A 72,089-nucleotide genomic window follows, 5' to 3' on the forward strand; every position below is an offset into this window, starting at 1 on the left:
TTTAAAGTCTCAATTTCACTGATTTCTGCTCTGCTCTTTATTTCTTTTTTCTCCTAATTGTAAGTTTGTTTTGTTTTTGCTCTTTTAGTTCCTTGAGGCACATCACTAGCTTGTTTATGTGAAGTCTTTCTAGTTTTTTGATGTAGGCATTGATTACTATAAACTTTCCTCTTATATGCTTTTGTTCTATTCCATAGGTTTTGGTACATTGTGTTTCCATTTTTGTTTGTCTCAGGAGGTTTTCAATTTCATTATTAATTTCTTCATTAAGCCATTTGTTGTTCAGGAGTATGTTTAATTTACATGAATATGTATAATTTCCAACTGTTATTGATTTCCTATATAATTTCCTTTTGTTATTGATTTTTAGCTTCATTCCATTCTGGTTAGAAAAAACACTTGACATGATGTTGATTTTGTAAAATTTGTTAAGACTTGTTTTGTGATACATGTTCTATCCTGGAAAACGTTTTATGTGCTGTTGAGAAAAATGTGTATTCTGCAGCTGTTGGATGGAAGGTTCTGTAAATGTTTGTTAGGTGCATTTCATCTAGAGCAGGGGTCCCCAACTCCAGTACTGGTTTGTGGCCTGTTAGGAACCAGGATGCACAGCAGGAGGCAAGCAGCAGGCAAGCAAGTGAAGCCTTGTCTGTCTTTACAGCCTCTCCCATTGTTTGCATTACAGCCTGAACTTCACCTTCTGTCAGATAAGCAGCAGCATTAGATTCTCACAGGAGTGCCAGCCCTATCTTGAACTGGGCATGTGAGGGATCTAGGTTGTGTGCTCCATATGAGAATCTAATGCCTGATGATCTGAGGTAGAGCTGAGGTGGTGATGCTAGCTCTAGGGAGCAGCTCCCAATACAGATTAACATTAGCAGAGAGGTTCGACTGCACAGAGACCATAATAAATAAATTACTTGCAGACTCATATCAAAACCCTATAAGTGAGTAGCAAGTGACAATTAAGTTGCACCCGGTCTCAGCCTTTATAGTGGCAAGTGAGTTGTAAAAAAGTGCACAATAAATGTAATGCACTTGAATCATCCTGAAATCACCCTCCCCAACCTCAGTCCGTGGAAAAGTTGTCTTTCATGAGACTGGTTTCTGGTGACAAAAAGATTGGAAACTGCTGGTCTAGAGTGTAGTTTCTAGATTGCTGAAAGTGGAGAGTTGAAATCCCCTACTATTATTGTATTGCAGTTAACTCTACCTTTAGGTCTTTTAATGTTTGTTTTATTTATTTGGGTGCCCCAGTGTTCAACACACATATATTTACAATTGCTATATCCTCTTGCCATATAGACTGCTTTTACATTATTTAATGATCTTTGTCTTTTTAAAACCATTCTTGTCTTAAAAGTGTATTCTATTTAAGTGTAGCTACTCCTGATATTTTTGGTTTCGATTTATATAAAATATCTTCTTTTAATTCCTTCATTTTCAGTTGGTGTATGTCTTTATAGGTGAAGTGAGTTTCTTGTACACAGTGTATAGTTGGGTCTTGTTTGTCAATCAGTTCAGCCACTCTATGTCTTTCATTAGTGAATTAATCCATTTACATTCATAGTTATTATTGATAGCATTTATTACTGATTTTTCTGGTTACTTATTTTCTTTTGGGATTCTCTCTTTCCTTTTTCCTGTCTTACTGTCTTCCTTTGTGGGTAATTATTTTCTCTAGTAGTATGTTTTGATTCTATGCAATTGCTATTATAGGTTTTTGCTTTCTGGTTACCATGAGGCTTAAAAAATTATCTCATAGTTATGACAGGTTATTTTATATTGATAAGGACTTTGATCACAAAAAGTATCAAAAACAAACTCTACACTTGAATATCATCCCTCTACATTTTGACTTTTTGATGTTTCGACTAACATCCTCTTTAAGTCTTTTATTTTCTTTTATTTTTTGAGTCAGGGACTCACTGTGTCATCTAGGCTGGAGTACAGTGGTGTGATCATGGCTCACTGCAGCCTCAAACTCCTGGGTTCAAGCAACCCTCCCACCTCATCTTCCCAAGTAGCTGGGACTACAGGCACAAGCTACCATGCCCAGTTAATTATTTTTATCTTTTATTGAGATAGCATTTTGCTATATTCCCAAGGCTTGTCTTGAACTAATTGCCTCAAATGATCTTCCTGCCTTGGCCTCCCAAAATGTGGGGATTGCAGGCATGCACCAGCGTGCTCACCTTAAATTTAGATTTTTTATATTGCCTGTCTCCTATCTAACTGTTGAAGATTTTTTTTTTAGTAGTTTGTCTTTTAGTTTTCATACTTGAGATTTAAGTGGTTTACAGAGACCGAATAGCCAAAGCAATCCTAAGCGAAAAGAACAAAGCTGGAGGCATCATGCTACCAGACTTCAAACTGTGCTATAGGGCTATAGTAATCAAAACAGCATGGTTTTTGTACAAAAACAGACACACACACCAATAGAACACAACAGAGAACAGAGAAATAGGGCAGCGCACCTACAATTATCTGATCTTCAACAAACGTGACAAAAACAAGCAATGGGGAAAGTATTCTCTTTTTAATAAACGGTGCTGGGATAACAGGCTAGCCATATGCAGAAGATTGAAACTGGACCTCTTCCTTACACCATATACAAATTTTAACTCAAGATAGATTAAAAACTTAAATGTAAAATCCAAAACTAAAAACCCTGGAAGACAACCTAAGCAATACCATTCTGGATATAGAAACAGACTAAACAGTGTAAGAGTTCATGACAAAGAGGTCAAAGGCAATTGCAACAAGAGTAAAAAAAAATGACAAGTGGGATCTAATTAAACTGAGGAGCTTCTGCACAGAAATAGAAACTATCAGCAGAGTAAACAGACAAACTACAGAACAGGAGAAAGTATTCACAAACTATGTGTCCAACAAAAATCTAATATCAAGCATCCATAAGGAAGTTAAATAAATTTACAAGAAAAAAAATAACCCCATTAAAAAGTGAGCAAAGGACACGAATAAGCACTTTTCAGAAGAAGACACACATGTGAGCAACAGTCATATGAAAAAAGCTCAACATCACTGATCATTAGATAAATGCAAGTCATACTACAATGAGATACCATCTCACACCAGTCACAATGCCTGTTATTAAAAAGTCAAAAGATAACAGATGCTGGTGAGGTTATGGAGAAAAAGGAACGTGTATACACCGTTAGTGAAAGTGTAAATTAGTTCAACCATTGTGGAAGACAGCATGGTGACTCCTGAAAGACCCGAAGATGGAAATACCATTTGACCCAGCAATCCTGTTACTGGGTATATACCCTAAGGAATATAAAACATTCTATCATAAGGACATATGCATGCATATATTCATCACAGCACTAGTCACGATAGCAAATCTAAATGCCTATCAATGGTAGGTTGGATAAAGAAAATGTGGTATATATACACCATGGAATACTATGCAGCCATAAAAAAGAATGAGATTATGTTCTTTGCAGGAATTCAGATGGAGCTGGAAGCCATTATCCTTAGAAAACTAATGCAGGAACAGAAATCAAATACCACATATTCTTAGTTATAAGTGGGAGCTAAATGATGAACACATACAGAAGAAAAACACACATGGGTCTATTGGAGACAGGAAGGTGGGAGGAGGGAGAGTATCAGGAAAAATACCTAATGGGTACTAGGTTTAATGCCTGTGTGATGAAATAATCTGTACAGCAAACCCCCAGGACACAAATTTACTTATGTAACAAACCTGCACATGTACCCTTGAACTAAAAAGTTAAAGTAAAAAAGTAGAAATCTTAGAAATAAAGAATACAATAGTAAATGAAAAACTTGATGAAACAAAGAAAAGAATTAGTGACCTTCAAGGCAGAACATATAAAATTAGCCAATCAGCAGATCAGAAAGAAAAAAAGAATTTTAAAAAGTGAAGGAGGTCTACAAGAATTGTGGGATACCACCAAGTGAACAAACCTCTGTGTAACTGAAATTCCCAAAGAAAATGAGAGAGAAAAAGATCTTGAAAGCATATTTAATAAAATTATGGTTGAAAACTTCCCAAATCTAGAGAAAGACAACAGCATCCAGTAAAAAGAAGCTCAGAAGTCAGCAATCAAATTCTACCCAAAGAGTAATTATCTAAGTGAAAATTAATGACAAAGATAATACTCAAAGCAGGAAGAAAAAAGAAACAATCAGCACAATTAACAGAGCCTCAATAAGACTTTTAGCAGATTTTTCAGCAGAAATCCTGCAAGCCAGGAGAGATTAGGGTGCTATATTCAAATTGCTGAAGAAAAAAAAAAAAAAACTACCAACCAAGAATATTGGACCCAGAATAGCTATCCTTCAAACATGAAGGAAAGATAGAGTGTCCAAGACAAAAAAATGAAAATAAATAAAAAAGCTGAGGGAATTTATGAATACCAGACATGTCTTATAAGAAATACTAAAAAGAATTCTTCAGTCTGAAAGAAATGGTTGCTAACATGTACAAGTAAATGTCTGAAGTTATAAAACTCATGGGTAAAAGAAAATGGACAAATTCAGGATACTCTAATACTGTAATTTTGGTAAGCAAACCACTTTTTAAAATCTATTTTTCTTTTAAGTTCAGGGGTACATGCATGTGCAGGTTTTTACATAGGTAAACTTGTGTCATGGGGGTTTGTTGTACAGATGATTTTATTACCCAAGTATTAAGCCTAGTACCCATTAGTTATTTTTCCTGATCCTCTCCCTCCTTTCATCTTTCACTCTCCCAAATTCCCCAGTGTGTGTTGTTCTTCTCTGTGTGTCCATGTGTTCTCATTATTAGCTTCCATTTGTAAGTGAGAACATGTGGTATTTGGTTTTCTGGTTCCTGTGTTAGTTGGCCAAGAATAATGGCCTCCAGCTCCATCCAGGTTCCTGCAAAGAACACGATCTCATTGTTTTGTATGGCTGCATAGTATTCCATCATGTATATGTACCATATTTTCTCTATACAGTCTATAATTGATAGGCATTTAGGTTGATTCAATGTCTTTGCTATTGTGAATAGTGCTGTGATGAACATATGCATGCATATATCCTTATGATAGAATGTTTTATGTTCCTTTGGGTATATACCCAGTAACAGGACTGCTTGATCAAAAAATATTTCCGTCTTTGGGTCTTTCAGGAATCACCACGCTGTCTTCCATAATGAAACTAACTTACACTTTCACTAACAGTGTATACACGTTCCTTTTTCTCCATAACCTCACCAGCATCTGTTATCTTTTGACTTTTTAATAACAGGCATTGTGACTGGTGTGAGATGGTATCTCATTGTAGTTTGACTTGCATTTGTCTAATGATCAGCGGTGGTGACCTTTTCTTCATATGATTGTTGCTCACATCTGTGTCTTTTGAAAAGTGCTTGCCCGTGTCCTTTGCTCACTTTTTAATGGTTTTTTTCTTGTAAATTTATTTAACTTCCTTATGGATGCTTGATATTAGATTTTTGTTGGACACATAGTTTGTGAATACTTTCTCCTGTTCTGTAGTTTGTCTGTTTACTCTGCTGATAGTTTCTATTTCTGTGCAGAAGCTCTTCAGTTTAATTAGATCCCACTTGTCATTTTTTTTTTTTTACTTTTGTTGCAATTGCTTTTGACCTCTTTGTCATGAACTCTTACACTGTTTAGTCTGTTTCTATATCCAGAATGGTATTGCTTAGGTCATCTTCCAGGGTTTTTATAGTTTGGGTTTTACATTTAACTCATTAATACATCTTGAGTTAAAATTTTATATGGTGTAAAGAAGAGGTCCAGTTTCAATCTTCTGCATATGGCTAGCCTGTTATCCCAGCGCCATTTATTAAAAAGGAAATACTTCCCCAATGCTTGTTTTTGCCAGGTTTGTCAAAGATCAGATAGTTGTAGGTGCGCAGCCCTATTTCTGTGTTCTCTATTGTGTTCCATTGGTGTATGTGTCTGTTTTTGTATGAGTACCATACAAAAGTACCATACTAGTTAAGTGCACAAGTAGCCTATATTTAGATGTGTTTTGCTTTTCTCTAAATCTCTTGATAAATCTCTAGCTTCATTCAGCAGAATTAGTAATGACAAGTTCGAAATGCATAATCAAGCATGTTCCACAGTAATTGCAAAGACAAATTGTTTCAAGCTCAGTAGCATGAAGCCTGCTGTGGTCAGTGATTCTAAGGCAGTGGTAATAGCTAATAACATTGCTGATTTTTTGAATAATTAATCTATATGAGGCCCTTTCAATCATTTTAAATATATTACAAACCATGGCACCAAACAAGGTTATTTTAAGATGTCAGTAAAGACAGAAAAAAGAAAAGGATCAAGGACTGAGCCCTGGTGCATATCAACATTTGGGTGTCAGAACAATAATGAGAGTCTAGCCAAGAATATTGAGAGGATAAAAATGAAGAGAGGGAATTTAAAATGCCATAAATATGCTAATGATTTCTAAATTTGTTGGTAGTTATAACCTTTCTTCTGAACTCTTGAGCTAAATATTTAAAAGATATTTCAAATGCAACATACCCAAAACATAATTCTTAAATTTCTCCACTACATTTGATTTTCTCACATGATTCTTCATTTTAGTAAGTGACATCTCATTCTACTTTCTTAGATCAAAAAAAGTTTTAGAGTTACACTTGACTCTTCTGTTTTACTCATGCCCCATATCTAGTCTGTATAAAATTGTACTCAATTTACCTTCAAAATATATCCAGAATATAATTACAGTCATCTCTCAGTGTCCCTGGGGGATTAGTTCCATTAAACACCAAAGGTATCAACATCTGTTGATGCTCAAGTGTCTTATATAAAATGGTGTGGTATTAGCATATGTTTTCCAAAATTACTTTTTGTGGGTACATGGTAGGTGTACATATCTGTGGGGTATTGAGATTTTGCAACAGGCATGCAATGTGAAATAAGCCCACCATGGAGAATGGGGTATCCATCTCCTCAAGCATTCATCCTTTGAGTTTTAAATAATCAAATCACACTTTATAAGTTATTCAAAATGTACAATGAGGTTATTATTGATTATGGACACCCTGTTGTACTATCAAATAGTAGGTCTTATTCATTATTTCTAACTTTTTTTTTGTACCCCTTAATGATCTCCACCTCCCCACCTCAACCCCCCACTATACTTACCAGCCTCTGGTAACCATCCTTCTCCTCTCTAAGTCTGTGAGATCAATCGTTTTGTTTCTAGATCCAGCAAATAAGTGAGAACATGCAATGTTTGTATTCCTGTGCCTGACTTATTTCACTTAACATAATGATCTCCAGTTCTATACAGGTTGGAAATGACTGGATCTCATTCTTTTTTGTGGCTGAATAGTACCCCATTGTGTATATGTACCACATTTTCTTTTATCCATTAATCCATTTATGGGCACTTAGGTTGCATCCAAATCTTAGCTATTATAAACATTCCTGTAATAAACATGGGAGTGCAGATATCTCTTTGATATACTGATTTTCTTTCTTTTGGGTATATATCCAGCGGTGGGATTTCTGGACCATGTGGTAGCTCAATTTTTAGTTTTTGAGGAAACTCCAAACTGTTTTCCAAAGGTGGTTGTACTAATTTACTTTCCCATCAACAGTGTACTAGAGTTCCCTTTTCTCCACGTCCTCACCAGCATTTGTTACTGTCTTTTGGATATAAGTCATTTTAACTGGGGTGAGATGATGCCTCATTGTTGTTTTGATTTGCATTTTTCTGATGATGAATTATGTTGAACATCTTTTCATATGCATGTTTGCCATTTGTATGTCTCCTTTTGAGAAATGTCTATTCAAATCTTTTACCCATTTTTAAAATTGGATTATTAGATTTTTTTCCTACAGAGTTGTTTGAGCTCCTTATATATTCTGGTTATTAATCCATTGTCAGATGGGTAGTTTGCAAACATTTTCTTCCAGTCTATGGGTTGTCTCTTCACTTTGTTGATTGTATTCTTTGCCGTGCAGAAGCTTTTTAACTTGATGTGATCCCATTTATCCATTTTTGCTTTGGGTACCTTTGCTTGTGAGGTACTGCTTAAGAAATTTTTCCCAGACCAATGTCCTGAGGAATTTCCCCAATGTTTTCTTGCAGTAGTTTCATAGTATGAGGTCTTTAATCCATTTTGATTTGATTTTTGAATATGGTGAGAGTTAAGGGTTTCATTCTTCTGCATATGTCTATCTAGTTGTCCCAACACCATTTATTGAAGAGTCTGTCTTTTCCCCAATGTATATTCTTGGCACCTTTGTTGAAAATGAGTTCACTGCAGGTGTGTGGATTTGTTTCTGGGTTCTCTGTTTTGTTCCTTTGATCTCTGTGTCTGTTTTTATTGCCAGTACCATGCTGTTCTGGTTACTATAGCTCTGTAGTATAATTTGAATTCAGCTAATGTAATTACTCAAGTTTTGTTATTTTTGCTTAGAAAAGCTTTGGCTATTCTGGGTCTTTTGTGGTTCCATATAAATTTTAAAACAGTTTTTTTCTATTTCTGTGGGGAATGTTATTGGTATTTCATGGGGATTGCATTGAATCTGTAGACTGCATTAGGTAGTATGAACATTTTAACAATATTGATTCTTCCAATCCATGAACATGGAATATTTTTCCATTTTTTGTTGTCCTTGTCCATTTTTTTAATCAGTGTTTCATAGTTTTTATTATAGAAATCTTTCACTTCTTTCAATAACTTAATTCCTAGGTATTTAATGTTATTCATGGCTATTGTAAGTGGGATTACTTTTAAAATTTCTTTTTCAGATTGTTCACTGTTGACATATGGAAATGTTACTGATATTTATATGTTGATTCTATATCCTGAAACTTTAATGAATTTATTTATTGGTTCTAATGGTTTTCTTGTGGAGTTTTTAGGTTTTATCCAAACATAAAATTATGTCATCTGCAAACAAGGATAATTTGACTTCTTACATTCCAATTTGTATCCCTTTATATCATTCTCTTGTCTGATTACTCTAGCTAGGACTTCTAGTACTATGTTGAATAACAGTGGTGTAAGTGGGCATCCTCATTCTAGATCTTAGTGGGACAGCTTTGAGTTTTTTTCACTCAGTATGATACTATCTATAGGTCTGTCATATATGGTTGGTAATTTAGGTAATTCTCATCCTTTACTCCCTTCTCACCCTCCCACCTTTCTAAGTCTCCAATGTCTATTATTCCACTCTCTATATCCATATGTACACACTATTTAGCTTCTACTTACAAGTGAGAACATGCAGCATTTGACTTTTTATTTCTGAGTAATTTAAGATAATGGCCTCCAGTTCCATCCATGTTGGTGCAAAAGTCATGATTTTATTTTTTTTAATGGCTGAGTAGTGTTCCATGGCATACATATGCCATATTTTCTTTATCCAGTCATCCATGGATGGACACTTATACTGAGTCCCTGTCTTTGCTATTGTGAACACTGCTTCAATAGACATACAAATGCAAGTGTCTTTTTGATATAATGATTTCTTTTCCTTTGAATATATACATAGTAGTGGAATTGCTAATTCAAATGGTAGATCTATTTTTTGTTCTTTGAGAAATCTCCAAACTGCTTTTCATACAGGTTGAACTAATTTACATTCCCACTAACAGTGTATAAGTGTTCCCTCTTCTCTGCATCCTCACCAACATCTGTTATTTTTGACTTTTTAATAATAGCTATTCTGACTAATTGAAGATAGTATCTCATTGTGGTTTTAATTTGCATTTCTCTGATGATTAATCATGTTGAGCATTCTTTTCATATGCTTCTTGGCCATTTGTATGTCTTTTTTGAAAAATGTCTGTTTATGTCCTTTGCCCATGTTTTATGGTGTTGTTTTCTTGTTTAGTTGTTTCAGTTCCTTGTTGATTCTGGATATTAGTCTTTTATCAGATGCATAATTTGCAAATATTTCCCCCAATTCTGTAGGTTGTCTGTTAATCCCACTAATATCTATCTTTTAAGTGTAGCATTTAGGGCATTTACATTCAAGGTTCATATTAATATATTAGTTTTTTTCCTATCATAATGTTAATTGACACCTACCTGCTTTGCAGTCTCACTTGTACTGCTTTGCAGTTTCACTTTATATGACCCATGAATTTTATAGTTTAATGTGTTTTTATGGTGGCAAGCATCAATCTTTCATTCCCATGCTTAGAACTGCTTTGAGCATTTCTTGTAGGCCTGGGCTAGTGATGACAAATTCTCTTAGCATTTGCTTATCTTTGAAATACCTTAATTCTCCTTCATTTCTGAAGCTTATTCTACCAGGAAACAAAATTCACAGTTGACGGGGTTTTTATTTATTTTTTTTCATTAAGAAGTCTGAAAATGGGACTCCAATCTCTTCTGGCTTCTAAGGTTTCTACTGAGACGTCCGCTCTCGGTTTGATGGGATTTTCTTTATAGGTGACTAAATGCTTTTCTCTTGCTGATCTTAGGGTCTTTTCCTTCACTTTGACTTTAAATGGTCTGATGACTATGTATCTTGATGAAATCCTTCTTGCAATGTATTTGCTTGATGTTCTCTGATCCTCTTGTATTTGGATATCTAAATCTCTGTCAAGACTAGGCAAGTTTTCCTCAATTATCTCCTTAAATGGGTTTTTCAAATTTTTTACTTTTTCTTCTCTCTTATGAATACCTATGACTCATAGGTTTGAACATTTTATGTAATCTCATACTTCTTGAAGGCTTTGTTCATTTTCAAATTCCTTTTTCAATTTTTTTTCTCCAGCTGAGTTAGTTTGAAAGTCTTGTCTTCAAGCTCTGAGATTATTCATTCTGCTTGGTATAGTCAATTGTTAAAGCTTTTAAAGTATATTTTTTAATTCTTTCAACAATTTTTTCATTTCCAGAAGTTCTTTTTTTAAAACTATCTTTATGGTAAATTTTTCATGCACATCCTGAGTTGATTTTTTTATTTTTGTGTTGGTTTTATAACTTTCTTTTGAATTTCATTGCACTTCTTTAAAATAAATATGTTAAATTCTTCACCTGGTATTTCAAAGATTTCATTTTGGTTAGGATGAATTGCTAGAGAGTTAGTGTGATCCTTTGCGAGTGTAGTGACACCATGATTATTCATATTTCCAGAATCTTCTCATCTGGAAAAACTATCACTTCTTTCTTTCCTTATCACACCCCTGTCCTAGCTCTTGGGACACTCAGATTGGTCAGACAACTCTGTCTATCTCCAGTCTGCAGTGTAGGCAAAAGCCACAAAAGACTCCTGCCCCACAATTCACTGCTAAAATGTCTTCAGTGTGGAACCTCCTTTTTCAATCCAAAACACACAGCTTTATTGTTCTCCTACTCCATTCTGCAGAAACGCTGCCACTCTTGTCTAGAAAGGGGTAAGGGGTCCTGTATTTCATGCAAGCCCGAACCTGGGGGACACACTGCCACTGTGGATGCTGTTACCCCTAATAGCCTTAAAAAGGCTGTCTTCCAGCACCCCTGTGTCAATTTTCTGTGGAAGCAGCTTTGCCTGTGTCTGCAGCAGTGAGAGGGTGGGAAGGAGAAGGAGAAATCCCCCTCTTTACACCTGGACTGGAACATTGAGGCTGCTTGGCTGGGGAGATGGAACTACACTCTTCCTTTGCAGAGCTGAGCACAGTGCCCACATCTCTGCTGGAAGTGGTACAATCATTCACAGTCCAAAAGTAGTGAGCTCTCAGGCACAGAAAAGCATATATTCTGTTTCCTTTGTCCCAACAGGTGATATTTTGGTGCACTGCGCTCTCCCTTTCCTTAGGAGCAGCACTCCCCAAGAGCTAGACCACTGGGACTCCTACATCTCCCCCTGGGTCCAGCCAGCCCTGAGTGACTGCCACAGTTATAGTGCTTGGGAATGTCTGTGGAGGCTCCAGTTATGTGGAGACACAAGAGCTGAGGTTCTCTGAGCAGGACATAGTCTCTGGATGGCTGCACCCCCAGTATGGTGCCCCACCACTGCTGTTTGGGTATGAAGGCAGAGTGAGTGACCCTGTATGAGTTGATAGTCTGGTGTAATGCTTTCAGTAAGTTTCCAAATCACTGCCCATACCAGTATCTGTATTCAGGAGGGCAGAAGAGTTCTCTGATAGTTTAGATATTGATGGTCTGCTGCAGGGGAAAGGGGAGCCAAAACATTCCCAACTATCCTTTCAATGAAATACTAACTCTCTTGGTGTTCCTAGCTTATCTCTGCCAGCCTCTTGTTCCCATCTTTTTCTGTGCTCCGGCTTCTTCCCCTGAGCTCTCTGCTGGGCTCTGGCACTTTCCCTTTGATTTTTGATTTCAGTTCTGATGATTCAGTTGTAATTTTGGTCTTTTTTCTTACTAGGTATAAAGTTTGCAAGTATATTTTCTCATTCTGTATGTTATCTCTCTCTCTTTTTAAATTTCAATTTGTGGTTGGTTGGATCCACGATATGGAACCTGAGGAAATGTAAGACTGTCTATACTTGCCTAGATTGTTACAATAGATGCGTAAAAAGATTCTGATTCAATATTTCTCTAAAATAGTATATTTTCTACTTTGCAGGCGGGGTGATTCATTTAACATGTAAGTCTGATAGTGCTATTCCTCTGCTCAAATCCTTTCAGTGTCTTTGAATCTTACTTAGAGTAAAATCAAAGTCCTTACTTTGGCCTATAAATTCCTGTGATCTTGACTCTGTGTTATTTTTGACATCATCTCTGACCACACCACCTTCTGCTGCCCTACCTTTCACTTAGTGCCTCAAGCAACACAGCTTCCCTGCAGTTTTGTGAGGAGCAACAGAGCCTACTGATAATGATTAAGATGACACATTGTCTGGGTTTGATCCCTGGCTGGACCTCTTACTAGTTTTGTTACCATGGAAAATTGTTTAACTTCTCCGTGCATTAGTTTCCTTATCTATAAATTGGATATAATAATAATATCTCCCTCCTAATGTTTTGGTAAGGATAAAATGAGTCAAACCATGCAAGCTATTGGTACATGTTAGCTATCATCACCATTATTATTATCATTACCACCAATACCACTGCCATCATTATCCCCATCATCATCATATAAGCATCACCACCATCAACATTATTATCATTATCAGTTGCCATGACCATCATCACCACCACGAACACCATCATTATCATCAATCACCATCCTCATCACCATCATTATCATCAATCACCATCATCATCTGTCACTACATTACCATAAGGATTCTTCCCCTCCTCATTTTCTACAGTAGCAGCAGTATTGAGCATGTCAACACACTCTTACTTTAAAGAATCTGTATTTGCTCTTTGCTCTGCCTGAAATGGTTTTCTGACAGATGTTCATATGTCTTGTTTTTTGCACTTTCATCTCTCTGCTCAATGATTCAGAATTCCTTATATATTTTGGATTAACCCCTTATTCGACATATATTGCAAATATATTATCTCCTTCTGTAAACTTTCTCTCTCTTTCTGAAATATTTCCAATCCAAGGTTGGTTGAATATGCAATGTGGAACCTGTGGGAATGGATGGTCAACTATACTTGCCTAGATTGCTACAATAGATGTATATTGCCTCATCCAAGAAGGAATCCTATGTAACTCTTCATAAAAAAAATTTTGACTTTCTGTGCTCCTCTTATTTTTTCTTATTTTTCTTCACATCATATAAAGCGACCGACAGATTCTGTCATTAATTACCTATTTTATTTTCTGTACTTGGGACTTTGTTTTACCACTGAATTTACAGAGTCTAGAACAACGTTTTTCTTAAGAGGTACACGGCATTTACATTAAATATTTATTTAAATAATTTATGAATCCTCATTGTCTTTTATATGTTCTCATATTTTTAAAAAATTTATTTTGTTTTTATTTTAGTATTTCAATAGCTTTAGGGGTACAAGTGGTTTTTGATTACATGGATGAATTGTACAGTGGTAAAGTCTGAAATTTTAGTGCACCTGTCACCTGAGTGGTATACATTGTATCCAATATAGTTTTTCTCTTTCACCCCTCCCACCCTCTTCCCCTCTGAGTCTCCAATGCCTGTTATACCGTCCTGTATGCCTTTGTGTACCCACAGTTTAGCTCCCACTTATAAGTAAGATTACATGATATTTGGTTTTCCATTCCCGAGTTACTTCATTTAGAATAATGCCCTCCAGTTCCATCAAAGTTGCTGCATAAGACATTATTTTATTTTTCTTTTGTGGCTGAGTAGTATTCCACAGTGTGTACGTACTACATTTTCCTTATTCACTCCTTGGTTGATGGGCACTTAAGTTGACTCCCTATCTTTGGAATTGTGAATTGTGCTGCAATAAACATAGATGCGCAGGTGTCTTTTTGATATAATGACTTATTTTCCTTTGGGTATGTGCCCGGTAGTGAAATTGCTGGATAAAATGGTAGATATACTTTTAGATTTTTGAGAAATCTCCATACTGTTTCCCATAAAGGTTGTATTAACTTACATTCCCACCAGCAGTGTGTAAGCTTTCCCTTTTCACCACATCTACACAAACAACTATTGTTTTTTGACTTTTTACTAATGCTCATTCTGGCTGGGGTAAGGTGGTATCTCACTATGGTTTTAATTTGCATTTCCCTGATGATTAATGATGTTGAGTATTTTTATTCAGATGTTATTTAGCCATTTGTATATCTTCCTTTGAGAAATGTCTATTTATGTCATTTGCCTACCTTTTAATGGAATTATTTGTTAAACTCTCTATATTTCAATAGCCCTATGTGTCTGGCTGTATTCTGTGGGATTTCTCAATCTTGGTTTCAATTTGCTGATTTTCATTTCATGTAAGTTGTTTTGTCACATGTTTGTGCCACCTATTAAACTTTTTTTAAAGGCTATTTTTTATTTCTATTATTTCCTTTTGTTTCCATATTGGTCTATTTCTAACTCATAATTAATTTTTTTTCCATAGACTCCTGTTCTTGTTATACAGATGTTATTTGTTTCTTTATCTTGTTATAAATTTATTATATTTTCAATCCTTTTTGCTTGCTTAAACTTCATGTCACATTTTTCATTATTAACTTTTTTTGCTTTTGTTTGTTGTAAAATATTTACTTATTTATTCAAATTGACACAATTTATTCAAATTGTACATATTTGTGGGGTAGAGAGTAATATTTTAATACAGGTATACAATGTTTAATGATAAAATCAAGTTAATTAGTATATCCATTATATCAAACATTTATCATTTCTTTGTGTCGGAAACATTCAAAATTCTCTTTAGCCATTTAAAAATATGAAATAATTTTTTGTTAACTGTAGTCCCCTATAATGCTGTAGAACACTAGAACTTATTTCTCCAATCTAGCTGTACTTTTGTATTCATTAACTATCCTCCTTCTATCCTATCCTCCCTCTACCCTTACCAGGCTCTAATAACGACAATTCTACTCACTATTTAGATGAGGTAAAATTATTTATCTTCTACATATGAATAAGAACATGCAATATTTATCTTTCTGCGCCTAACATTTTACTTAACATAATGTTTTTCAAGCTCATCCACATTGCCACAAGTGAGAGGATTTTAATATTTTTATGACTGAATATTATCCCATTGTGTATTTTTACCTTGAACACTTAGGTTGATTCCATACCTTGGGTATTATGAATAGTGCTGAGGTGAATGTAGGGGTGCAGATGTTTCTTTGTTATACTGATTTACTTTCCTTTGGATAAATGTCAAATAGTGAGATTGTTGGATCACGTGATATTTCAATTTTTTGTTTTTTACCTTTATTTTTAGTTGACATGTAATAAGTGTACACAATTATGGAATACAGAGTGATATTTTAATACACATATACGATGTGTATTGATCAAAGCAGGGTAATTAGCATATCTGTCACCTTGAACATTTATTTTATTGTGTTGTAAACATTCAACATTCTCTCTTATAGCTTTTAAAATATATATGCTAAATTAATTTTAACCATATATACCCTATAGTGTTACAGAACACTAGAATTTATTCCACCCATCTAGCTGTAATTTTGTATTCATTCACAAATCTCTCCTATCTTCTGAACTTGTCTACCCTTCCCAACCTCAAATAACCATAGTTTTACTTCCTACTTCTATGAGCTCAATTTTGTTTCAGTTTCTACATATGAGTGAGAATATGCAGTATTTACTTTATTGTGTCTGACATTTCAATTAACATATTGTCCCCTGGGTTCATTCATGTTGCTGCAGATGACAGAATTTCATTATTTTTTACGGCTGAATACTATTCTATTGTTTATATATCCCACATTTTCATCATCCATTCATTTGTAGATGGATATTTCACTTCATTCCATACCTTCACTACTGTGAATAGATCTGCACTAAACATGGCACTGCAGGTATCTCTTTGATATTCTGATTTATCTTCCTTTGGAGAATGACCCAGTAGTGGCTTTCTGGATTATGTGGTAGTTCTACTTTTAGTTTTCACAGAAACTTCAATACTCTTTTTAATAATAGCTGTACTAATTTACACTTTTACCAATGGTGTATAAGAATTTTCTTTTTTCTGCATCATTGCTAGCAGTTTTTTTTTATTATTATACTTTAAGTTCTAGGGTTCATGTGCACAACGTGCAGGTTTGTTACATATGTATACACGTGCCATGTTGGTGTGCTGCGCCCAATAACTCGTCATTTACATTAGGTATATCTCCTAATGCTATCCCTCCCCCCTCCCCCTGCCCTACAACAGGCCCCAGGGTGTTATGTTCCCCACCCCGTGACCAAGTGTTCTCATTGTTCAATTCCCACCTATGAGTGAGAACGTGCAGTGTTTGGTTTTTTTGTCCTTGCGATAGTTTGCTGAGAGTGATTGTTTCCAGCTTCATCCATGTCCCTACAAAGGACATGAACTCATCGTTTTTTATGGCTGCATAGTATTCCATGGTGTATATGTGCCACATTTTCTTAATCCAGTCTATCATTGATGGACATTTGGGTTGGTTCCAAATGAGAATAATGCTGCAATAAACATACATGTGCATGTGTCTTTATAGTAGCATGATTTATAATCCTTTGGGTATATACTCGGTAATGGGATGGCTGGGTCAAATGGTATTTCTAGTTCTAGATCCCTGAGGAATCGCCACACTGTCTTCCACAATGGTTTAACTAGTTTACAGTCCCACCAACAGTGTAAAAGTGTTCCTATTTCTCCACATCCTCTCCAGCACCTGTTGTTTCCTGACTTTTTAATGATCGCCATTCTAACTGGTGTGAGATGGTATCTCATTGTGGTTTTGATTTGCATTTCTCTGATGGCCAGTGATGATGAGCATTTTTTCATGTGTCTTTTGGCTGCATAGATGTCTTCTTTTGAGAAGTGTCTGTTCATATGCTTCACCCACTTTTTGATGGGGTTTTTTTTCTTGTAAATTTGTTGGAGTTCATTGTAGATTCTGGATATTAGTCCTTTGCCAGATGAGTAGATTGCAAAAATTTTCTCCCATTCTGTAGGTTGTCTGTTCACTCTGATGGTAGTTTCCTTTGCTGTGCAGAAGTTCTTTAGTTTAATTAGATCCCATTTGTCAATTTTGGCTTTTGTTGCCATTGCTTTTGGTGTTTTAGACATGAAGTCCTTGCCCATGCCTATGTCCTGAATGGTATTGCCTAAGTTTTCTTCTAGTGTTTTTATGGTTTTAGGTCTAACATTTAAGTCTTTAATCCATCTTGAGTTAATTTTTGTAAAAGGTGTAAGGAAGGGATCCAGTTTCAGCTTTCTACATATGGCTAGCCAGTTTTCCCAGCACCATTTATTAAACAGGGGATCATTTCCCCATTTCTTGTTTTTCTCAGGTTTGTCAAAGATCAGATGGTTGTAGATGTGTGGTATTATTTCTGAGGTCTCTGTTCTGTTCCATTGGTCTATTTCTTATTTTATGTCTTTATAATAGCCGTTCTAACTGGGGTGAGATGGTATCTCCTTGTGGCTTTGATTTGCATTTACCTGATGAATAATAATGTTGAGCATTTTTTTCATATACCTGTTGGTCATTTTTATGTTTTCTTTTGAGAAATGTCTTTTCAGATGTTTTTGCCCATTTTAAAATTGGATTCTTTGTTTTGATTTTTCTTTCTGCTGTTCAGTTGTTTAAATTTTTTGTGTATTATGGATGTTAGTCCCTCTCTGGATGAATAGTTTGCAAATATATTTTCCCATTCTGCAGATTGTCTCTTCATTTTGTTGGTTGTTTTCTTTCCTGTCCAGAAGCTTTTTAGTTTGATATAGTCTAATTTGCCTATTCTTGTTTATATTGCCTATGCTTTTGAAGTCTTACACACAAAATCTTTGGCTAGACTAATGTCCTGAAGAGTTTCTCCTATGTTTTCTTATAGCTTTTTTAGTTTCATGTTTTAAATTTGCATCGTTAATCTGTTTTGAATTGACTTTTGCATATGGTTAAGAGATGAATCTAGTTTCATTTTTCTGCATATAGGTATCCAGTTTTCTCTGCATCATTTGTTAAAGAGACTGTCCTTTCCCCAGTATATGTTCTTGGCAACTGTATAAAATATTGGTTTGCTGAAAATACATGGATTAATTTCTGAGTTCTCTGTTCTGCTCCTTAATCTATATAGCTGCTTTTATGCTAGTATGAGTGTTTTTGTTACTATAGCTTTGTAGTATATCTTAAAGTTAGATAGTGTGATGCTAATATGATAGTGTTTTTGTTACTATAGCTTTGTAGTATATTTTAAAGTTAGGTAGTGTGATGCCTCCAGCTTTGTGATTTTTGCTCAGTATTTCTTTGGCTATTTAGACTTTTTGCGGTTACCCATGAATTTGATATTGTTTTCTCAATTTCTGTGAAGAATGCCATGGGTATTTGATAGAAACTGCACTGAATCTGTCGATTGTTTTAGGTAATATGGTCATTTTAACAATATTAATTTTCCAATCCATAAACTTGGGGTGTCTTTCCATTTTTTTGTGTCCTCTTCAATTTCTTTCATCATTGTTTTGTACTTTTTATTGTAGAGATCTTTTACTTCCTTTGTTAAGTATATTCTTAGGTATTTTTTAGGAGTAGTTATTATAAATGGGATTGCTTTTTTGCTTTTTTTCTAGCTAGTTTGTTATTAGTGTGTGGAAGTAAACACCAAGTGGTTTTTGTATGTGTATTTTGCACCCTGAGTCTTTACTGAAATTTGTTCATCAGTTCTAAGACGATTTTGATGAAGTCTTTAGGTTTTTTTAAAATATATAAGATTATGTTATTTGCAAAGATGGACAATTTGACTTCCCCCTTTTCAATCTGGATGCACTTTGTTTCTTTTTCTTGCCTTATTGCTCTGTCTAGGACTTCCAGTACTTTGTTAAATAAGAGTGGTAGAAGTGGGTATCCTTGTTCCAGTTCTTAGAGGAAGGCTTTCAACTTTTACCATTTGGTATGAGGTTAACCATGAGTTTTTAATATATAGCCTTATTGTATTGAGGAATGTTCCTTCTATACCTGATTTGTTTAGAGTTTTTATCCTGAAGGGATGTTGAATGTGGGAAAACAAACTGAGAAGACAAATGATTTCTCATCAGAAATAATGGGAACCAGAAGAAAATTAAATTACATCTTTAAAATTGTTAAAGAAAAAAGATAATTATAATATTCATAAACTTAAGGTTAAAATGTAAAATACTATTTTAAAATTTATTTGAAAATGATTAACTATTTAGAACAAAAATAACAATTTATGATGGAATTTATAAGTGAAATATCATATATTAAGAGCACAAATATGGGAGGGCAGTAAATGTAATTATACTTTAAAAAGTCTCATGCATATTTGCGGCGTGGTATCATAATAATTTGTGGTAGGCTGTGATAAGAATGCAGCCGCAAAATAAAATGAAAAAATATAGCTAAAAAGCCAACATAGCAGAAAAAAATTCTCTATAAATTCAAAAAGAGGTTGGAAAGGAGAAACCAAAGAACAAAGAAAAGAAAGAGTAAATAAAAAACATATGGGAAGATGGTATATACACACTCCAATAAGAGCGAGTTAAAAAGAAAAAGTATGAATTACATGCTATTTACAAGAGGCACACCTTACATATGAGAAAAAAGTTACAAATAAAAGGGAAGAGCAATAAGTATCATGCAAATATAAGTATAGACAAGACAATGCAGCTATTAAGACAAAGTAGAATTCTGGATCAGACAGATTATTAGCAATTAAAAAGAGCATTGCTTAATGATAAAAATGGTTCATTTATCAGCGAGATAGAACAAATCTTAATATATTTACATCTAATAATAGATTCAAAATATAGAAAATAAAAATTGTTAGAGCTAATGGGAGGGATGGACAAATCCATAATAACAGTTGTGGATTTAAGCCCACCTCCTTCAGTAATTGGTAAGACAAGTAGATAAAAATATGCATAGATATTGAAGATTAGAACCACACTATTCGCTAACCTAACTTAATGGATTTCACTCAACATCCACAGGACACACATTCTTATCAGAGGCACGTGGGATGTCAGAATGAAACATATGTTGTGCCATAAAACAAATCTTAAAGATAAAATTTATAATCCAGGCTCAAAATTGAGGATCTTGTACTTAGCATCAACTCCATATTTACATGAGAATAGACACCTCCATTCAAAAGGGTGAGAAACAGGAGGCACAATGCAGTCACTATTCCATAGCAATTTTGAATCCAATTTGGCACATTATTGGTATCCTCCACTCTGGCAGCAGAGAATCTTCCTTTATTACAGCTCAATTATGTTCCCTAGGACTGGTTTCCTGATCCATAGTTATGTACAGATACAATAGTCCCCCCTTACCTTGTCCAAGGGGGATACAGTCCACGACTCCTGCAGTAGATGCCTGAAGCTGTGGATAATTACTGAACTCTATACATAGTAACAGATGGGTAGTGTATTCAATGTGGATATGCTGAACAAAGGGAGGGACGATTCATTTCCCAGGTGGGATACAGCAGGATGGCTTGGGATTTCAACACTTTACTCCGGACAGGACACAATTTAAAACTTACAAATTGTTCATTTCTGGAATTTTCTATTTAATATTTTTATATTGCATTGACCGCGGGTAACTGCAACTGTGGAAAGTAAATCTGCAGGTAAGTGGAACCTACTGTATTGGTTTCACTGTCAGGGTCTGTTTTCTGAGAACTTTCCCATTTATATAAAAAACAGAGATAATAGTCTTAATGAGCTTTTTGAAGATTGATAGAATATGTATTTCTGGCACACAGGAAGCACTTAATGTTATCTATTACTAATAACTAGTATTTGAAAATATAAATTTGAGGCTGAATAATATCTTTTTACATAGTAATTGTTTAACCAATACTTTATTATAGGAGAAGTGGATTTCTTTCTTTTCTTTTCTTTTCTTTTCTTTTCTTTTTTTTTTTTTGAGACCGAGGGAGTCTCGCTCTGTCCCCTAGGCCGGAGTGCAATGACGCAATCTCAGCTCACGGCAACCTCCGCCTCCTGGATTCAAGCGGTTCTCCTGCCTCAGCCCCTCAAGTAGCTGGGATTACAGGCACACGCCACCATGCCAGGCTAATTTTTGTACTTTTAGTAGAGATGGGGTTTCACCATGTTGGCCAGGCTGGTCTCAAACTCTTAACTTCATGATCTGCCCACCTCAGCCTCCCAAAGTACTGGGATTATAGGCATGAGCCACCGCAACTGGCCTATTTTCATTTTTATGTATGATGCTATAATAAACAACAAATTTGTTCTGATTGTTCTCTGTTTGACCCTGGTTCTCAAGGTTTTTGTCTGCCTTTCCCTGTGCCCTAGGAGACTGACTTCTGTGGACTGATTCACCCAGTCTCCCCTCCCCTCTTGCTGCCAGTTGAGTTTGGTCCATGGAGACAGGGCAAGAAATGGAAGATTTTGAGCAAAGAGACGCTGGGGTATTTGCCTCCCTGTCTCTTCCTTGCATGGCCATAGTTCTGCCATAGTTTATTTTTATTTCTGATGCCACAGTTTCTACCAAGTGGTTTATCTCCTTAGATCTAGCTGTCACTGGACTCTGATAATGTTGCACCCTTCTTCTATGGCACACCTTTTAGGTCTAGGGCTGAGAAAGCTTCCTGCTATTGCTAGCGTGTTAGTGCTCTGCCACATTTTATTGGTTTCCTTACCTATAACCACTGCAGATAACCCTTTTTAAATATTTTTTTAGTTAAAATCTATTGAGTGAGCTATCTCTTCTCAGCTGGTAACTGGACAAAGTATTATACTTGCCACTTTATATCACTTTATGCTCATGTAGTTCTTTCCAAGAAGAGAAATTACAGAGTCAAATTGTAGAAATATTTAAAAATCTTTGGCACACATAAACAGTATCCATATAATTTATACCATCTTTTAGATGAGTTTTAACACCAAATGATAGAAATCTCAGTTTCATACAGATTTGGTGGGCTGGAACCAAATACTTGCCTGATAGGCTGTCCCCTCGTCTTTCCTAGCTGTTCTGGGAAAGGCAGTTCCTGGTAAGAACTCTCCCTACGGCCCCTTTCATCTCACTGTTCCTCAGGGCATAGATAAGTGGGTTGAGCAGTGGGGTTCCCAATGTGTACACCAGTGAGATGAACTGATCTTGCTTGGGGTTGTAGCTGGAGCTGGGGCACAGGTACATGAAGGCACAGGAGCCATACTGCAGCAGCACCACAGTGAGGTGGGAAGAGCAGGTGGAGAAGGCCCGGTGGCGGCCAGCAGCTGAGTGGATCTTGAGCAGAGCAGCCACTATGAAGGTGTAGGAGGTGGTGATGAGGAAGAATGGCTAGTATGGCTGCCACCAGCACTGACTGCTCATGAATGTGACTCTGAGCACAAACAACATGCATAACTGGTGGCACATCACAAAAGAAGTGCTCAATGCCCCGAGCCTGGCAGAATGGCAGAGAGAAGATGAAGGCCACCAGTTGTAAGGACAGGAACAGACCACTGATGACTGATGCCACAACCAAGTGGACACAAAGAGTCAATGTCATGAGGAGAGGGTACTGCAACGGGTGGCAAATGGCCACATAGCGGTCATAGGCCATGGCAGCCAAGAGGAAGCAATCAGCACTGCCCAGTGCAATGAAGAAAGCCATCTGGGTGGCACAGCCCAGGAGAGTGATGGTCTTCTCTGACTGTAGGGTGTTGGCCAGGATATGGGGCACCACCACTGCAGTGTAGCATATTTCAATCCCAGAAAGGCTGCCCAGGAAATAGTACATGGATGTGCATAGATGGGTTTCTGTGTGAATGGACACCACAATGAGAATGTTCCCAGTGATGATCAAACCATAAACCAGGCTGACCCCAAGGAAGGACAGAATATGCAGTTCTGGGCAGGAGGGATAGGCCAGGAACACAAATTCCATCAACACTGAGTGATTTTCCCAGGTAATTGAGCTAACAGTATTTCTCTGTGGAGAGCTACAAGTACAGAAGGAAGAATCAGACTGAAGATAAATTAAGTTACACTCTGAGCCATGAATCTAATGTAATCAGCACTGGAGTTAGAAACTGGAAGGATCAAGACTAGTTCTTTTTCTTTTCTCCACTTTTACCAAGTTTCTCCACATTAATATCTACACCTCAATTTCTACCTGCCAAGAGTTGGGCCAAACTATGTAAGATACTATTGAAGAAAAATGGCAGAGGAAGTGGGTGGGATTCAGGAGCTATTTTCAGAAAGAGTGGAATGAAAATTCAATTCTTTCAGCGAATTCACAAGAAAGTGTCACGGAATTCTTGGGGCTAGAAATCATTAAGGTAAGGGAGATAAGCCATTTATTCATTCACTTATTCATTCACATATTTATTAGGTTGGTGCAAAAGTAGTTGCGGTTTTGCCATTAGTTTTGATGGCAAAAACTGCAATTACTTTTGCACCAACCTAATATTTACACTCAATATCTCCTGGGGTATTGAATAAGTGATATGTCAATGTAACTCTCAAAACTAGTGATGGGAAGTGAAGAAAGAAAAAAAATTACCCATGAAGCAAAGGGCTAACAGAGGCCTGAGTATGACAGTGTCAGGGATACGCCTCAGAAAGCAAAACCCTGTCTACTATTGGTTTTTCTATCCTTATCTGACCAGAAGTATAAGGCTTGAAGGAAACAAGGTGTTTTATCATATGTTTCCTCCTGGCGTGGGTGGAGGTATGAGAAAATATGTGATCCCAAGATGTTGGAAATCTAAGAAGCCTTCCTGTGAATTTGGGCATGATTATGAAAGTCTAAGCCCGTCTATTTTTCATATTTCTCAGAAGCTAATGTGAAATCTGGGAGAAGCCATATCTTTTCCACAAAAACCTTTTAATAAACAGACGTAATTTGCAAAGGGCATCCATTCCACTTCTTTTCCCAGACCAACTCATATTAAATAAGGTGGAAAAGACGTAACGTGTGGCCTTGTTTCAACGTGCCAAATTTTAATATTTCCTGTCATTGAATATGAGATTTGAAGAGAAATCTCTACCCAGAAGCACCACTTCCAGTAAAAATTATTCACACAAACCCACCTCAGTGTCACAAGCATGGGGAAAAATATGAGTAGGCAGCTACAAATATTAAGAGCACCTAGGGCAGAAATGGCTCTCTGCTGTTTTTCCAACAGCTAACAAGTGGTATCTATTTCAGTTGGTCTCTTTTCCTGAGCTGAACTTCAATAATGCTTTGAGTGGTTTCTAATGCCACTTAGCATATTGCACATTATACTATATCATGTGGAGGAGGGGCAGTGTATCAATGTGAAATCAGCAGTGAAGGGAAGTGATGTGGTTTGAATAATTCCAGCTCCTGGCTTCATGATGTTAGGTAATATATAATTTCTCTAAGCCTCAATTTCTGTATTTGAAAAATGGGAATAATAATTATACTTAGACAAAAGAATTGCTGTAAGTTTAAATGCAATAGTAATGTAAGATATCACAATGAACTGTCCATAGTAATGGCAACCTAATAAAAGATAATCATCATTATTATTTATAAATTCAAGGGCAGCCATTCTGCTTTATTTACATTTTGATCATCCCATATAAGCACGCCTAATGTTGTGCAAATTTTAGACACTCAATAATTATATGTTGAATGGATAATACAGCTTGAAAATGTTATTTATACGTTTTCTTCATTTTCTACTTTCACTTTGCCATGCAGTGAAAGATTTAAGATTATTCATAATCAAATCACTTGTTTAGGAGTCCTTATATAAAACAACTTCATATCTAAGATTTGGGCTGCGCTGTGGAAATAATTCTATCATTCAAGAACATAGCATATGGAAGTCTACAACAGGCACACATCTAAAGGCTAGTCTACCATCTATATTATTATACAGAGACAGTTTGAAATCTGTGTCACAATGACAACTTCTGAGAATTTTATTGTAGTCTATTACATTCATATCATCTTTTCAAAAAGTTATATTTTGTTTTTAATTGACAATAATAATTGTACAATGTGATGCTTTGATACATATACACATTGTGGAATGATCAAATCAGGCTAATCAGCGTATCCGTCATGTCATATAGTTATCATCTGAATACTGCTCTCTATAATATTTGTAATCTGAACACTCCACCTATAATAAAATATTTAAAATATTTACATCAGAGCTATTATAAGTCGTAAATTCTAACTGCAAGAAGGGACCTCAAAAATGGCCAATTTGATCCCCAGTTATTAGATACTTGAATTTACAATACAGTATGTAGACACTGGGTCACCTTCAATGCCCGGGGAATCCCATTATCTCCTGGTTTGCTTGCTCTGCTGTGGAAAGACTGGATTCTCTGAAAGTCATTTCTGTAATAAACTGAAGCCTGCCTCTGTGCAACTTCTAAATGTTCCTTTGTTCTACACAATATGGCCATTTTTTTCTTTCTTTCTCTGTTTCTCTCTCTTTCTTTCTTTCTTTCTTTCTTTCTTTCTTTCTTTCTTTCTTTCTTTCTTTCTCTCTTTCTCTCTTTCTTTTTCTTTTTTTAGATGGAGTTTCACTCTTGTTGTCCAGGCTGGAGTTCAATGGCATGATTTCAGCTCACTGCAACCTCTGCCTCCTGAGTTCAAGCGATTTTCCTGCCTCAGCCTTCCAAGTAGCTGGGATTACAGGTGCCTGTTACCAGGCCCAGCTAATTTTTTGTATTTTTAGTAGAGGTGGGCTTTCACCATGTTGACCAGGCTGGTCTTGAACTTCTGACCTCAGGTGATCACCTGCCAAAGTGTTGGGATTACAGGCGTGAGCCACCGCACCCGGCCCAATATGGCCGTTTCTACTCAAAACACCAGATGCTAAAGCGCTGTTATCCTGTAGCCCTGTTTTTTTTTCTTCCTAATTTCCTTTTGCTGTTTCTCATATGACATGGTTTTGATGTGTCTCACAATTTAAGCTCTGGAAATGTTCTCATTTAAAATATCTTTTAAAAAATTGTGCAGCCTGTGACAGATCACAGGAATGGTTACATTAAATAGATCTAGACAGATAAAATAGTGGAGTTCATGGTTCCAAGACAGTGAAAATTGTTTTATCAACACATCCATCAACTTGCCATTCCAAGTTGTTACTAAATATGTTGCATACGACAGACGCAAGATAAGAACACTTCATCATCCCCAGAAACCTCCCCCCAGATCTGTGTTTCCAGGTCAAACTTCACATCATTCTCTTACTTTCCTTCTTTCCTTTCCAGGTAGCCTTCCTCAAGTTGGCAAGAATGTCCTGAGATACATTATTTCTGTTCATTCTGGAAATCCAGATACTCTAGGCTAGAACAGCTCTACAAATGTCTAGTAAGAGTTGTGTAAAAAAGGGGTTTAGTGGATTTGTCATTCAACAAACCTGAGCTAGATTCTCAGTGTACTATTAATAACATAATCTCCTGGAAGATCATCTCACGTTAATTTCTGTTTCCTCATGTTTAAAAGATGCAAATAATAATACTTACATAATGGAGTTGTGATGAAATTAGGTGAGATAAAGTATTTATAGAACACTTAGTTTAATGTATGAAACCTATTTAGTTGCATAATAAATGTTAATTCTTCCCTGCTTTCATTGTATCTATTAAGGGTATGATAATAATATCTGCCTTACAGCAGAAGATTAAAGGAGATACCATATGAATAAAAGGTTTTTATTAACCCTTAAACCTTATAGCAATTTATATTTATTAAATCCCTCAAATTTCTTTGACCGAGATTAGTTATTACCATTCTAACCAGAAAAATTGGGCTTCCCAGTGAAATTCGGAGAAAACACTGTAAGTCATAGGCTGAACTAGTTCTGAAATCCTGGAGTCTTTATTTGTAAAGCCACTATTTTACTTTTCTAGCTCAGTGTCAGTCAGTGTTGGAACACTGCAAATCTAGAAGAAGGTAAGAGATTCTCTTACCTTAAACTTGGAAAAGGAGAGAGATACACTGAGCCAGCCTCCTCTGGGATATTCATAAAAGAGAGGACCTAGCAGTGATGTCTGACTGCTCTGGTAGATCAAGAAGGGAGGGTCATGAGCCTGGAGAGCCTGCCCAGTGGGACTGAGCCTTATGTAACCTCCCAAACAAAAGCCATGTAGCAAGTCAATTGCTTTGTAATCTAGAGTCTTGTCTCATAAGTTCCATCTCCCAGAAGAAGGTAGCTTAGTGATTGTTGACCTTGTCTCCTGTTACCAGATAATTAGTCCAAACTAAAACTGTGTCTCCACTTGAAATCCCCTGTCACATGGAGGGTCTAGAGTATGCTTGTCAAAGTAAAGACTAGTATTCAACCACTTAGTAACATTCTCAGTTCCCAAAATAATTTCCTGAAAAACACCAAGTTCCCTAATCAAGGCCATTTGAGCCTTCTGTTTCAAGTCTATTCCTACCATGTCTGTTGTAATAATAATTCCCAAATTATTTTTGCCCCAGAGAACTGAGACTTTATTTTATTTTTATCTTTCTGCTATGGGTCCTAGCATAGTGTTATGTTATTAATAGTGCTTCAATTAATAATTATCACGTTAAGTTTGCCTGATCATAATAAATTAACATTTATTATGCAATTAAATAGGTTTCATACATTAAACTTTCCATGATATCCTTCTTTGTTAATTTTCTTTGAGCAGAGACATTCCCATAGATCTTAGCAAATTAGTTTAATTCCTTTGAAAAAATGTTGGTTGGTCATGTGTAAAAATATTTATATTTTTATAACATATATTTACATGTTTGTGTGTGAATATATGTATCCAAGTGCCCACTTATTCACAGGCAATTCTGAAGAGGTCTAGAGTGACTAAGGTAGTTCTTTGGGGTGTGTGTGTGTGTGTGTGTGTCTGTGTGTCTGTGGAGAGGACGGCCAGATCCCAACAGCAATCAGGGCTGGGATATCTGAGAGAGTCAGGGACTCCTGAGGTACCTTTGGTGCCAATAAATGGAGGAGAGAGGGAATGGGAGGGGTAGGAAGCAAAATGTATTAACTATTTGCTATGTGCCAAGCAGTATAATAATCATAACAGCTAGCCTAATATTGCACTTACTAAATTCCACACAATTTGCACATATTAAGTAATTTCATTTGTGCAACACCACTAAGAAGGAGATACTATTGGTATCACATGTATACATTATATCATTTAATCCTTGTAATAAGCCTGCGAAGTTATTGTTATTCCTGTTGTCCAAGAATAGATGCGGCAAGTAGCTGAAATGAAGTTTGCCTGATCCTAAGGTATATTCTTCCCTCTACATCAAACTTCACCCAGCCACATTGCCCTCAGTTGCTTTTTAAAAATTTTTTCATAGCTTTTTATTGTGAAATAAAACAAAAACACAGAAGAAAGACCACACAAAACAACCATATAGCTTAGTGAAATATTATCAGTCAAATCCCTTTGTAATCACCACTCAGATCAAGGGCAAAGAACTTTGACAGCCACTCCAGAAATCTCTCCACATGCTCTGACTTAAAAATAGTTAGAACTTCCTCCCTCTCCATTGTAGTTATCCTCATCATGTTACTCCATTTTTGACTAGTGGGAACCTCTTCAAGTTGGCTGAGTCTTTCTGACACGACTCTGTATTCTTTAAACAATTTTTTTATGTCAGTAGCTTTTGGGGTACTAAAAAACCTCAATTGCTTTTCAGTGAAAGTGAAATCTGGCATATATTATAATACAAGGATGAACCATAATATAGGTTACAAAGCCAATATAAGGTTTAATCTCTGCTAACTTCTAGTCTCCTCTTTTCTCCAGCGACTCTGTCCTTCATTCAGTCCCTTCTTCTCACCATGCTTCCTCTCACCACCAGACCTTTGCACAGACTGTTGACTCTGCTTGGAATGTCTTTTCTCTTTTCTTTTTACTTAATAAGCTTCTAATTATCCTTTGTCCCAGTTGTATGACAACTTCCTCAGGGAAGATTTTTTGACCTTGGTTATGTCAGGGTCAAATGCATCTTTTGGAATGTTCCTTTTGGAATCTCACTGACCTCTCAATCATTGCAACCATTACAATTTTACTTCTATTTGTTTACTATTTGATTAACTTCTATCTCTCCTATTCATGTATAAGCGCAGTGACGGCAACAACCAAGTCTCCTTTTTCTCAACTTGTATGCATATAATATGAGTAACAAAAGGCTAGACTAGGATTTCCCAGCCTGGGCACTGCTGACCTTTTAGGCTGGATATTTGTTTCACAACATCCTGGTTTCTACCCACTAGATGAAACATACATGCATTGTAACCATACTCTGGTTGTATTAATAAAAAATATCTCCAGATGTTGCCAAATGGTCCCCTGGCAGTCAAAATTGGCCCAGTTAAGAACCATTGGAACAGACATATAGAAGATACTCAAAACTATTTATTAAATGATTAAATAAATAACTCAAGATTCACATCTGGAAGTGTATGGAAATGAATCTTTCAACTCAAGATAAAGATGGGGAGGTTGGTAGGTGAGCATAGAATTGTAGATGTCTAGACTGTATATTTGTCTTTTTCTCATCCATCCATGGTACACTGATGCATTTTCTTTACTGTTGTAGTGATACTTCAGTTAAATGGATGAAGAATAGTAATCTAATTTAGAATGAGAGCATTCTTCTTGATCAATTCTAATGAAACACCAACAATTCTTCCTTACCAACTATCCATTTTGAATAATATAGATTAACTTCTGTATGTATGCAAATTTTCTTCAGAAGCAAGTTGTCTATGTGGGTTCTTGCTTAGGGGAATAAGGGAACAAGTGAAGGGTCCTACAACTCGTGCTATGAAATTAGATACAACTGAAGGGGTAACATAGAGGACGTATGACTGTGAAAATATATAGGGCTTCTTGTACTTTCTTCAATAATTTCTCCTATAATCTTCTACCTCTATAAGTAGAACGTGGAATTATATGACAATAATGATGTTAAAATCTTGGTCTGCTACTTCCTGACTTCAAGTAAGAGTCTAAAGAATTGACTATGGAACAGGAAATTGTGTAGCATGATTTCAAAAGTTATTTTCAGGTGACTAGGTAGGGAGAATGCTGTTACAATGCATGTATGTGTGAAGAATATGACATATTTAATGATTCTGAATACTATGTGATGAAAACATTTTTCTTCTCTAAGCTACATTAGAGAGTGAGAGAATGGTACCGCAAGTTTTTGTCTGGTAGATATGTGTATTAGTTTGCTAGAGCTGCCATAAAAGTACCACAGACTGGGTGGCTTCTGTGACAGAAATTTATTGTTTTACAATTCTGGAGGCTTGAAGTCCGAGATCAAGGTGTTGTCAGAGTTGCTTTCTTTTGTGATTTTTCTCTTTGGCTTGCCAATGGCTGTCTTTTCCCAGTGTCTTCACATGGTCTTCCTTGTGTACATGTCTCTGTCCTTCTTAGAAGGGCACCAGTCATATTGGATTAGGGTCCACCCTAATGATCTCATTTTAACTTAATTACTTCTTTAAGTAATTTAAGTAATTTAACTTAATTACTTCTTTAAGTAATTAAGTTAAAATGTATTGTCTCCAAATAGTCACGTTCCGAGGTATCAGAGGTTAGGACTTCAACATATAAAGTTTTTTTGGGTGTATGTATTAAAATGGGATAAAATATATCACACCAAGGAAGTCTCTTTAGTTTTTCCCCATCAAGTAGTCCATTTGTCCAGAAGTTTCTCCATCTTTCATGCTATGCAGTTACAGATGCACAAATAATCACATGTATTCACACATACGCATGCATATAAAATAGCAGACCACAGCAAAATAGAAAGTTATAAGTCTTTGGTTGGCCTTGGCGTGGGTTGGCATCCTGGTTCAACCACTGTCCTTCTGTAAGAGCAAGGGTGTGTTGTTAGAGCCATTGTCCCCAGTCTCACAAATACTCACATTCCCATTCATCATCTCTCTGGGGGAAAATATTTGGAGAAGTAGATGAAGGAAACTCAGATATCCAATCAACCAAAAATGGTGTTCTAATGTTCCATATTTTACAAAGTAACTATCGGGAAATACTATAGTAATGGACCAAGTACTTCATGAAATGAGTAATTTGCTGCTGCAATAATTCTACTCCCCTCCACCTTGATATACAGACTGTATTTAATTAATCCCAAAGGGAACTTGAGCAAAAGGAGTTGAGGATACAGGCATACTTTCCTTCAAGAAAGCCGATATTTTAAGAAACCAAATTTTAAAAAAAGAAAATTAAAAACTCCAAAAATGTGAGTGGGGTTCACAATTATCAAAGCAGACAGCCTCCTTGTGGAATTCCTGTAAATGCCATCATCTTAGGGACTTTCATGTCCTAGTTTAGACAAGCAAAAAACAAAACAAAACGAGGACTTCACAGAGAGAAGCTTCATGGGGGGTGGATCACTGGGGATGTGACCTCAACAGCTGAAACCTAAGGATGATTAACAGTGATTCAGAAAGATCAGTAAAAATGAAGATAAATAAGCTCTGGTATCTTAATGTGGGTCAATGTAAAAAGAAGATTTGATTTGCAAATGTTTGACATATAAACTTTGGATTGTTATGTAGATACATAATATTATTACATAATACATAAAGTCACTGAAAATTTGTTTTAAATGGATATTTTTACGCTATTGGCAGAAGATCTGAGTGGGTGGTATTGAGTATGGGACCTCGGGGTAGCAATTCCCCCAAATGTAATTGGGGGAATTATAATTTAAAAGACAATTATATTATTGTAAATGAACCCTGTAGTACACCCAGGCATAAATTATGTTTGTATTGGGTATGGGACCTTGGGGTAGCAAATGCTGCCAGTGATGCTGATGCAGGGAGCCAGCTGACAGCCCATAGAGAGATACTACTTTATAAAAACTCAGGTTTGAACAAGAATTTGTTTGTTCATCCTACTATTTTGAACTTGGCACTCTGTAAAGCTTTCCTATAGCACAAATCCCTGTCCCTATTCTAAGAAATCACTATCCAGAAGGGATAATAAAGTTAGTAATTTACTAGGACAAGCATGGGCAAGTTCATTTATGTATTCCGTACCTACATGGCACATAGGCACATTAACACAAAGTATGGGGCAAATTCAAAAGACAATTACATTATTGTAGGTGAACTCTGTAGTACACCCAGGCATAAATTATGTTTGTTAAGTCAGCATTCCATAAAATTCTCTGTTCACATTTTTGTGTCATGTGTAAGGCCGAGATTCTTAGCTATTTCTCTCATTTCTCCTCTTTAGATATCTGTATCTATATATATCTCATCTACAAGTAGATTATCTCTGTGTGTGTGTATATATACACACATATATATAGTGGGAGCTCACATGTGCTTGTGTGCACATTTTTATGTGTATGATTGAAGAGGTTCTTTTTTTGTCAATTGTGTCTCTTTTTTATTGTAGTTTAAGTTCTGGGATACATGTGCAGAAAGTGCAGGTTTGTTACATAGGTATACATGTGCCATCGTGGTTTGCTGCACCCATCAACCCATCATCTCCATTAGGTACTTCTCCTAATGCTATCCCTCTCCTAGGCCCACACCCCCCTGACAGGCTCTGGTGTGTGATATTCCCCTCCCTGTGTCCATGTGTTCTCATTGTTCAACTCCCACCTATGAGGGAGAACACATAATGTTTGGATTTTTGTTCCTCTGTTAGTTTGCTGAGAATGATGGTTTCCAGGTTCATCCATGTCCCTGCAAAGAACATGAACTCATTCTTTTTTTATGGCTGCATAGTATTCCATGGTATATATGTGCCACATTTTCTTTATCCAGTCTAACATTGGTGGGCATTTGAGTTTTTCAAATCTTTGCTATTGTAAATAGTACTGCAATAAACATATGTGTGCAAGTGTCTTTATAGTAGAATGATTTATAATCCTTTGGGTATATACCCAGTAATGAGATTGCTGAGTCAAATGGTATTTCTGGTTATAGATCCTTGAGGAATCGCCACACTGTATTCCATAATGGTTGAACTAATTTACACTCCCTCCAACAGTATAAAAGTGTTCCTATTTCTCCACATCCTCTCCAGCATCTGTTGTTTCCCAACTTTTTAATGATCACCATTCTAACTGGCATGAGATAGTATCTCATTGTGGTTTTGATTTGCATTTCTCTAACGACCAGTGATGATGAGCTTTTTTCATATGTTTGTTGGCCACATAAATGTCTTCTTTACAGAAGTATCTATTCATATCCTTTGCCCACATTTTGATGGGGTCATTTGTTTTTTTCTTGTAAACTTGTTTAAGTTCCTTGTATATTCTGGGTATTAGCCCTTTGTCAGATGGATAGATTGCAAAAATCTCCAATTCTGTAGGTTGCCTTTTCACTCTGATGATAGTTTCTTTTGCCATGTAGAAGCTCTTTAGTTTAATTAGATCCCATTTGTCAATTTTGGCTTTTGTTGCCATTGCTTTTGGTGTTTTAGTAATAAAGTCTCTGCCCATGCCTATGTCCTAAATGGTATTGCCTAGGTTTTCTTCTAGGTTTTTTTATGGTTTTAGTCTTTAATCCATCTTGAGTTAATTTTTGTATAAGGTTTAAGGAAGGGGTTCAGTTTCAGTTTTCTGCGTATGGCTAGCCAGTTTTCCCAACATCATTTATTAAACAGAGAATCCTTTCCCCATTGCTTTTGTCAGGTTTGTCAAAGATCAGATGGTTGTAGATGTGTGGTGTTATTTCTGAGGTCTCTGTTCTGTTCCATTGGTCTATATATCTGTGTAGGTATCAGTACCATGCTGTTTTGGTTACTGTAGCCTTGTAGTATAGTTTGAAGTCAGGTAGCATGATGTCTCTAGCTTTGTTCTTTTGCTTAGGATTGTCTTGGCTATACAGGCTCTTATTTGAAATTTCCATATGAAATTTAAAGTAGTTTATTTCTAATTCTGTGAAGAAAGTCAATGGCAGATTAATGGGAATAGTATTGAATCTGTAAATTACTTTGGGCAGTATGGCCGTTTTTTTGATATTGATTATTCCTATCCATGAGCATGGAATGTTTTCCATTTGTTTGCGTCCTTAGTTCCTTGAGCAGTGGTTTCTAGTTCTCCTTGAAGAGGTCCTTCACATCCCTTGTTAGTTGCATTCCCAGGTATTTTATTCTCTTTGTGAATGGGAGTTCACTCATGATTTGGTACTCTGTTAGTCCATTATTGGTGTATATAAATGCATGTGATTTTTGCACATTGATTTTGTATCCTGAGACTTTGCTGAAGTTGCTTATCAGCTTAAGGAGTTTTTGGGCTTAGACAATGGGGTTTTCTAAATATACAATTGTGTCATCTGCAAACAGTGACAATTTGACTTCCTCTCTTTTTATTTGAATACCCTTTATTGCTTTCTCTTGCCTGAATGCCCTGGTCAGAACTTCCAATACTATGTTGAATAGGAGTGGTGAGAGAGGGCATCCTTGTCTTGTGCTGGTTTTCAAAGGGAATGCTTCCAGCTTTTGCCCATTTAGTATGATATTGGCTGTGAGTTTGTCATAAATAGCTCTTATTATTTTGAGATATGTTCCATCAATACCTAGATTATTGAGTGTTTTTAGCATGAAGGTGTGTTAAATTTTATCAAAGGCCTTTTTTGCATTTATTGAGATAATCATGTGGTTTTTGTCATTGGTTATGTTTATGCAATGGACTATGTTTATTGATTTGTGTATGTCGAACCAGACTTGCATCCCAGAGATGAAGCTGGCTTGATCATGGTGGATAAGGCTTTTGATGTGCTGCTGGATTTGTTTTGCCAGTATTTTATTGAGGGTTTTCACATAGATGTTCATCAGGGATATTGGCCTGAAATTTGTTTTCAAATTTCAACAACAAAATTGAAATCTTGTTGTGTCTCTGATAGGTTTTGGTATCACAATGATGCTGTCCTCATAAAATAAGTTAGGGAGGAGTCCCTGTTTTTCTATTGCTTGGAATAGTTTAAGAAGGAATGGTACCAGCTCCTCTTTGTACCTCTGGTAGAATTTGGCTGTGAATCTGTCTGGTCTTGGGCTTTTTTTGTTTGGTAGGCTGTTAATTAATGCCTCAATTTCAAAACTTGTTACTGGTCTATTCAGAGATTCAACTTCTTCCTGGTTTAGTCTTGGGAGGGTATATGTGTCCAGGAATTTATCCATTTCTTCTAGATTTTCTAGTTTACTTGCAAATATGTGTTTATAGTATTCTCTGATAGTAGTTTGTATTTCTGTGGGATCAGTGGTAATATCCCCTTTATCATTTTTTTTGTGTCTATTTGATTCTTCTCTCTTTTCTTCTTTATTAGCCTGGCTAGTGGTCTATTTTGTTGATCTTTTCAAAAAACCAGCTCCTGGATTTATTGATTTTTTTTGAAGGGTCTTTTGTGTGTCTCTATTTCCTTCTGTTTTGCTCTGATCTTAGTTATTTCTTGCCTTCTGCTAGCTTTTGAATGTGTTTGCTCTTGCTTCTCTAGTTCTTTTAATTGTGATGTTAGGGTGTCAATTTTAGATCTTTCTCACTGTCTCATGTAAGCATTTAGTGCTATAAATTTCCCTGTAACCATTGCTTTAGCTGTGTCCCAGCGATTCTAGTACCATGTGTCTTTGTTCTCATTGGTTTCAAAGAACTTATTTATTTCTGCCTTAACTTCGTATTTACCCAGTAGTCATTCAGGAGCAGGTTCAGTTTCCATGAAGTTGTGCGGTTTTGAGTGAGTGTCTTAATCCTGAGTTCCAATTTGATTGCACTGTGGTCTGAGAGACTGTTTGTTATGATTTCTGTTCTTTTACATTTGCTGAGGAGTGTTTTACTTCCAATTATGAGGGAGGTCAATTTTAGAATAAGTGCTATGTGGTGCTAAGAAGAATGTATATTGTGTTGATTTAGGGTAGAGTGTTCTGTAGATGTCTATTAGGTCCACTTGGTCCAGGCTGAGTGCAAGCCTGAATATCCTCGTTAATTTTCTGTCTTGTTAATCTGTCTAATATTGACAGTGGGGTGTTAAAGTGGGAGCATAGCACCATATAAAGTGCTATGTGGTGCTAAGAAGAATGTATATTGTGTTGATTTAGGGTGGAGTGTTCTGTAGATGTCTATTAGGTCCACTTGGTCCAGGCTGAGTTCAAGCCTGAATATCCTCATTAATTTTCTGTCTTGTTAATCTGTCTAATATTGACAGTGGGGTGTTAAAGTGGGAGCAATAATAGTGGGAGCACTATTATTGTGTGGGAGTCTAAGTCTCTTTGTATGTCTCTAAGAACTTGCTTTATGAATCTGGGTGCTCCTGTATTGGGTGCATATATGGGTGCATATATATTTAGGATAGTTAGCTCTTCTTGTTGCATTGATCCCTTTACCATTATGTAATGCCCTTCTTTGTCTTTTTTGATCTCTGTTGGTTTAAAGTCTGTTTTACCAGAGACTAGGATTGCAACCCCTGCTTTTTTTTGCTTTCCATTTGCTTGGTAAATGTTCCTCCATCCCTTTATTTTGAGCCTATGTGTGTCTCTGCATGTGAGATAGGTCTCCTGAATACAACAAACCAATGGGTCTTGACTCTTTATCCAATTTGCCAGTCTGTGCCTTTTAATTGGGGCATTTAGCTCCTTTTCATTTAAGGTTAGTATTGTTATGTGTGAATTTGATCCTGTCATCATGATGCTAACTGGTTATTTTGCACATAAGTTGATGTAGTTCCTTCACATATGTTTTTGCAGTGGCTGGTATCAGTTTTTCCTTTCCGTATTTAGTGCTTCCTTCAGAAGCTCTTGTAAGGCAGGCCTGGTGGTGACAAAATCCCTCAGCATTTGCTTGTCTGTAAAGGATTTTATTTTTCCTTCACTTATGAAGCTTAGTTTGGCTGGATATGAAATTCTGGGTTGAATTTTTTTTTTCTTTAAGAATGTTGAATATTGGCCCCCCACTCTCTTCTTTGTAAGGTTTCTGCAGAAAGACCCACTGTTAGTTTGATGGGCTTCCCTTTGTGGGTAACCTGACCTTTCTCTCTGGCTGCCCTTAACATTTTTTCCTTCATTTCAACCTTGGTGATTATGTGTCTTGGGGTTGCTCTTCTCTTGGATTACCTTAGTGGTATTCTCTGTATTTCCTGAATTTGAATGTTTGCCTGTCTTGCTAGGTTGGGGAAGTTCTCCTGGATAATATCCTGAAATATGTTTCCCAACTTGGTTCCATTCTCCCCGTCACTTTCAGTCACACCTATCAATCATAGGTTTTGTCTTTTTGCATAGTCCCATATTTCTTGGTGGCTTTGTTCATTCCTTTTTATTCTTTTTTCTCTAATCTTGTCTTCATGCTTTATTTCATTAAGTTGATCTTCAATCTCTGATATTCTTCTTTCTGCTTGATTGATTTGGCTATTTTTACTAGTGTATGCTTCATGAAGTTCTCTTGCTGTGTTTTTCAGCTCCATCAGGTCATTTATGTTCTTCTCTAAACTGATTATTCTATTTAGCAGTTCCTGTAACCTTTTATCAAGGTTCTTAGCTTCCTTGCATTGGGTTAGAACATGCTTCTTCAGCTTGGAGTAGTTTGTTATTACTCACCTTCTGAAGCCTACTTCTGTGAGTTCATCAAACTCATTCTATGTCCAGTTTTGTTTCCTTGCTGGTGAGGAATTGTGATCCTTTGAAGGAGAAGAGGCATTCTGGTTTTCGGAATTTTCAGCATTTATGCACTGGTTTTTCCTCATCTTCCTTGATTTATCTACCTTTGACCTTTGATGCTAATGACTTTTGGATGGGGTTTTTGCATGAGCATCCTTTTAGTTGATGTTGATATTATTAGTTTTTGTTTGTTAGTTTTTTTCTCACTGTCAGGCCCCTTTACTGCAGGTCTGCTGGAGTTTCCTGGAGGTCCACTCCAAACCTGTTTGCCTGGGTATCACAAGTAGAGGCTGCAAAACAGCAAAAATAGCTGCCTGCTCTTTCCTCTGGAAGCTTCATCCCAGAGGGGCACCTGCCAGATGCCAGCTGAAGCTCTCCTGTATGAGGTGTCTGTCAACCTCTGCTGGAAAGTGTCTCTCAGTCAGGAGGTATGGGGGTCAGGGACCCACCTGAGGAGGCAGTCTGTCCCTTGGCAGAGTTTGAGCACTGTGCTGGGAGATCCACTGCTCTCTTCAGAGCTGGCAGGCAAGAATGTTTAAGTCTGCTGATGCTGCACCCACAGCTGCCCCTTTCCCCAAGTGCTCTGTCCCAGGGAGATGGAAGTTTTATCTATAAGCCCCTCACTGGGTCTGCTGCCTTTCTTTCAGAGATGCCCTTCCCTGAGAGGAGGACTCTAGAGAGGTAGTCTGGCAACAGACACTTTGCTGTGCTGTGATGGGCTTTGCCCAGTTTGAACTTCCTGGTGGCTTTTTTTGCACTGTGCAGGGAAAACTGCCTACTCAAGACTCAGTAAGCTCGAGCATTCCAGGTTGACTTTAGACTGCAGTGCTGGCAGTGGGAATTTCCAGCCAGTGGATCTGAGCTTGCTGGGCTTTGTGGGGGTGGAACCCACTGAGCAAGACCACTTGGCTACCTGGCTTCAGTTGCCTTTCCAGGGGAGTGAACGGTTCTGTATCTCTAGTGTTCCAGGCACCACTGGGGTATGCAAACGAAACAAAACAAAAAACTCTTTCAGCTAGCTCAGTGTCTGCTCAAATGGCTGCCCAGTTTTGTGCTTGAAACCCCAGGCCCTCAGGTGCCTGAAGGAATCTCCTGGTCTGTGGCTTGCAAAAACCATGGAAAAAGTGTAGTATCTGGGCCAGATAGTACCATCCCTTATGGCAAAGTCCAGCATAGCTTCCCTTGGCTAGGGGAGGGAGTTCCCTGGTCCTTTGCAATTCCTGGGTGGGGTGACACTGAACCCTGCTTCACCCTTCGTGGGATGCACCCACTATCTAACCAATCCCAACGAGATGAACTGGGTACCTCCATTGGAAATGCAGAAATCATCCACCTTCTGTGTTGGTCTCATTGGAAGCTGCAGACTGTAGCTGTTCCTATTTGGCCATCTTGCCAGATCATCAAAGAGATTCTTTATGAAATAATTTCACTGGGAAAAACAGTCTAACCAGAAGATACTGGATTCACACTTTAGTGAGGGCTCTACATAATTTGCTGAAGAGCTATCTTATGCCTAATTAAAAATGGAAAAAATAATCCTAAAATTTCTATGGTACCACAAAACACCCAGAATAGCCAAAACCATCTGAGCAAAAAGAACAGAACTAGAATCATCACATTACCTGACTTCAAATTATACTACAGAGTTGCAGTAACAAAAACAGCATGGTACTGGCATAAAAACACATAGAACAATGGAACAGAATAGAGAACCTAGAATTCAATACATACATCTACAGTGAACTCATTTGCAATGAAGGTGCCAAGAATATACACTGGGGAAAGGACAAGTTTCTTCAACAAATGATGCTGGGAAAACTGAATTTGCAGAAGAGTGAAAGTAAACCCCTATCTCTCACATATACAAACAATAAATCAAAATGGATTAAAGGCTTAAATATAAGACCTCAAACTATAAAACTGCTATAAGAAAATATTGAAAAAACTCTCCAGGACATTGGTCTGGGCAAAGATTTCTTAAGTAATACTCTCAATCACATACAACCAAAGCAAAAATGGGCAAATGGGACAACATGAAGTTAAAAAGCTTCTGCGCAGCAAAGGAAACAGTCCACAAAGTGAAGAGAGAACCCACAGAATGGGAGAAAATATTTGCCAACTACCCCTCTGACAAAGGATTAATCACCAGAATATATAATGAATTCAAACAACACAATAGCAAAAAATCCAATAGTCTGAGTGAAAAAAGGCAAACTATAATTTGGAGATCATGGCAGATGGGAGGCAAGACTAGATTTCAGCTCCCACTCAGACAGACAGGACAGCGTGTGGAGTCTCGCATTGTGAACTTTTTCTCCAGAACGTCTGCAGGAATACACTAGGAAAGCCAAGAGAACCCACAGATCCTCTGAAGGAAGTGGATTGCTCCTGCAGGACCTGGGAGACACCCCAAATACTGTGAGTGCCCAAACTGTGGAAGTGGGAAAGGGAGATCATCTGCCCCTGAACACACACACCCCACTGGGGAATCTGAGGTCTAGATTATGTGAGAAGATTCTGACCTTACCGGGAACTGAGTCAATTTAGAGAGCCAAGCAAAATACAGGGGTAGAGGAAGCAGCAGGAAAATGCCTGTGAGCTTGCGGGTCCCCTAGCAAGCCATTTCTGCCTCACCTCTCAGGGGTCTTTGAGGAGGGCTGCCAGAGGCACTGGGAAGTGTCCTAGGGAGGAAGAAACCTCCAGCTGAACTTTGTAACAATTTGAACCCATAGAGAAGTCTCCTGGCCAGAACTTTGGGGAGGGCATGAATCCAGCATGCAGACTCCATAGGCCAGAAAAGAAGGAAAGCCATATTTGCTTTCACAGCTGGGAGGTGGGTGGTCTGGGGCAAGTTATCAGCCCTGCTCACCCACTGCCTGGAAACAGACTCAGTGCTGTTGGCAGGGGCACGGTGGGAGTGACACAGGCCATTTGGGGTGCATGGGAGCTGGGTGAAGCCTGTGACTGCTGGCTTTCCCCCACTTCCCTGACAACCTGCAGGACACAGTAGAGGCAGCCATAATCCTCCTAGGAACACAACTCCATTGACCTGGGAAGCTTTCCCCTATCTCCCACAGCAGCCACAGCAAGACCCATCCAACTAGAGTCTGAGCTCAGACATGACTAACCCTGCCCCCACCTAATGGTCCTTCTCTACCCACCCTGGTAACTGAAGAAAAAGGTTATATAATCTAGGGAGTTCTAGGGCCCTGTCCACCGCCTGTTCCTCCCCATACTACTACAGCTGATGCTCTCTTGAAAGTGCCACCTCCTGGCAGGAAGCCAACCAGCACAAAATGTGCACTCATCAACCAAAGCTTAGAACCCTCACAGAGTCCACTTCACACCCTTGCTACCTCCACTGGAGCAAGTGTTGAAAGACCCGCAGGTGGTTCACATCACAGGACTCTAAAGACAACCCACAGTACCAGCCCAGAGCCTGGTAGACTTGCTGGGTGGCTAGATCCACAAGAGAGATAACAATCACTACAGCTCAGCTCTCAGGAAGTCACATACCTAGGAGAAGGAGGAGAGTACTACATCAAGGAAACGCCCCGTGGGACAAAAGAATCTGAACAACAGCGTTGAGCACTAGACCTTCCCTCTGACAGAACCTACCCAAATGAGAAGGAACCAGAAAGCCAACTCTGGAAATATGACAAAACAAGCTTCTTTAACACCCTCAAAACACCACACTAGCTCACTAGCAATGGATCTGAACAAAGAAGACATCCCTGATTTACCTGAAAAAGAATTCAGGTTAGTTATTAAGCTAATGAGGGAGGCAACAGAGAAAGGCAAAGCACAATGTAAGGGAATAAAAAAAAATGATATAAGAAGTGAAGGAAAAAACATTCAGCGAAATAGCATAAATAAAAAATCAAAACTTCAGAAAACAATGGGCACACTTACAGAAATGCAAAATGCTCTGGAAAATCTGAGCAAGATTTCAGGTCCAGGAAGACTGGTGAGCAGGTGCCAGAGAGACTTGGTGGGTTGTCATCAAGTAGGACTACCCTTGAACCTGTGCAAAAGAGACACTAACTTGGTGAGCTCCTTCTCAAAGGAACATATAGGGCCACAGCTGGCTCTTACTCATAAGCACCATCTACTGGTCTTTAGGCCAGACTGCACAGCCCAATATAAAACCTGCCTAGGAAAGTGCATAGCCTAAGACCCTATCCAGCATACTCTACAGTCACACACCCTAGGAAGGGGAGGAAATGTCAAGAAAAAAATATATAAAGAAACAAACAAAAAATCCTATCTGCATGAAAATAATTACGAATATTAGAAGTGTCAGTCTTTCCAGATGAGAGGGAAGAAGTGTAAGAATTCTGAGCTGTGAAAAATCCGAATGTGACGACACTACCAAAGGATCACACTAGCTCTCCAGCAATGGTTCCTACCCAAAATGGAAAGTCAGTAATGACAGATAAAGAATGCAAACAATGAGATATCATCTTACACCAGGCAGAATGGCTATTATTAAAAAGTCAATTTTGGTGAGGATGCAGAGAAAAAGAATGCTTATACACTGTTGGTGGGAATGTAAATTAGTACAACCTCTATGGAAAACAGTATGGAGATTTCTCAAAGAATTAAAAATAGAACTACTATTAGATCCAACAACGCCACTACTGGATATCTAGCCAAAAGAAAAGAAATCATCATATGAAAAAGATACCTGCACTCATATATTTATCACAGCAATATTATCAATAGCAAAGATTTGGAATCAACCTAAGTGTCCATCCACGGGTCAATGGATAAAGAAAATGTGGTATATATACACAACGGAATAATATTCAGCCATAAGAAAGGATGAAGTCATGTCTTTTGCAGAACATAGATGGAACTGGAGGCTATTACCTTAAGTGAAACAAATTAGACCCAGAAAGACAAATACCACATGTTCTCACTTATAAGTGGGAGAGAAATAATGTGTACAGTGGGCATACAGTGTTCAATAGCAGACACTGGAGACTTGGAAGGATGGGAGGCTGGAAAGGGGGTGAGGGATAGGAAACTACGTAATGGATAAAATATTATTTGGATGATGGTTACACTGACTGCTCAGACTTCACCACTGCACAACCTACCCATGTAACAAAACTGCACTTCTACCTGTTGTATTTATACAAATAAAAAAGGAGAAAAAGATTATTTCTTAGTCAAATTACTTGTTTAGGGGCCTTTAAGGAAAACAACTTTGCATCCAACAGTTGGGCTGCACTGTGAAAAAAAAAATTATTCTTCAATGACACAGTTTATAGAAGGCTACAACAAAAGACATTTAAAGGCTATTCTGCTATCTATATTATGATGGAGGTCTTTGCAATCTGTGTCATAATGATTAACTTCGAGAATTTTACTGTAGTCAGTGATATGGTTTGGATCTGTGTCTCATCTAAACTCATGTCAACTTGTAATTCCCAGTGTTGGAAATGGGGCCTGGTGGGAGGTGGTTTGATGATGGAGGGTGGATTTTTCATGAACGTTTAGCAACATCCCCTTGGTGCTGTTCTTGTGAAAGTGAGTGAGTTCCCATGAGACCTGGTTGTTTAAAACAGTGCAGCATCTCCAGTCAATGGAATATTGGAGTATACATGTCAAAATAAAGACCAGTATTACCCTTTAGGAATATTCTTGGTGCTCAAAATAATTTTCCAACAAATACAAAGTTCCCTAAACACCGTCCTCTGAGCCTCCTGTTTCAAGTTTATTCCCATTATATCTGTCATAGCAAGGTTCAGCCCAAGTCCCAAATTCTTACTGCCCTGGAAAACTGAGACTATATTTATATTTTATATGCAAAAAAGGAGGCTCTGATACCTTGGCTTGGATAAAGGAACAATGGAAGACATTTAATTTTCTTTTGTTACTTTCCTCTGTTACTTTAAAAATAACTCCCTTATTATGGTTTTCCAGAATTTGAAGAAAGCATACATATTCACTCAACATACCATAAAAATTTCATAGGTTTTGAGCATACCTGCCCAGATATTATCTTGCCATATTAAAGTCTGCTAATTTAAAAAATGTTTGTTCTTATTATATTTATCTTTTTCTCATTTTCCTTGGTATAGTAGATCCTTACAATGGAACATATGTTTGATATGTACTCTTCGAGATGTGACTATGACTCTAGGTGATAATTACACAATCTTAAGGTTCACCTATTTAGAGTTTGGTTCACCGTTGACTGATGATTAAACATATTTATATGTAATATGATGTGTCCATCACTGTTCTAAGTTTTGGGGATACAAAGATGAATAAAACAGGCAAGATTCACATTATATCTAGTGAAACAGATGATCAACAGGTTAAATAAGTACAGGAGATATTATCAGACAGTGATAAACTCCATGGAGAAAATACAACAAGTTAATGGGATAGAGAATGATTAGAAGAAGAGGCCATGGAAAGCATCTTCTTTGAAGAGGTGACATTTGTGATGAAATCTGTAAATTAAGAAAAAAAATAACTATGAAATTATGGAGAAAAGCAGTTCAAACAAAGGGGAAAGGGAATAGAACTTGTGAAGGACTTGAAGCTGGAAGAAAGCATGTCTGAAACAACAAGCTACTAAAATTTGATTATGCATATTTGATTATGAGGATTTTGAAAATCCTATTGTCAGATATCTTTATGAAGAAACTGAGATCCAGAGAAATTACTTGATTTGTGTGAAGTGCCCAAAAAGTCTGACAAAAATAGAACCAACTCTGTTCTTTATTCTGATTTTACTGCTGGATACTGACTATCCAGCAGTAAAATGCAGTGACTCTTTAGGACCTTAAAGAAAATGAGTGGAGAATTAGAAGATACTTAGGAGGACAAGTATCTATTCATTTAAACAATGTCACACTGCTTTCAATAACTTATTAGACTAAGGGTTTAACATTTTTCTAAAGATTAAAACTAACGAGAATGATCCCATTTCTTAGTATATATAAAAAGGAAATAAAATCAGCATGTTGAAGAGATGTCTGCAGGCCCTTGTTCATTGCAGCACTGTCCACAATAGCCAAGATATGGAATCAATATAAAAAAGGCAGTTACCAGAGTCTGGAAGCTGGGGAGGGATGGAGAAAAGGGAGATTTTGATCGAAGGGTATAAAGTTTCAGTTAGACTGGAAGAATAAGATTTAATGATCTATTGTACTATATGGTGACCACAATGAACGATAATGTACCATGTATTTCAAAATTGCTAAACGAATAGATTTTAAACATCCTCACCACAAAAAAAATAAGTTGGTGAGATGATGGATATGTTAACTAGCTTGATTTAATCTTTCTACTGTATACAATAGTCTTCCCTTTTTCATGTTTTGCTATCTGAGGTTTTGGTTACCCATAGGCAACTGAGGTCTGAAAATATTAAATAGAAAATTCCAGAAATAACTCAAAAGTTTCAAATTGCATGTTGTTCTGAGTAGCATGATGAAATTCCCCAAACCAGGATGTCAATCATCCCTTTGTCCAGCATATCCACACTGTACGTGCTACCTTCTTGTTAGTCACTTGTTAGTTGTCTCATGTATAAGATCAACTGTTGCTGTAGCCCAGTGCTTGTGTTCAAGTGACCCTTATTTTACTTAACAATGGCCTCCAAAGTGCGAGAGTTGCAAAGCTAGCATATTGTCGTAATTGTTCTGTTTTGCTATTAGTTATTGTTGTTAACCTTTTTTGTGCCTAATTTAAAATTAAACTTCATCATAGGTATATATGTATGAAAGAAACATAGCATAGCATATATAGGGTTCTGTCTATCCATGGTTTTGTGCATTCGCTGGGGGTCTTGAAATGTATCCCCTTTAGATAAGGGGGGATTACCGTACACATATCTCAAAAGACCATGATGTATCCCATAAATATATGCAACTATTTATCAATAAAAAATTAAAACACAGTAAGAATGAGAATTTCTTGAAACTAAATATATATTGTATTTAAGACTCAGTTGATGGCTTTATGTTTCAAAGCAATATTTCACATGAGGAGTTTCTATTTCCCTTTTTTTTTTTTTTTTTTTTTTGAGATGCAGTCTTGCTCTGCTGCCTAGGCTGGAGTGCAATGGCACAATCTCAGCTCACTGCAACCTCCGCCTCCTGGGTTCAAGCGATTCTCCTGCCTCTGCCTCCCAAGTAGCTGGGACCGCAGGTGCACGCCACTGTGACTGGCTAATTTTTGTATATTTAGTAGAGACGGGGTTTCACCATGTTGGCCAGGCTGGTCTTGAACTCCTGGCCTCACGTGATACCCCTATCATGACCTCCCAAAATGCTGGGATTACAGGCATGAGCCACCGTGCCCAGCTGATGAGTTTCTATTTCTATAGTTAACTATTGTTACAAGCCTTTCCTTAGAGTTTTGTATAGAAGAAACATAATACCATTGAGATTTAAACTTATATCAGATTCTTTGTCATCTTCTGGGCTGTGATGGTTAGTTATATGTGTTATCTTTGCTAGTCTAGACACTCCTGTGAGATTATCTTTCAGATGAGATTAATATTTAAATCAGTAGATTTGGGTAAGCAAATTACCTTCCATAATGCTAAAGGTCCATGGTGTGATGTGGCAATAGGGATATGCAAAATATCACTATTGGATACATCCAATCAAATATTTATAAGAGGCAAAGTTCTGGGTGAACGTGCATATAATACTTTCACATACTATTTTCAAACTAATGAGTATAATGAAATTGACTGGCTGCTTCTATTACATAATTTCACTAGACCAAGTGGAAAAGAAAGGATGAGTTCAGGAGCTCAAATTCTAAGCTCAAGCACTGCATAAATGATGTGAAAACTTGTATGTCTGTCCTCAAAGTGACCCATATCTCCTGTAGTGGTAGAACTGAGGTTTCTGAAAACCAAATGCAGAATATCATGCTGTGAACTGGTGATTTACAATGCATATTGAATTCCCATCCTTGCAAGATGTGTACTGTTAAAGTGAGGGCATGAATTGAGAAGAAATGGGCTCTAGAAAATTGAAATGGGGACATATGAGAGGATTCTGATGAAGCTGGGAATATAGAACCCCTGAATTCTGGTGAGTGTTTTGCCAGTAAAGCAGCCACTTCACCCTTGACTGAGATTAACTCTACTTTTTCTCTAATGGCATCCCCTGAGGTAACTGCCTTATAGGACAATAGGACCGACTCCCACAATTCCTCTTTGCTTTTATTTATTTACTTTAGAGAAGGTCTCACTCTGTTGCCCAGGCTGGAGTGCAGTAGTGTGATCCCAGCTCACTGCAGCCTCGACCTCCTAGGCTCAAGTGATCCTCCCACCTTAGCTTCCCAAGTAGCTGGGAATACAGGCATGTGCCACCATGCCCAGCTACTTTTTATATTTTTTTTGTAGAGATGGGGTTTCACCATGTTGCTCAGGCTGGTCTCAAACTCCTGGGCTCAAGTGATCCACCCACCTTGGCCTCCCAAATTGCTGGGATTACAGGTGTGAGCCACAACACCTGGCCCCTCTTTGCTTTCACCCCCACAGTCACATGAGCCAATTTCTTAAAATAAAATTTTCCCTTTATATTGCTTTAGAGGAAAGGTAAAATTATAAATTTGGAGTTAAATGAATGATAGCAGTCTACACTTTTTGGAGTTTTAAGGTTTTGGGAGACCTTTTTAAAAAATGAGAATGTTCTGTAGCAACTAAGTACATCAGGCACAGAGAATTAATGAAAGTCCAAATTCCGATACAATAAAGGCAAATCTAGCATTTGGATGGAAGAGTTTTACCATTGTCCCATGCCCAGGTGCCCCTTTCAGTCTCTCGGAGCCTTCAGAAGGACTCAGGTGTCCCTTTGGTACTGAGCACTTTTTTCAAGGGCACCTTTGACATCCTTGTTCCTAAGGGTGTAAATCAAAGGGTTGAGTAATGGTGTGATAAAGGTGTAAACAAGGGCAAACTGGCGGTCCTCATCTGCAGAGGAGCTGGACTGGGGACGCAAGTATGCCAAGGCACAGCAGCCATACTGCAGCAGGACCGCGGTGAGGTGGGAGGAGCAGGTGGAGAAGGCCTGGCGGCGGCCCTCAGCAGAACGGATGCTCAGGATGGCACAGGTGATGAACACGTAGGAGATGCAGATGAGCAAGAAGGGGACGGTCAGCACGAGGATGCTCACGACATAGAGGACAGCCTGGTGAACACGGATGGCAGCGCAGGCCAGGCGCAGGATGGGAGGTACATCGCAGAGGAAGTGGTTAATTTCCTGGCGGTGGCCGCAGAAGGGCAAGGTGAAGATTAAGGCGGTGAGCTGCAGGGAGAGGAAGAGGGTCAGGCCCACGGCGCCGCCCAGCATCTGCACGCACAGATTGCAGGTCATGATGAGGGGTAGTGCAAAGGGTGGCAGATGGCCACATAGCGGTCATAGGCCATGATCGCCAAGAGGAAACAGTCAGCACCACCAAGTGTGAGAAAGAAGAACATTTGGGCCCCACATCCAGCCAATGGAATGGGCTTCTGGGCCCCAAAAATGTTGGAAAGCATCAAGGGCACCACAACGGTGGTGTAGCAGATCTCTACAAAGGACAGGTTGGACAAGAAGAAATATATTGGGGTTCGGAGAACGCTGTGTGTGCACACAACCCAGATGATGGCTGTGTTGCCACAGACGATCATCAAGTAGAAGAGGAGGAAGAGAAGGAAGAGAAGAACCTGAAATTCAGGGACTGTGGTGAACACACGGAACACGAACTCAGTGGGGCCAGACTGGTTGAAGACAGGTTACCACGCAAGCATGCCTTGTGCAAAAGCACTGAGCCATCCTTGGCTGAGTTGCTTTATTGCCTGAGTAAAATAAAGAGGGAGGACTTTGTTTCTGAGGTGGGAATTACCTAATTGTCATTGAGATTCCCTTTTTTTTTTTTTTTGAGACAGGGTTTCACATTGTTACCCAGGCTGGAGTGCAGTGGCGTGATCACAGTTCACTGCAGCCTCTACTTCCCAAGCTCAGGTGATTCCCCCACCTCAGCCTCCTGAGTAGCTAGAACTACAGGCCCACTCCACTATTCCAGTTAATGTTTATATTTTTTGTAGAGATGGAGTCTTTCTTTCTTGCTCAGGTTGGTCTCAAACCCCTGGGCTCAAGCTATCCTCCAGCCTCAGCCTCCTGGAGTGCAGGGATTACAGGTATGAGTCACTGCACCCAACCTGATACTCTAATTGTAATTAAACATAGGTAATTATTTTCCTCCAAAATCTTCATGTGTATTTTCTTGAAGAGAAGGAAACAGATTTCTAAAGTGTTTCTACATTACACTTTAAAATATAAGTTTACTTTAAAATATAAGTTTAAGATAGTAGAACAGTGGTTACTAGGGGAGAGAGGGAGAGGAGATAGGATAGGTAAGTCCAAAGGTATAAACTTGCAGCTGTGTAGGATGAATAAGTGCAGGATCTAATGCATATATAGCATGAGGATTATAGTTAATACTGTAGTATGCACTGAAAATTTGTGAAGAGAGTAGATTTTAGTTGCTCCTACCATAAAAAAGTGCCAACTATGTGAGGTGATGGATATGCTAATTTGCTTGAATATACTACATAATTCACTATGTATATGTATATCAAAATATCATGTTGTACACCTTAAATATACACAATAAAATATAAATGTAATAAACATAGATTTATGAGTTAGGTCTCTGTTTCTGCTAAAGTTTCATAATTGTATAACGGCAAACGTCTATAGATAAAATATTAGATGATTCAATCATTTTTATTAATCCCAGTGTTTTGGTCTTATAGAGGACTGGGAATACAACTTTATTGCAATTTTATTCTGACGTATGTTATTTATTTTTATTTATTGAAGTATTTTCTGTAAGACTTCAACTGTGTTTGGAAATCAAATAGATTGACACGTAAAGGCATTTAGTTGCTTGATAGGCAGTCACAAGAGTGAAGCTAGCTGAAATAAGGAAAGATGATGAGGAAACTAAAAATTCCATAGCAGAAAAAAAAAACTCTGCTTTCTAAAAAATTACTTTCAGGCAAATTTTTATCTCAAATATCTATTTTGTGGCATAAAAACCCAGGATGTGATGTTTTAAGAAAAACGCATTCTGATCAATGAATCCTATGCTCAATAAAATTGTCGGAATTTTTTAGATTTGCCAATGCTCTGGAATTCTGTCCTTCATATCTATGCTGAAAACAACTAAAAATTTTAGTTAGTTAAAAATATCAAAATTAAAAGTCAATATTGGGTATTTGTAATAGAAAAGTGGAGAGAATTAAAGCATAGTAAAACACAGTTATATCTAAGTAATTATTTCAAATATTGTTTTATAAAGAGCAAAAATTTCAAGTATAGTTCTTGAAAAATGCATTATGGGAAACAGTTTTTAAACCCCATCTCTACTAAAAATACAAAAATTAGCTGGATGTGGTGGCACGCGCCTGTAGTTCCAGCTACTTGGGAGGCTGAGGCAGAAGAATCACTTGACCTCGGGAGGCAGAGGTTCCAGTGAGTTGAGATCACGCCACTGCACTCCAGCCTGGCGACAGAGCCAGACTCCATCTCAAAAAAAAAAAAAAGTAATCTGGATGTAATATCTCAACTGATTTTGAAAAGTATGAAAAGCGGGTAGGGGAGAAGATAGGTAATATTGTGCTAATTTCCTCAAACTGTTTAAGAAATGATTCAGTATAAACTATAATATCACTTAGATGTGAATAATTGTAGAAAAGTTTATTCTACTTATATTCTTTACTTTTTAATATTAATTACTCTAATAGTAAGTACAAATAGAATGTATTTTTTCAAATATGCATTGTGTCTATCATCTATCTTTTCCCTCAAAATAAGAAAAAAATGAAAGAATGAAACTATTGTTCAAAAGAAAAAGAAGCAAACAAAAATAGGTAAGAAATTATATAGAACAAAAATATTTTTAAAAAAGTTTTTGGAAGCAGAATAAAACATATCAATTATTACAATAAATGTTGATAGGCATATATCTCCTATAAAAAGATGTTTAGATTGATTCAAGAAGCAAAAGAATGTTTTTAAGAAGCAAAAAATAGCACCATGGACAACCTATTATTCTTTTATTCAACGTTTTTTCAGAAAGTTCTACAAAGTGAAATAAGCCATGTCCTCCAACCAATAAAGATGATAGATATCTGACTGTCCCTATGAAAACCTCAAGACAACTAAGAAATTGTTAGAACTAATATGGAAATTCCTTAAGATGACCAATAATTAACTAATTTCCATTTAGTCACTTTGTTCTCTTTCCCTCTATGGAGGGTATCCATAGGACACCCAGTTCTAAGCAAGATTTCACTCCAGTACATCTGAACACTTCTACTCCCACCATTTGAGGTTTTTGCTTGTGAAGTCAACTGTGTTTGTTTCCAACTGTCAATAAACCAAGTACACTTAATATTGCAAAAGTTAATAGTGCATGAAACGTTGTATACACTATTGAACCATGAATGTGAAAGAGGATTCTTTCAGTGGATATCAATGTAAATATTTTGAAATTATTTGATAAAAATGAATTGCAAACAAACAATAACTTACTGATTAATTAGCTAAGATGGGCAGAGCTACTATATATGTTTGAGGGAAAAGATCATAAAAATCTTGGATAATGTAGCATGCATTTTGTTTCAGAAGAATCCTTAAAGACACTGATATTGCAAATTGTAGACAATGATTTGGGAATGTGGTTCACATCAGAAAACTTCAGTTTGCAATAATCATCCCACACAAAACACATACACAAAAAGGCTTGATCATACATCAGAGGGTTAGGGGTAAAAATGTTCATTTATATGTTTTAAGTTAAATTTTTATAATGTATACATTTAAAAAATTAATTTCCTTGTAACTGACTTTTCAATTAATTGATCAAGCACTGGCTGCTTTGGATAAAAGGGCTTTTACTATACGTAAAACACAATAGTTCTCTCCATATCGACAATAACTAGTTAGAAAATTATAATACCAAAAGTCATACAAATATAAAATATCAATAAATGTAACATGTAATAACTGACACAAATTTAAGGCAATCGTTAAAGCTTTTTGATGGTAAAACTTAATATTTTAAGAATATTATGTGTCTTCAAAATAACACATAATTTTGCTGAAAATCTGATAAGAATTTCAAGAGAATTTATGTATGTGTATGCACATGTACTTTATAATGTGATTTTAAAGTTTATTTGGAAGAATAATCAATTGAGAATAAGTAGATGTTAAATAAGAATATTTAGATATATTCTCATTTACATGCTAAATGAGAATAAGATGTTAAAGTAGATGTTAAAACCATTAAAATGCTAAGAAAGATGTTTAAAAGAGAACAAAAGTGAAACTTGTACTAAAAATTAAAATATTGCATAAATTATAATATTTCATAAATACATAATGTATTATAATTGCATCAGAAATGAAAAATAAGTGTAGGAATAGAGAGACAGTTCCATAAAACAAAAATACCCATGAATATATGAGTCTTAAATACACAGTAAAGTCAAGATAGCAAAACAGAGTGGTTCAGAGCTCTTTGCCATCAGACTACTTGTGTTCTAAGTAATCTTGGACACTTTACATAAAATCTTTATACTTCAATTTTTCTCACCTATAATATGGGAATAATAAATGTACTTGCCAATAGGGTTTCTGTGATGATACGATGAAAACAAATAAAAGGCACTTAAAGCTAGTGCCTATAAACATCCACTAAATGTCAGCTCTTACTGTTTTTCAAATAACCACAGCTTTGGAATAATGGGCTAATATTTGTTTTGACATCATTTTCCTGTTACTATAACTGAAGTTTATTTTGGATGATCAAAATTTATATTCTCAAAAAGAGAAATCATAAAGGTAATAGAAGACTTATGTATAGTTAAGGACAAAACTAAGACCTCATTCCAGCAAGCTTAATTATTAGAAGGTGGAATCCCCCTTGCAATCTTTGGTTCTTGGATTTTGCACTTTTAATATATATCAATTGCTTTGCAATTTAGTCATAGACATTGCAAAAATATGCGCAGAAAAGACATATTAGTTGAACAATTCTGTTGCAGTGTCTGAAACAAATACCCAAACTTTGTCTGGGTCTAAATTTGTAGGAGAGGGAGGCAATCTCCTATGAACTGAGAGTTGAGAAGCCTCCAAAAATATCTCCTGCCTCAGTGTCCCTCTAAAGGCACTGGCACTGTGAAGGAATTTCTTGCTATGCATTCCAACAAGAAAACACACAGGCTTTAAAGTCTTCCCACCTGCGTTTAATCCTGACGCTGCCCCATGCCAGGTGTCTGGCTTTGTGAAATTTACTTAGTAAATAAAGCTTACAAAGCAGTTTTCTTAGCTATCTTGCAGAACTAGTGTGAATATTAGTAAAAAAAACTATATACGGAAAGTGCCCTGTGCTGTGCCCAGCTTTTCTTTCCCAAAACGTTTTTTTATTGTTATTATTATTATACTTTAAGTTTTAGGGTACATGTGCACAATGTGCAGGTTAGTTACATATGTATACATGTGCCATGCTGGTGTGCTGCACCCATTAACTCGTCATTTAGCATTAGGTATATCTCCTAATGCTATCCCTCCCCACTCCCGCCACCCGACAACAGTCCCCAGAGTGTGATGTTCCCCTTCCTGTGTCCATGTGTTCTCATTGTTCAATTCCCATCTATGAGTGAGAACATGTTTTTTATTGCAAAACACACGTAACATAAAATTTACCATCTTAATCATTTTAAGTGCAGTTCAGCAGTGTTAAGTACATTTATATTCTTGTGCAACCATCACCTCACTACCGTCTGTCTCCAGAACTCTTTTCATCTTGCAAAACTGAATCTCTAAACTGTTAAACAACGACTACCATTTCTCCCTATCCCCAGCCTCTGGCAATCACTGTTCTACTCTCTGTCTCTATAATTTTGACTATTTTGGGGTCCTCATATAAGTGAAATAATACAGTTTTTATCTTTTTGTGACTGACTTATTTCGCTTAGTATGTTTAGATTTTAATAGGGGCTCACCCCTTCCCACTCCCTTACCCTCTCCAATCACTTGAATACTATCTTATCTCCTTGAAATCATGGAAACTCCCTCAGCCTGACAACCTTTTCATTCTTTCATTTTCTTAGCTAATTTCTGCAGCTTGCAGCTCAGGATTCAGCTCAAAAATCAGTTATCTAGAAAGCAACCCTAATTCTCATTTTCCTCTCACCTTCAGGATAAGGTGTTCCTCCTATGAACTACTGTAGAACTGTGCATGTTTCTCAATTACAAGATGGTTAGCCCTGCATCAGGCTAATTGCTGACAAGTGAGCAAGCAGATAAGCAAGGAAGCTAGCCGGCCTTTATTGAGCATTTTACATGCTGAAATCATATTCTCAGCTCTGTGGGGGAATATGAAATAAAATTATATTAAAAAGAGTCTTTGTTGGCCAGGCATGATGGCTCACACCTGTAATCCCAGCACTTTGGGAGGCCGAGGCGGGCAGATCACAAGGTCAGGAGTTTGAGACCAGCCTGGCCAACATGGTAAAACCCCATATCTACTAAAAATACAAAAATTAGCTGGGTGTGGTGGTGGCATGTGCCTTTAATCCCAGCTACTCAGAAGGCTGAGGCATGAGAATCGCTTGAACCTGGGAGACAGAGGTTGCAGTGAGCCGATATTGTACCACTTCACTCCAACCTGGGTGACAGAGCGAGACTCCGTCTCAAAAAAAAAAAAGGCCATGTCCCCAATCATATAAAGGAGATCTGACATTTAATGAAATCTGGGAAAAAAATCTTCTAAATGAAGGTTTTTTAAATTATCTTTTTAGAAAAATAGATATAAAATACTCCTTCTCCCAAATACAACAATACATAGATAGATAGATAGATAGATAGATAGATACATAGATAGATACATAGATACATAGATAGACAGATAGATAGATAGATGAATGGATAGATCCATAGATAAACAGAGTAACGCATAAAAACATAAGTAGGTACAAAGATGCATATATCCATAGTCAAGCACATTTGGGAAACACTAAAAATTGTATCTCTTTGTGATCCACAATGATATTAGCATTAAAAGCCTCTGAGAATTATGTATTATACATGAGAAATATGTATAAATTTAACTCTTTTAAAAAAATTTATTTCTGTATGAAATGTTTTTTCACACAGTTCAACTAGCATTTCATAAAAGCCTCTTTAGATGCTGTAAAAAGCATTTCAAATATAATAATAAGTTACATCGTGATATTTAGGCAGTATCTAAGCTAACTTTATGTGTTAATTCAGTTACACTTCACAGCAACACCATGGGACAGGCAATATTTTAATGCCTTTCTTGCAAATAAAGAGCTGAGGTCCCAAAAGATTAGGTAACTAGTCCGAGATCAAGCAGCTGGTCAGTGGTGGAGTTGAGATTTAAGCTGAAGCATATTGAATCTAGCAAATGAAGACCTGAGTTTGGGCTCTGTTGGGTAAGCCACAATCAAAGCTTCATTTTCTTCATCTGGGAAGTGTAGATACCCAATCCATTATGTTATTTGAGTTATTCAATTCTTTTTCAACAGACCTTTATGTGCTCCCTACAGTTGAAAGCAGGGATTGGCAAACTTTTGTTATAAAGGGCCAGATTGTAAAATTTTAGGCATCATGGGCCAAATCAGTTGTTTGAACATAATTTGCCTGCCTCCCTTCCTCCCTCTCTTCTCTTCCTCCCTCCTGTCTCTCATTTTTTTCTTAAAAATGTAAAATACATTCTTTGTTAAATGGCTGTAAAAAGGAGGCTGGATTTTAACTTTAGGTCTAACTTGCTTACCCTTGCTATAAAGTATTAAACAGTATAAGTTAATATCAGTCAGGAAATAGAAGAGCCAATTAGTTGTTAAACAGTAAAGCGTCTGAAGATGGTTCCTTACCTCTTTGCAATTCATTTCATTTCATCAGTCATCAAAGAAAATTTATACCAGCAAACTTTTTTTCAGAAATGCTAAAAGTTTCTGCCATAGATGATTAAGGGAACTCGTTCAGAATGCTTTCCTGCCCTATATATCATGTTCTTAAGGGACAAAATGCGATAAGAATACATGGACTCTTGAAGTGTAAAATCTTCTAGAAATATTTTAAGAAGTGAACAGAAGGTAATGACCTTGAAACATCTACATAGGAATGAGAAAGACAGCCGGGCGCGGTGGCTCACGCCTGTATCCCAGCACTTTGGGAGGCTGAGGCAAGCGGATCACCTGAGGTCAGGAGTTTGATACCGGCCTGGCCAACATGGTGAAACCCCGTCTCTACTAAAAATACAAAAATTAGCCGGGCGTGGTGGCAGGTGCCTGTAATCCCAGCTACCTGGGAGACTGAGGCAGGAGAATCGCTTGAACTCAGGAGTAGGAGGCTGCAGTGAGGCGAGACTGTGCCAGTGCACTCCAGCGTGGGTGAACAGAGCAACAACAACAACAACAACAAAAGCCAGGCGCGGTGGCTCACGCCTGTAATCCCAGCACTTTGGGAGGCCGAGGCAAGCGGATCATGAGGTCAAGAAATCGAGACCATGCTGGCCAACATCGTGAAACCCCGTCTCTATTAAAAACACAAAACTTAGCTGGGCGTGGTGGCGCGCACCTGTAGTCCCAGCTACTCTGAGGCTGAGGCAGGAGAATCTCTTGAACCCCAGAGGCGGAGGTCGCAGTGAGCTGAGATTGTGCCACTGCACTTCGGCCTGGCAACAGAGCGAGACTTGGTTTCAAAAAAAAAAAAAAAAGCAAACAAACAACAACAAACAAACAAACAACAAACAAAAAAGGAAAGAGTAGGCTGGTGTTCAGGAAAAGAGGGAAGTTTTTAGAAAGCTGTGCTTGGGATACAGCAAAAGAAAGAAGGATACCAAGAAAGTAAGAATACCCCTTCCTGTGTCCATGTGTTCTCATTGTTCAATTCCCACCTATGAGTGAGAATATGCAGTGTTTGGTTTTTTGTTCTTGAGATAGTTTACTGAGAATGATGATTTCCAATTTCATCCATGTCCCTACAAAGGACATGAACTCATCATTGTTTATGGCTGCATAGTATTCCATGGTGTATATGTGCACCAGCATGGCACATGTATACATATGTAACTAACCTGCACATTGTGCACAGGTACCCTAAAATTTAAAGTATAATAATAATAAAAAAGAGAGAGAGAGAGAAAAAAAGAATACCACGCAGTTATCCTAAACCAGTCTCCTGCATGGGAAGACCAGGCTCTGTGTCTGCATTCTTCTTTTTACTCAGAGGCGATTCTCTGATATAGCCTGATTTATCCACATAATTTTGTGCCCTATATGATGTCTCTTTTAACTAATGAGTCTCCAAAGGGAAGAAATTTCCCTAGTGGCTTTTCTCAAGCCAAATCCAACTAAAATCATATTTCAGAGAAATTTCCTGGGTTAATAAACTGGAACAAAGTTATGGGCAACTCTTCATGTGACAATCACAGACAACCACCATCTGGAGTCCACGGAGAGATCCCCTCCCTGTTATGTACTTTTGTATTAGGAGTCCTTGTTCTGATGGATATTATATTTATAATGTAATATTATGTTCCTATTTATAATTTAAGGTCCCACGAAGCGTATGGCTTGGCTTAATTATTATTCATTTGTGTGCATTTGCTTTGCTGCCTTTGCCATGAGCAAGCGCATTATTTCTGGATACATCCCAACTAAGTAGTCATGGTACTTTCAGCTTCTATCACCAGCTTCTACTAGCTTCTATCAGTCAGATTATAAGTATGTCTCTATTGCCTGTGGGGAACCTAGTTCCTGTCTCCTGTCCCTACTGGGCATGTTAACTCCTCATTCTTGACTGGGATTGAAATCCTTATCTCCACTGACTATTTCTGTTTTCAATATTCCATAGTCTTCTACATTTAGTCATCAGTAATCACTGTGGCTTCAATTCTATTTCTGGTTTTCAGGAATTTTAATATTATTTTTGACTCTGGTGGTTACATAAAGTTTAATTTTTTCCTGTTATTGGAACGTGTTTAGAGTAGAATTAGAAGGTTTCATGTACATTCATTTTATTTTCTCTATAAAAGAAACTGATCCTAGAATTTGTCCTAATAAGAATACCACAAAATTAAGCATTTTCCCCAAATAACATTGAGAAGTCTAACATATGCTTAAGCCTCCTCTTTTCTAAGAATATATTTTCTCCATTTACTTTCCAATGAGGATCTCAACTAAAACTCTGCTACTCAAAAGGTAGCATAAGGATCAGTGTAATCCGGGAAATGTTTGTTGCTGGTTTCACAAAAGATATGCATAAAAATTGAGAATAAGTTTCAAAACTTTTAGAGCCATTTGACATTGCCATACCACTGACCCAGCAATCTTCCCTCTCATGTTGTTGAATATAGACCAGTTCTGGTGTGGCCACACTTCTGTGTGATGAATCTCATCCAGCATGAATGGTATAGTGGAATGAACCATAGAACATGTTAACTTGTATGATATTTTAAGGTTAGCATGTCAAATGTAATCTAAAATAATACAAATATATGAGAAAATGAGAGCATTTTTTGCATGTGTGTATATAGCTTTTAATAAACAGCATTGAAAAATGCTATATATAGATAGATAGCATTTTATTTTATTTTATTTTACTTTAAGTTCTGGGATACATGTGCTGATCATGTAGGTTTGTTACATAGGTATACATGTGCCATGCTGGTTTGCTGCACCTATCAACCTGTCGTCTAGGTTTTAAGCTCTGCATGCATTAGGTATTTATCCTAATGCTCTCCCTCTCCTTTCCCTCAACCCTTCGACAGGCCCCGGTTTGTGATGTTCACCTCCCTGTGTCCAAGTGTTCTCATTGTTCAACTCCCACCTATGAGTGAGAATATGAGGTGTTTGATTTTGTTCCTGCGTTAGTTTGCTGAGGATGATGGTTTCCAGCTTCATCCATGTCCCTTCAAAGGACATGAACTTATTCTTTTTCTATGGCTGCATAGTATTCCATGGTGTATATGTGCCACATTTTCTTTGTCTAGTCTATCATTGATGGGCATTTGGGTTGGTTCCAAGTCTTTGCTCTTGTAAATAGTGCTGCAATAAACATACATGTGCATGTGTCTCAGAAATACCATTTGACCCAGCAATCCCATTACTAGGTACATACACAAAGGAAAATGAAAACATTTAAAACAATTTTTTTAAGTGTTGCTTTTATAGTACTTAATTTTTAATGAAAAATTATAGCTAAATTAGAAAAACAAAGTCTATATACTTTTTAACTTAAAAAATTGAAGTGTAGTTTTCATACTGTGAAATGCAGTATACGTTTCATTTAGATTTGACAAATGCATGAATTCATGTAATCTACATCTTTACCAATATTTCATTGCCCCCAGAAAGTTTCCCTGTGTCCCTAGCTCGCAAATACCTGCCCTGAAACACAACACGTCTTTCTTTCTTTCTTTTCTTTGAAATTATAGGTTAGCTTTGATTGCTACTGAACTTCATGCAGATTGAGTCATACAGCATGCACTCCTTTGTTGTCTGGATTCTCTCATTAGATTTATCCACGTTGTTGGGTGTATCTGTATTTCACTCTTTTCACTGCTGAACAGTATTTCATTGTATGAGTATACTGAAATTACTGATCTGTTCTGTTGAAAAACGTTTGTCCTGGCTAAATACTTAGGAGTCAAATTTCTGGATCATAGAATTGAAGGATTTTTAATTTTATAAGAACCATCATATTGCTTTCCACATTTATCATCAGTGTATTAGAGTTCATTTGCTCCACATTCTAGCCAGCATTTAGTGTTGGCAGTCCTTTAAATTTTAGACATTCTAAAATCACATTATCATTGTTGTTTTAATTTTTTTTTCCTTGGAGAATAATGTTGAAAACTTTTTTAATGGGAATATTGGGCATATGTATGTCTTTCTTTGCAAAGTATTTGGTCAATGTTTTGACATTTAAAAAATTATGCTGTTTATCTATTTTCATTAATTACTTATGACTTTTTATTCTCTATGTATTCTGGTATAAGTTCATTTTCAGAACTTATATTTCCCCCAGTGTTGATTTATGTATTTATTTTCTTTTTTTGATTTTTAAAAATTTTATTTTATTTTATTTTATTTTATTATACTTTAAGTTTTAGGGTACATGTGCACAAAGTGCAGGTTCGTTACATATGTATACATGTGCCATGTTGGTGTGCTGCACCCATTAACTCATCATTTAACATTAGGTATATCTCCTAATGCTATCCCTCCCCCTTCCCCCCACCCCACAACAGGCCCTGGTGTGTGATGTTCCCCTTCCTGTGTCCATGTGTTCTCATTGTTCAATTCCCACCTATGAGTGAGAACATGCAGTGTTCGGTTTTTTGTCCTTGTGATAGTTTGCTGAGAATGATGGTTTCCAGCTTCATCCAAGTCCCTACAAACGACATGAACTCATCATTTTTTTATGGCTGCATAGTATTCCATGGTGTATATGTGCCACATTTTCTTAATCCAGTCTATCATTGTTGGACATTTGGGTTGGTTCCAAGTCTTTGCTATTGTGAATAGTGCCACAATAAACATACGTGTGCATGCGTCTTTATAGCAGCATGATTTATAATCCTTTGGATATATACCCAGTAATGGGATTGCTGGGTCAAATGGTATTTCTAGTTCTAGATCCCTGAGGAATAACCACACTGACTTCCACAATGGTTGAGCAAGTTTACAGTCCCACCAACAGTGTAAAAGTGTTCCTATTTCTCCACATCCTCTCCAGCACCTGTTGTTTCCTGACTTTTTAATGATTGCCATTCTAACTGGTGTGAGATGGTATCTCATTGTGGTTTTGATTTTTGCATTTCTCTGATGGCCAGTGATGATGAGCATTTTTTCAAGTGTGTCTTTTGGCTACATAAATGTCTTCTATTGAGAAGTGTCTGTTCATATCCTTCACCCACTTTTTGATGGGATTGTTTGTTCTTTTCTTGTAAATTTGTTTGGGTTCATTGTAGATTCTGGATATTAGCCCTTTGTCAGATGAGTAGCTTGCAAAAATTTTCTCCCATTCTGTAGGTTGCCTGTTCACTCTGATGGTAGTTTCTTTTGCTGTGTGGAAGCTCTTTAGTTTAATTAGATCCCGTTTGTCAATTTTGGCTTTTGTTGCCATTGCTTTTGGTGTTTTAGACATGAAGTCCTTGCCCATGCCTGTGTCCTGAATGGTATTGCCTAGGTTTTCTTCTAGGGTTTTTATGGTTTTAGGTCTAACATGTAAGTCTTTAATCCATCTTGAATTAATTTTTGTATAAGGTGTAAGGAAGGGATCCAGTTTCAGCTTTCTACATATGGCTAGCCAGTTTTCCCAGCATCATTTATTAAATAGGGAATCCTTTCCCCATTGCTTGTTTTTCTCAGGTTTGTCAAAGATCAGATAGTTGTAGATATGCGGAATTATTTCTGAGGGCTTTGTTCTGTTCCATTGGTCTATATCTCTGTTTTGGTACCAGTACCATGATGTTTTGGTTACTGTAGCCTTGTAGTATAGTTTGAAGTCAGGTAGTGTGATGCCACCAGCTTTGTTCTTTTGGCTTAGGATTGACTTGGCAATGCGGGCTCTTTTTTGGTTCCATATGAACGTTAAAGTAGTTTTTTCCAATTCTGTGAAGAAAGTCATTGGTAGCTTGATGGGGATGGCATTGAATCTATAAATGACCTTGGGCAGTATGGCCATTTTCACAATATTGATTCTTCCTACCCATGAGCATGGAATGTTCTTCCATTTCTTTGTATCCTCTTTTATTTCATTGAGCAGTGGTTTGTAGTTCTCCTTGAAGAGGTCCTTCACATCCCTTGTAAGTTGGATTCCTAGGTATTTTATTCCCTTTGAAGCAATTGTGAATGGGAGTTTCTGTTTGTCTGTTATTGGTGTATAAGAATGCTTGTGATTTTTGCACATTGATTTTGTATGCTGAGCCTTTGCTGAAGTTGCTTATCAGCTTAAGGAGATTTGGGGCTGAGACGATGAGGTTTTCTAGACATACAATCATGTCATCTGCAAATAGGGACAATTTGACTTCCTCTTTTCCTAATTGCATACCCTTTATTTCCTTCTCCTGCCTGATTGCCCTGGCCAGAACTTCCAACACTATGTTGAATAGGAGTGGTGAGAGAGGGCATCACTGTCTTGTGCTAGCTTTCAAAGGGAATGCTTCCAGTTTTTGTCCATTCAGTATGATATTGTCTGTGGGTTTGTCATAGATAGCTCTTATTATTTTGAGATACATCCCATCAATACCTAATTTATTTAGAGTTTTTAGCATGAAGTGTTGTTGAATTTTGTCAATGGCCTTTTCTGCATCTATTGAGATAATCATGTGGTTTTTGTTTTTGGTTCTGTTTATATGCTGGATTACGTTTATTGATTTTCATATGTTGAAGCAGCCTTGCATCCCAGGGATGAAGCTCACTTGATCATGGTGAGTAAGCTTTTTGATGTGCTGCTGGATTTGGTTTGCCAGTATTTTATTGAGGATTTTTGCATCAATGTTTATCAAGGATATTGGTCTAAAATTATCTTTTTTGGTTGTGTCTCTGCCAGGCTTTGATATCAGGATGATTCTGGCCTCATAAAATGAGTTAGGGAGGATTCCCTCTTTTTCTATTGATTGGAATAGTTTCAGAAGGAATGGTACCAGCTCCTCTTTGTACCTCTGATAGAATTCGGCTGTGAATCCATCTGGTCCTGGACTTTTTTTGGTTGGTAAGCTATTAATTATTGCCTCAATTTCAGAGCCTGTTATTGGTCTATTCAGAGATTCAACTTCTTCCTGGTTTAGTCTTGGGAGGGTGTATGTGTCGAGGAATTTATCCATTTCTTCTAGATTTTCTAGTTTATTTGCATAGAGGTGTTTATAGTATTCTCTGATGGTAGTTTGTATTTCTGTGGGATCAGTGGTAATGTCCCCTTTGTCATTTTTTATTGCGTCTATTTGATTCTTCTCTCTTTTCTTCTTTATTAGTCCTGCTAGCGGTCTATCAATTTTGTTGATCTTTTCAAAAAACCAGCTCCTGTATTCACTGATTTTTTGAAAGGTGTTTTTTGTCTCTATTTCCTTCAGTTCTGCTCTGATCTTAGTTATTTCTTGCCTTCTGCTAGCTTTTGAATGTGTTTGCTCTTGCTTCTCTAGTTCTTTTCATTGTGATGTTAGGGTGTCAGTTTTAGCTCTTTCCTGCTTTCTCTTGTGGGCAGTTAGTGCCATAAATTTCCCTGTACACACTGCTTTGAATGTGTCCCAGAGATTCTGATATGTTGTGTCTCTGTTCTCATTGGTTTCAAAGAACATCTTTACTTCTGCCTTCATTTTGTTATGTACCCAGTAGTCATTCAGGAGCAGGTTGTTCTGTTTCCATGTAGTTGAGTGGTTTTGAGTGTGTTTCTTAATCCTGAGTTCTAGTTTGATTGCACTGTGGTCTGAGAGACAGTTTGTTACAATTTCTGTTCTTTTAGATTTGCTGAGGAGAGCTTTACTTCCAACTATGTGGTCAATTTTGGAATAAGTGTGGTGTGCTGCTAAGGAGAATGTATATTCTGTTGATTTGGGGTGGAAAGTTCTGTAGATGTCTATTAGGTCCACTTGGTGCAGAGCTGAGTTCAATTCCTGGATATCCTTGTTAACTTTCTGTCTCGCTGATCTGTCTAATGTTGACAGTGGGGTGTTAAAGTCTCCCATTATTATTGTGTGGGAGTCTAAGTCTCTTTGTAGGTCTCTAAGGACTTGCTTTATGAATCTGGGTGCTCCTGTATTGGGTGCATATATATTTAGGATTGTTAGCTCTTCTTGTTGAGTTGATCCCTTTACCATTATGTAATGGCCTTCTTTGTCTCTTTTGATCTTTGTTGGTTTAAAGTCTGTTTTATCAGAGACTAGGATTGCAACCCCTGCCTTTTTTTGTTTTCCATTTGCTTGGTAGATCTTCCTCCATCCTTTTATTTTGAATCTATGTGTGTCTCTGCACGTGAGACGGGTTTCCTGAATACAGCACACTGATGGGTCTTGACTCTTTATCCAATTTGCCAGTCTGTGTCTTTTAATTGGAGCATTTAGCCCATTTATATTTAAGGTTAATATTGTTATGTTTGAATTTTTTCCTGTCATTATGATGTTAGCTGGTTATTTTGCTTGTTAGTTGATGCAGTTTCTCCCTAGCCTCATTGGGCTTTACAATTTGGCATGTTTTTGCAGTGGCTGGTACCGGTTGTTCCTTTCCATGTTTAGTGCTTCCTTCAGGAGCTCTTTTAGGGCAGGCCTGGTGGTGACAAAATCTCTCAGCATTTGCTTGTCTGTAAAGGATTTTATTTCCCCTTCACTTATGAAGCTTAGTTTGGCCGGATATGAAATTCTGGTTTGAAAAGTCTTTTCTTTAAGATTATTGAATATTGGCCCCCACTCTCTTCTGGCTTGTAGAGTTTCTGCCGAGATATCAGCTGTTAGTCTGATGGGCTTCCCTTTGTGGGTAACCCGACCTTTCTCTCTGGCTGCCCTTAACATTTTTTCCTTCATTTCATCTTTGGTGAATCTGACAATTATGTGTTTTGGAGTGGCTCTTCTCAAGGAGTATCTTTGTGGCATTCTCTGTATTTCCTGAATTTGAAGGTTGGCCTGCCTTGCTAGACTGGGGAAGTTCTCCTGGATAATATCCTGCAGAGTGTTTTCCAACTTGGTTCCATTCTCCCCATCACTTTCAGGAACACCAATCAGATGTAGATTTGGTCTTTTCACATAGCCCCATATTTCTTGGAGGCTTTGTTCATTTCTGTTTATTCTTTTTTCTCTAAACTTCCCTTCTCACTTCATTTCATTCATTTCATCTGCCATCACTGATACCCTTTTTTCCAGTTGATCAAATCAGCTTCTGAGGCTTGTGCATTCATCACGTAGTTCTCGTGCCTTGGTTTTCAGCTCCATCAGGTCCTTTAAGAACTTCTCTGCTTTGGTTATTCTAGTTAGCCATTCGTCTAATTTTTTTTCAAGGTTTCAACTTCTTTGCCATGCATTCGAACTTCCTCCTTTAGCTTGGAGTAGTTTGATCGTCTGAAGCCTTCTTCTCTCAACTCGTCAAAGTCGTTCTCCGTCCAGCTTTGTTCCATTGCTGGTGAGGAGCTGCATTCCTTTGGAGGAGGAGAGGCACTCAGATTTTTAGAGTTTCCAGTTTTTCTGCTCTGTTTTTTCCCCATCTTTGTGATTTTATCCACCTTTGGTCTTTGATGATGGTGACATACAGATGGGTTTTTGGTGTGGATGTCCTTTCTGTTTGTTAGTTTTCCTTCTAACAGTCAGGACCCTCAGCTGCAGGTCTGTTGGAGTTTGCTGGAGGTCCACTCCAGACCCTGTTTGCCTGGGTATCAGCAGCAGAGGCTGCAGAACAGCGGATATTGGTGAACAGCAGATGTTGCTGCCTGATCGTTCCTCTGGAAGTTTTGTCTCAGAGGAGTACCCAGCCGTGTGAGGTGTCAGTCTGCCCCTACTGGAGGGTGCCTCCCAGTTAGGCTACTTGGGGGTCAGGGACCCACTTGAGGAGGCAGTCTGTCCATTCTCAGATGTCCAGCTGTGTGCCGGGAGAACCACTCCTCTCTTCAAGGCTCAGTTGGAAATGCAAAAATCAGCCATCTTCTGTGTCGCTCATGCTGGGAGCTGTAGACTGGAGCTGTTCCTATTCAGCCATCTTGGCTCCACTCCCATCACCCCATGGCTGTGGCCTTTCTCTGATCTCACTTTTCCTTTTTGGTTTGTTCCTCTTGGTCCCTATTATAGAATACCGAGGTTGTCAGGCTTAATAATGCCTCCAGATTTTGTTCAGGGCCCAGAGCTCACTTTTGGAGCTTCCTCCTGATATCTGAGGCTGACTGGGTAATAAACTTATCTTTTAGGATCAATTGACACTCAAGGGAGTTGGGTGACAGGGGAGTATATTTTCTTAAGCCCTCCCATAGCTACTTGAGGAAGGCAGAAGGATTTTCTTCCTTTCCGTGAGTCATGGTGGACATCATTGAATAATTCATGGGCTTTTTCCTAATTCTTCTTAGTCCTTCTAGAACACAGGTCAACAGATGTTTGTGACTCCAGTCCCCATGATCTGAGTCAAGGTACCAGTGAGGATCCATACTGGGACGGCTTGCTGACCAGTAGGGAATTTGTCCCTTTTTTCAGCTGTCATTCTATCATTTACTTGACTAAGATACCAGGTATGTCCAAACTCTTGGGCTGCAGCTAAAGCCACATTCTTTTCATTAAAGGCCAGGGTTTTACCTAATAATAGCATGACATCTCTCCCAGTGAGGTCAAAGATTTGCCCTAGACCCTGTAGGATATCTATGTACCTATCAGGATCATCTGAAAATTTTCCCAGGTCTACCCTGATCTGTTTTAAATCAGAGAGGGAGAAGGGGACATGTACCCGGGTTGGGCCAAATTGCCCTCCCCCTACAGTTTGAAGGGGACACAACCAATAGCCCTGGGGGTTTTGTGGTCCTTTGGAGATTTCTTTGCTTGTTTCCTTCTGTGTGGGGGGGATTAGAGGAGTCTTATCAATAGGGAGGGGAGCTGTAGGGAGGCTAGGATATGGAGGTAAGTTGAGAGGTTCTCTTGTGGGATGTAAATTACAAGCTTTGCATAGTTATGGATTATCCTTCAATGAAAAGAAAGCTTGAACATAAGGTATTTCACTCCATTTGCCTTCCGTCTTACAGAAAAGGTCAAGCTGCAGGATAGTATTGTAATTTATACTTCCCTTTGGTGGCTATTTTTTCCCATTAGAGAGAGAATATTGGGGCCAGGCCATAGTGCAGAAAAAAATGAGCTGCCTCTTTTTCAGGGTTTGCAGGTCACATTGGTCCCAATGGCTTAGAATGCATTTCAAGGGTGAGCCTGTTTTTGCCTGAGCGTTTCTCATCTGAAAGAAAAAAACTACCCGTGGTTTTGGTTTGTTTTTTCCCCGCCCTGCCCAAGAACCTGCAACGGTCCCTGGACCCTGCTGATCAGAATAGTTGTACTCACTGACACGGCAGCAGATCCCTCTCTTGTCCAAGAACCCGCCACGGTCCCTGGACCCTGCTGATCAGAATAGTTGCGTTCACCGATGCAGCAGCAGAAACACTAGTTTTCCTCCTAGACCACAAAGAGGACTGAGAAAAGTCGGATTTAGTGGCCCTTACCAATGCATTCTCAAAAACCTGCACCCTTGCCTTTCCTCTTAGACCACAAAGAGGACTGACTGAGAAAAATCGGATTTAGTGGCCCTTACCAACATATTCGCGAAAACCTGTTAGAGTCCTAAGTGTTTTCTCCTGTTAGTATTGGGACCTTACTCCTGTCCTACAAAGATGATATGCTTCAAAATGGAGTGGAGGGCCATACCCTGAGGGAGGGAAGGGATCTCCAGGGTTGGAAGAGTGACACCTTTTGTCCTTACTTCTCTTCATATGGATAGGAAGGATATCATTTCTGAGACTCCCCATATCCTAGCTTCGGGAATAATCTTTGTTAGGCCTGCTAGTCTGAGGAGGGATCCTAAAATTCCAGATAGTCTCCCCATCTGACAGGGCTTTGGGCAAAAATTATGTCTTTCTGATTGGTGAGACTGAGTGCCTAAAGAAAGGAATGGGGTCCTGAAATTTATACTAGAAGTCATTCTTATAGGAGAAACTAGAAGAGCACCAGAGACAGGGAGTGGTGTTTAGAAGTGGGACTAGCCTCAGAGAAGAAAGGCAGGAGGAAATATGTCTGACAGGCATTACGACCCAGGACGCAAGGGTCAGGATAGATAGGATAGATGGACAAGTCTCACTTGGGTGATGTGACTTTGAGAGTTCTGCTCATGGCTGCAGGGTCAACCAATGTTTTGTTAGGACCCTGGAGCTGAATGGCTTTCCTCTGTCGACCCTCGGCTCAGTCTGGGAATACAGGAAAAGTGGAAGCCGGTTCCAGGCAAATCAAAGCTCCCAACTCTAAAGAGTCAGGGGTTGTTAGAGAGCCCTTTCCCAGAAAGCCTGACACCTGTGTCTTTAGTCTGGTGGCCACGTTAGTCTCTTTTAAATGGCCAACAGGTGTCCAGTGTTTAGCCCCCGAATTCTAAGGAAAAATAGGACAGAATAGCAAGTGAAAGGGGTCCAATGCTACTCATCACTTGGTGATAGTCCCTTCATGGTCACCAAGATGTGTCCAGAGTTGGTTCCTTCCAGTGGGTTCATGGTCTCACTGACTTCAAGAATGAAGCTGTGGACCTTCATGGTGTTACATCTCTTAAAGGTGACACAGATCCAAAGAGTGAGCAGCAACAAGATTTACTGTGAAGAGGGAAAGAACAAAGCTTCCACCCTGTAGAAGGGGACCCAAGTGGGTTGCCACTGCTGGCTGGGATAACCAGCTTTTATTCCCTTATTTGACCCTTCCCATGTCCTGCTGATTGGTCCATTTTACAGAGTGCTGATTGGTCTATTTTGCAAACCTCTAGCTAGCCACAGAGTGCTGATTAGTGCATTTTTACAGAGCACCGATTGGCACATTTTACAAAGCTCTAGCTAGCCACAGAGCGCTGATTGGTGCATTTTACAACCCTAGCTACAGAGTGCTGATTGATGCATTTTACATTCCTCTTGTGAGACAGAAAAATTCTCCAAGTCCCCACTTGACCCAGAAGTCCAGCTGGCTTCACCTCTCACATTCTCACACTGCTAATAAAGACATACCCAAGACTGGGTAATTTATAAAGAAAAAGAGGTTTAATGGACTCACAGTTGCACATGGCTGGGGAGGCCTCACAATCATGGCAGAAGGTGAAGGAGGATCAAAGGCACATCTTACATGGTGGCAGGCAAGAGAGCGTGTGCGGGGTAACTCGCATTTATAAACCCATCAGATCTTGTGAGATTTATTCACTATCATGAGAACAGCACAAAAAAATCTCCCACCCCCATGATTCAATTACCTCCCACCTGGTCCCTCCCATGACACGTGGGAATTATGGGAGCTACAATTCAAGGTTAAATTTGGATGAGAACACAGCCAAACCATATCAAGAAGTTTCCCTTGCTGAGATAGGGAGAGCAAAAAGAGAGAGAAACATATGAACCAGGAAGCCTTCATTCTTTCTTCCCAAATCCCCAATCAGATAAATTGCCTTTCTTCACCCTTGCTGAAATACCCTCTTTGTACTTCAGCACTTGTGAATAGTAAAGTAACTTTCAATCTTTGTACATCTGAAGATATCCTCATTTTGTCATCACACAGGAATGATACTTTATCTGAGTATAAAAATCTGGAGTGGTATTAAACTTTCCTCAACCCTTGAAAAATATTAATCCACTGTCTGCTGGCTTTTATGGTTTTTATGAGAAGTCTGTTTTTACTCTGATTATTAATGCTTTGTATGTTTCTCTCCCTGGCATCTAAAAATGTTTTCTTCTTGATTTTCCAATTTCACAACAATATGATCAGATAAAGGTTTAAAAAATGTATCCCTTTCAGAAATTGGTGCGACTTATAAATTTCCTCAATTTACCAACTTCTTAATAATTTTCTATTTTGATGTTGATTTTCTCCTGTTTATTTTGTTTTTTCTTTCTGAAATTCCTAGTAGATGTTGGTATAATACAGATTTTATTAGATGTATCCACACAGATATCATTTTGTTCAACCAGAGTGCAGCTCCAGTCAGAGACCTGCAATTTTCTCCATTCATAGCTGATATCCACTGAGGGTCCCAAGTTGGGAAAGGGAAAATGAGAGGGAAGAGAGTTTCCAGTTTCTCAACGTAGCTTGTGTATCTCTTAAACCAACTCTTATATTTTTCATCTTTTTTCTTTCTAAGTGGTATTTTGAACATTTTTAAAGTTCTAACATCTATATGCTAATTCCGAATTCAGTTTTGTCTACGTTTGTATATATGCCATTCATTGAAGAATTTTGCAACATTTTTGATAAAGTAAATTTTATTTTCAAGTCTTCTTATTTGTTTCCTCTTCATTTTTCCTGTGCAGATTAGTAGCCACTTATGTTTTGTTTTATTTGTTTCTTGCTCTGATTTTATGGATGTACTTACTTAATAACTAGTGGGTATTTTAAGCATGCTTATTTTAAAGTTTATGTCTTACACTATGATTTATTTTCCCTTTGCACACAATATTTTTTTTGTGGGTCTTATCTTTTATGTTTATTGAGTCTCTTGACTGTGTTTTATTATTGAGATTCGGATTCCCCTACATTTAATATACCCCTATTTATTTAAGAGCTCATTTCATATTGGTGTACTTTGTTTTCTCTTTATTGAATAAGCCCTCTCTCTGTGTCAATTGGTTTTGTAGTTTCAATGGCCAAAATTCCTAATATTCACAGATCTTACATTAGTGTATCAGAGTTTTGGCACTGATGGTTTGATCCTGTTTTTCATCAAGCAAATGAGGAAGGCATGAGGACTGGTTATGGAGATAAACCAAGATGGTATTAAGAGATTTAACTTAGCTTCCAGTTATGGGAAGGAATCACATATAGATTTCCTATTTTTCAAAGGTAATCTGTTACTGACACTTACTGAACATGTTTGTTCATTATTCCCCAGGGATGTTTCTATCAAGGGCTCAACATTTTGTTCCATTCCCAGAGCTTAGTAGATCACAGGCTCATATCTCACTCATCATTGAAGTTTCCTGTGCTTTCTGGTCTACAGATATTTGTATACATGGTGTTGAGCCAAAGTATTTATTTTTAAATACATGGTATATAATTTCTATGTGTTTAGAGTAGTGGAAGAAGACATTTTTCCCTTACTTTCTTTTCAGTTGCTTAATGGGCTACTTACTGATGAAATTTAAATTGGCCCTTATAGAAAATATTGATATATTACACAGCAGGTTACCTTTATTGGGTTTAAAATGTTCCAACCTTCCAATCTATAAAGTTTAACCCAATCAATAAGTTCAGGAATGTTTGCCCATATAATGATGCTGACACATACACTCATGATTGAATTTGAAATTGGAATAAACTTTACTTGATGGAGTCATCAACAACTTTATGGAAATGGATTTTGTATTATAAAAGAAGGAAATCCTCTCATGATACGACATTATGATATTCTCTTATACCTACATGTACTCAATATCTTTGCTATACTATGCTTCCTCTGCTTTTACCCTTCGCTCAGTTTCTTAACAAATAACACTGTCTTAAGAAAGCCACTAATAAAATGTACATATGTTATTGCAAAGTAAATCTGACTCCTAGAACATTAGAAAGGACTAAAGAGGTAAAGAGGCTACATGGTATGTGCATGCGTTTCAGGGACAGATGTCCCAAGAATATAATGAATCTCATTATTTGAATTTTTTTATTTTTTATTTTTTATTTATTTTTATTTTTATTTTTATTTTTGTGAGACAGAATCTCGCTCTGTCACCAGGCTGGAGTGCAGTGGTGCGATCTCGGCTCACTGCAACCTCCGCCTCCCAGGTTCAAGCGATTCTCCTGCCTCAGCCTCCCTAGTAGCTGAGACTACAGGTGCGCATCACCATGCCCAGCTAATTTTTGTATTTTTAGTAGATACGCGGTTTCATCATGTTGGCCAGGATGATCTCAATCTTCTGACCTCGTGATCTGCCCACCTCAGCCTCCCAAAGTGCTGGGATTACAGGCGTGAGCCACCGCACCCGGCCTGAAGTTTTTTAAATTGTCATTTGCATTTTAGTGCCTCTGTTGAGAAGGACATGAAAGTCTTCCATATTTAACACATTTCCTGGACAACTTAAGCAGAGAAGAATGAGAGGAATCTGCAGCAGAGGTCACAATGTTAAACATTGCTTTACTGATCAGATTAAACAAAGCCCGAAAGGGAAATCTGTCCTCGTTATGGTTTATCTGTAAGGTCCTTGGCTTCAGAAAAATGTCTCTAGGTGGAGGTTGAATATGAGCACAGGTTAAGAA

The 72,089-nt window shown here is 37.7% G+C and overlaps 1 protein-coding gene and 1 pseudogene across 1 annotated transcript; both read right to left on the reverse strand.

Annotated features, from left to right (window-relative positions):
• Positions 1–22,487: 22,487 nt before the first annotated feature.
• LOC466600 (olfactory receptor 10W1) lies at positions 22,488–23,394 on the reverse strand. The gene is given in 2 exon segments (XM_009440442.3): positions 22,488–22,806; positions 22,808–23,394. Coding segments are annotated over 2 exon segments (906 nt in total).
• On the reverse strand, positions 47,912–48,861 carry LOC466601 (olfactory receptor 10Q2 pseudogene; annotated as a pseudogene).

Source organism: Pan troglodytes, chromosome 9 (assembly GCF_028858775.2).
Source record: "Pan troglodytes isolate AG18354 chromosome 9, NHGRI_mPanTro3-v2.0_pri, whole genome shotgun sequence".
NCBI classification, from domain to species: domain Eukaryota; kingdom Metazoa; phylum Chordata; class Mammalia; order Primates; family Hominidae; genus Pan; species Pan troglodytes.